We start from the raw sequence: 72,089 nt of genomic DNA on the forward strand, positions 1-72,089 counted from the left end.
GAAAGAGTAAAGTATAGCAATACATTTAAAATGACCTAAAATCCCATCAGCCTGAGGTAGCACCCATTAATTTTAAGACAATAATTATATATATGTAGATTTATTGTTACATCTTTATCCTTCATCATTTCTTCTTTCTCTTGGCCTTTCTTTTTCTTGTGTATTTTCCCTGTAGTCCTCATACTTCAATACCCTTATTCTCTGTTCTTCATCCTTAAAACCAAAGTTAGCAACTTGATGAATTTCTTCATACTTTTCCCCATATTCATATGACATACAGATGATTATGTAAAATATACACATACATATCCACATATACAGCAGGCAAAAAGTCAGCTAGGACACAGTTGAATGCAATAATAATACAAATCAACTGGGTATAATTGATATCTATAGACTACTTCATCTAGCAACAGAAGAATATAAATTCTTCTCAGGCTAATATTAAATATCTACTAAGATAAACTACATCTGGGCTATAGAACATATCAGAACATATTTAAAAGAATAGAAATCATGCAATGTCTTCTTTCAAATAACAATGGAATTGAACTGGGAACCAGTAACAGAAAGAAGACTGGGAAATGCAAAAATATGCAGAGATTAAAAAACACAATTCTAAATAACATAGGAGTCAAAGAAGAAATCTCAAGAGAAATTAAACATTTTTAATTAAATGAAAATGAAAATGGAACTTATCAAAATTAGTGGGATGCGGCAAAAGCAGTGCACAGAGGGAAATTTATAGCATTGGAGGTATATTTTAAAAAGGAAGAAAGATCTAAAATTAAGCATATACACTTCCACATTGGAAAACTTAAAAAAGCAAATTTAAACAAATTTAATCAATAATTAATAACTTTCCAAAACAGAAAACATCAGACCTTGATGAGTTCACTGGTGAATTCTACAAAACATTTAAGGAAGAAATTATACCAATTTTCTTAAAAATCTCTTAAGGAGAATGGAAGCAAAGAGAATACTTCCCAACCTTCTAAGGACAGCAGTACTTTAATACCAAAACCAGAAAAAGAGACTACAAGAAAGCTACCTATCAACATTTCTCATGAACATAGATGTAAAAACTCTAAACAAAATATTAATATATCAAGTCCAACAATGAATAAAATTAGTTACACATTATGATTAAGGGGCTTTAGTCAAGGTATGCAAAGATGTTTTAACATCTGAAAATCAATTAATATAACTCAATATATATACAGACTAAAAGAAAAATCACATAATCCTACCCAAAAATGCGGTAAGAGCATTTAACAAAATCCAACACCAATATATAATTAAGACAAAACAAAACAAAACAACCTTTAGGTAAATTGGGAATAGAAGGGAAAATCCTCAATTTGATAAAAAATATTTAAAAATCCTATAGCTAACATCAAACTTGATTATAAGAAATTTGTACTTTTGGGATTCCTGGGTGGCTCAGTCAGTTAAGCTGCTGCCTTCAGCTCAGGTCATGTTCCCAGCATCCTGGGATCGAATCCCACATCTGGCTCCTTGCTCAGCAGAGAGTCTGTTTCTCGCCCCACCTCTGCCTGCCACTCTGTCTGCTTGTGCGCTCTCTCTCTCTGACAAATAAATAAATAAATAAAATCTTTAAAAAAAAAAAAAGAAATTTGCACTTTCCTGCTAAGATCAAATACAGGGTAAGGATGTCCTATCTCACTGTTATTCCCGAGTTTTCACATACCCAAGAAATATTTTGTGATAATCTGGAACATCAAGATGGCTGCACTTATGTCAGGGCTAGACTTGAGGTGGGTACAGCCTTGTTTTTCTTGGCCTCCACATCACCACTTATTTTCAATACTGTATTGGAGTACAAATACCTAATGCAATAAGAAAGAAGGGGGGAAGTATACAGATTGAGAAAAAAAAGGACATAAAACTGTATTTATTTTCAGATGACATGTCCACCTTTATAGAAAATCTGAAAGAAGCAACAACAAAACTCCTGGTACCAATAAGTTATTACAGCAAAGTTATAGACTATAGTTTACTACTTGGAAGGCAACTGCTTTTCTGTATATCAGAAGTTAACAAGCAGAATTTAATTTGAAATTGAAAACATAACATTTACATTAACACCTGTGTAAGGAACACTATAAAACTCTGATGAATGAAATCAAAGAACTAAATAAATGCAGGGATGGTCTATGTCCATGGATAAGAAGACTCTATATTGTTAAGGTGTCAGGTTTCCCCTACTTGATCTATAAATTCAATGCAATTCCAGTTAAAAAAAAATAAAGTAAAATAACACCAGGTTATTTTGTGGGTATCAACAAACTGATTCTATGTTTGTATGGAGAGGCAAAGAACCCAGAATAGGCAACACATATTGAAGGATAAGAATAAAATTGGAGGACTGATGCCACCCGAATTTGAGATTTAATAATACTATAATAACGCTGTAATCAAGACAGTATGATATTAATGAAAGACTCAACAAGTAGATCAATGGAACAAAACAGATAACCCAACAACAGACTCACATAAATACAGTCAACTAATCTTTGACAAAGGAGCAAGGGCAATATGATGGAACAAAGATACTCTCTTCAGCAAAATGGTGCTGAACAACTGGGCATCTACATGCCAAGAACACGAATCTAGACACAGAACTTACATCCTTCACAAAATTTAACTTGAAATGGATCACAGACCTAAATGTAAAATGTAAAATCATAACTCTCCTAGGAGATAACATGGGAGAAAATCTATAGGACCTTGGGTATGGCAAAGACTATTGTAGGTATAGCTTCAGTGGCAAGATCTAAGAAAAAAAAATTGAGAAGTTGAATTTCATTAAAAGGATAAACTTCTGCTCTATGAAAGACACTGTCAAGAGGAGAACAGAAGCCACAGAATGGGAGAAAAAAATTGCAAAAGACACATCTGATAAGGGACTGCTACACAAAATAGACAAAATACAAAGCTCAGCAATAAGAAAACAAACCAGATTAAATAGGCCAAAGATCTTAGCAGGCCCCTCATCAAAGATATATAGATGACAAGGATATGAAAAGATGCTCCACATTATATAAGGGAAATGCAAATTAATGTAACAATGAGATACTACCTCATACCTATTATAATGGCCCAAATCTTGAACAATGAAAACACCACATGCTGGCGAGGATTTGGGGCAAGAGGAACTCTCTTCATTTGCTAGTGGGAATGGAAATTTGGGGCAGTCACATTGAAAGACTATTTGGCAGTTTCTTATAAAACCAGACCTACTCTTACCACATGATAAAGCAAGTGTGCTCCTTGGCATTTACCTAAAAGAGCTGATTACTTATATCCACACAAAAATCTGCCCTTGATATTTGTAACAGCTTTATCTTCAATGGTCTAAACTTGGAAGCAACCACAATGTCCTTCAATAGGTGAATGGATAAATAAACTATGGTACACCTAGACAATGGAATATTATTCAGTCCTAAAAAGAATTGAACTATCACATCATATGGAAACATAGGGGAACCTGACATGCACATTATTAAATGAAAGAAGTCATATGAAAAGGCCTTTATGATTCCAACTACATGACATTCTGGAAAAGGCAAAACTATGGGAAGAATATGAAAATGGGTAGTTGCCAATGTTTGCAAGAGTGAGGAAGCAAAGATTAGGAAGACCATGGAGGAATTTTAGGGCAGTGAAATATTCTTTATGATACTATGATGACAGACACACGGCATTATACATTATACTCACAGAATGTATAACATGAAAACTGAACCATAATGTAGACTATGGACTTTGGAGGATCATGATGTGTCAGTGCAGGTTCAACAGTTGTAACAATTGTGTAACTCTGATGGACAATGTTGTTAATAGGGAAGATTACTCATTTGTGAGGGCAAATGTATACGGGTAATCTGTCTACCTAAAAGTGCTCTTAAATCATCTTTTTAAAAAGTCTGAAGGATAATTTTGAGTCTACGCACTAAAGACTTTAATTTACTTCTGGATATGTAGTGAGGCCAGAGGCCCATTGTCTTAATTCAGTGTTTGCAATAATTCAAATCTTTGTTTTATCCTTTTGAGAGGGCTTTCAATTTCCAGTTTACTTTTATTTGCAGGAAGTAGCACATCCAAGTTCAAAGCTTAGGATGCCTATTAGTGTCCTTCTTCCTTGGCACGTCATGAGTTCTCCTAGGTACCATAAAATTATCTAAAGCTCTGCTTCGTTTCTCTAAATGACTTTCACTTTCACAAAAGGGATAGCAGGGATAACCAACATTTAGAAATTATCTCAAGGGGAGAAACAGCACCAAACAGATGTCAACCTTTTTTTTTAATTCCTTTGTCTTCTGAACTGGCCCAACAAATTAACAGTATCTTTGATATCTCTCTCATTCCTTCAAAGGCATTCCTATTTAATGATATATTTAGTTTAATACTTGTTCTTAGTGGGAAAGCTTGCCTGAAACAAAGTAATAGTCTGGAAGCAGCATCCTTTTATAAATTTACTATCCCTGTCCTTATCCATTTTTTTCTTTTGGATCAGTTGCCTGTTAAAATAAATTATTATTTATTAATGTTGCATAATTTTTCATATTACTTTAATACGTATCAGTAAGTATACCTTTCACAAATGAAGAAAACTTTCCTTTCCCTTTAATTTTTTAACCAAAAATATTTAATGATTTCCTATCTGTTAAATACTACCCCAGGTGCTAGGAATACAGTGAATAAGACAGTGACAGTGTAATACACACACACACACACACAGACATATATAACATCTATATTAAATACATATGTTTACATATATATGTATGTATGTGTGTGTATATATATACACACATATATATATGTATATATATATATACACATATATATATGTATATATATATATATATATATATATATATATATATATTAAGTGGAAAATGCATAACCCTTGTTCGTATTTTAGCCACCTAATTCCTGGCCTGTATGTGCCTTTTTATGACATAGCATCCCCTAGATTTACAGAGCTCCCTTCTGAAATACTATTTCTTGAGCATTGAGACTTAACTTGTCGGCAGAATTTCTGCAGAGAGCTAGATAAACCTTATGTATTTGAGGGTCTCTGATTTATTGTTTTTTTCAGTTTCAAGGGGCTTCTCAAAGGGCATTTTAAATTTGGTATTAGAATGAATTGTGCTCTTGGAAAAGTAACTTTTATACACAGATGGACCATCTGTCCTTGTTCTGAAGCAATATCGTATAAGCATAAAATAATCTTCATTGAATCCTCTTAGACCATATAACATTCCGGACAACTGAAAAGACTCTTTCCTGGAATTAGATATGGAACACTGCAGAATATTCCTGGCTCTCTTTGGTTGCAGGGGTACATTATGTGCTAGGGCCAACATTTTTATGGCTCAAGAAAGTCATGATCTGAATCATCTGGAGTTCAGAAACTTGTTTAAACATTTCAGAGAAGAAATAAATTGTAGGCAAAATGTGATATGAAGGTTAGTATGCAGGAGCTTATCTAAGACACTGATAGTCTCCCATCTCATTTGTTTTAAGGATAAATCTATTACAAATAGAAATCCAATGCTTTTAACAGAGTAGATGCTGACAATCTAAAACTACGTGGAACAAACCACCTCCAATAAATTCATCAGTCAGTGATCATTATTCTTTCATTTCATCATATTCCCAGAAATAAACTTGAATTTAATTCACAGAAATTCAGGAATCTGCTATTAGCAGAATAAAAGCCACAAGAACCTCATCTTACAGGGTACATTATTCACTGCTATGAGTTATTTGATATCCAAACTTTGAACTTCATCTCAAATCAGGGACTTGATGAAATTAAAAAGGAAAAATAAAAAAGAATAGTGCCTTTTTTTACATATTTACTATTTTAATAAGTAAAAAATAGAGAGTTTTGGCAAAGAATTTTTAAAGGCTGTTTTCAGAAGATTTTTAATTGGGGAGTCTATCTTGAAGGCTAGGATTCAGTTGGTTAAAATTCTGACATCATGCAGAATTCTTACACTCTTTTCAATCTGGAAACACTGCCCAGAAACAAGAGGATTTTATGTAGGCTTTAGAGGCCATATGTGGTAAAAACCAGAAGGATTTTTCTACCATGGCCACTTCAAAAAATTGCCACATTCTCTTATAATTGCTAAGGATCCACATTCTCTTATAATTGCTAAGGATAAGAAAGTAACCCCAAATAGGTTGAGTCCTTCCTAGGCCTCAACACCCTCCCCTCCCCAAATTAAAGTTAGTTAATCCAAACAACACTATTATTTTAAAATAAGTTAATGAGAGAGCAAATATATCAGGAATTTAATCAAGCTTGTGGTAAGGTAGCACAAATTATACCCTCAATGTCCTTCAACCAACCCCACTGTGTTGTTCATTATTCTTAGACTAGGACCCTTTCTACCCAGCACACAAGGTTGCTAGCTCGAGCTAGCCCCGTTAAAAATTCCGTGCTGAACCTTTTATTATTTATTATACCTTTCCCATCCACAGATTTGAAATGGTATTGAGAAATGAGGCTATTTCAAGAGATTTTCATAAGCAAATAAGATAGAAACAGATTAAGTGATTTCACCTTAATCTTATCTGCCATTTCTCCTAAAACTTGTTTTATATATATATATATATATATATATATATATATATATATATATATATCACCACTAGATTCAAATATAGTTGTAAATAATTTTCAGAAATTACTTGTTTGGAGATCCTCTGGGTCACGTCAATGAATTGGGATTCTGAGGATTTAGGAGGAATATTCTTTAGCCACATCACTCGTGATATCAGTTATTTACATGACTAATAGCAGAGACACATTTAAAAAGGAGCCAATGAGAATTTCCCAACATACCAAAGAATAAACAGTCTATGTGATTTGGGGGAAAGGGGGCAGTGGGATGGGTTCATGTATACCATGACATTTAAATATCCACAGGCCTATGTAGCCTTCTTGAGGAAAATGGATTTCACCATTCCTACTCATTTTCATGCAATGTTTTATTTGCTGTAGAGGCAAAAAATTGTACAATGTGAGAAGTAATCAGCCATGCACTACTCTTTCGAGAATGAAACATATGGAAGATTTTTAATTATCATGAGATGGCATGAACACAGAGCTCTTTTCTCTTTGACCTTGTTCACCTAAATTTTATCAAAAACATCTGTGGTTAAAGTAGAATTAACAATTTGTCCCTTCCTTTTTCTTTAATAGTTGATTATTAAATCTAAGTATTTAAATTTAATAAATCTAAATATTGAGTCCAAAGCCACAGTTTGGAAAAACACAAATGTGACCCTCAACAGGAAGAAATTTAATTTAAAAACCTAGGCATTCAAAATGACTGCATGCCATTCTTCATTCAAGAACAGACATATCCTCACTACTCTACTGTGATTCTATTTTCAGTGTCTGATTATTAAAATCACCAAATGGGTATTGAGTCTCTGCCATGCCCTAGACATTGTGTTTCTCATATTCTAGTGAGAAAAGACAAAAAAAAAAATTGAACAAATGTATCATGTCAAGTGCTGGCACATGAGAAGAAAGATAAAGCAGGGAAAGGGACATGGTAAAATGAGGCATCACGTGGGTACTATTTTCTACATGGACATGGAGAAATAAGTCTCTACTAAGGTGATATTTGAGTAGAGTTTGGAAGCCAATGGGGGAGGGAATCATGTGTACATCTGGAAAAAGAGCATTGTAGAAAAGGAAAAGACAAGTGTGAGGGCCCTAAAATAGGGATGTCTTTAGCATGTATGAGGTAAAACAAGGGAGTGGAAGAAGAATGACTGAGAGGGCAAGTGACAGGGGATGAGGTGGGAGAGATGGCAGGGGTTTGGTCATATGGGATTTTGACTTTTGCTCTGAGATAGAAAACCATCCCACTGGTTTTGGAGGATGTAAAGCATAAGGTTAAGGAACAGTGACTGATTTGTGGAGAATAGGCTAACAGGATAAAAGTGGAAACCAGGAACTAAGTTAGGAGTCTTCAGTAACGGTCTATATGAGAAATATGGTAGCTTGGACCAAGTAATTACTGATGAACAAATGGTCTATTCTTTTTCAGCAGGTCTTCCCTAACCTGATAGACTCTACCTACTCAAGCAGTCTTCCCTTTGCCAAAACTATGATCAAGAACTTCTGGAGTATGCCACATTCTCTTTCTCCTCTCTAGCCTTAGGCCATCACCACTACGGTGATGTGTATGATAAGCATCAAGGCAGACTCTCAACTCTATTCAAATATTTAGAGACCTGGGGAGGCTCACAAGTGCAAACTCTTAAATTCATTCTGTTCTCACTATGGACACCCTTCTCCTCTTAGCTCAGCTTGGGTCTCACATTATTAGGTTTCTCACAGACTGTAAGAGAAAGGATCCATGCCACTGGTTTTACCCTCCACCCATACACAGAGGTAGACAAGTGTACATGTGTGAACATCTCTTCTTCTCTCCTTCCTTTAAACAACTTCTGGCATGAAAGGGTTAGCTCTTCTTAATGACCTATGTGCAATATTATTGAAGTTTTTAAGCAGCAAGAGTTAGTCTAGGTAAAATAGGGATGGCTAGTGATGATGAACATTTTTTCATGTGTCTGATAGCCATTTGTATGTCTTCATTGGAGAAGTATCTGTTCATGTCTTCTGCCCATTTTGACATGATTATCTGTTTTGTGTGGATTGAGTTTTAGAAGTTCTTTATAGATCCCGGATATTAGCCTTTTGTCTGTACTGTCATTTGAAAATATCTTCTCCCATTCCATGGGTTGCCTCTTTGTTTTGTTGACTGTTTCCTTTGCTGTGCAGAAGCTTTTGATCTTGATGAAGTCCCAAAAGTTCATTTGCGCTTTTGTTTCCTTTGCCTTTGGAGACATATCTTGAAAGAAGTTGCCGTGGTCGATATCGAAGAGGTTATTGCCTATGTTCTCTTCTATGATTCTGATGGATTCCTGTCTCACGTTGAGGTCTTTAATCCATTTCGAGTTTATCTTTGTGTATGGTGTAAGAGTATGGTCGAGTTTCATTCTTCTACATATAGCTGTCCAATTTTCCCAGCACCATTTATTGAAGAGACTGTCTTTTTTCCACTGTATATTTTTTCCATATACACTATGGAGTATTATACCTCCATCAGAAAGGATGAATACCCAACTTTTGTAGCAACATGGACAGGACTGAGAGATTATGCTGAGTGAAATAAGTCAAGCAGAGAGAGTCAAGTATCATACGGTTTCACTTATTTGTGGAGCATAACAAATAACATAGAGGACACAGGGAGATGGAGAGGAGAAGGGAGTTGAGGGAAATTGGAAGGGGAGATGAACCATGAGAGACTATGGACTCTCAAAAACAGTCTGAGGGTTTTGAAGGGGTCGGGGGTGGAAGGTTGGGAGAGCCAGGTGGTGGGTATTATGGATGGCATGTATTGCATGGAGCACTGGGTGTGGTGCATAAACAATGAATTCTGTTACGCTGAAAAGAAATAAAAAAAAACAATAAAAAGTATAATAGGGATGCTTTTTCTCTAAGAGAAGAGAAATAGAAAGATCTATAGATCTTTCTATTATAGAAAGTTGCTAAATAGAAAGTTGCTAAAGACAAGTGATGGCTTTGCTGAAGAAGTCAAGTCCCTACTTTCTCATTATTTGGGGTGAAACACCTAATAGTTCGAATCTGTTGGCTAGCTTGGTTCATCGTTCATCTCCTTCTAAGAGATCTTTTGACCAAATACTGAAGTATTTACAGCCCAAGAATGTTACAATATTGTCACCAACTGAAAATCAAGAGCTTCCAATTATCATTCAAGAATCTAGTGAAAGCTAATACACATTTATACATCTCTTGCTCTCTCTCAAAATTACCATCTCTAAATACACTATAATTACTTAATACAATTTGTGGAAAAGCCATAATAAGCTTGTGGAAGCTTAGATAAAAAGATTCATACAAAGATGCAGATTTTTGCAGTCAGCAAAAAGGGTGGAGTAAGGATCAAATTCAAATCAAAACAACTCCATAAAAGCAATAAGAACACCATCAAAAACAGAATCAAAACTTTTTTTTAGAACTCTGGAAATTAACCAAAGGTTTGCAGCAATCTGGGGAATGCTTAGTAAAGAAAAACAGCTGACTCTCAGTAAGAACTCCAAGGTTTGTGGCAATTTAACTTACACTATTCCCAGGTCTCCCTCCCCAGATCTGCAGTATCCTTGAAAACCCATAGTCCATAATCACAGTAAAAAACAACCTGGAAAAAGCAGAACAGCCTTAGAGCTTTTCAAAACCCAGTTCCCAGGGATTTCTCATTATATGACCTGACTTTTGGAATCCTGGAATATAACATTTATAAAAGTGACCTTATTTGACTTGCCTCACCATGCACAATACAAAAATCCTTTTGCCCCAAGACATTTATTGAAAACCACATGTAACTGTTAAACATTATGGCTGCCTAAAGTTCTTTAACACAGCAAACAAGTGGCTAGCCAGAAAGCTTAATAGGAAAAGCTGGGCAATGAGATGTCCATAAGTGGATTTGAAAAGTTCAGAAATATTTCTGGGAAACTAGGTCATGCACATGTATATAGGACAGTGCATATACTCAGGAAAGACCTACGAAGACCCTCAACTCTCACTTCTGGCTGATCTTGAGGCCCTGTGCAAGCAGAAATCACAGATTAATATAGAATTGGAAACTGCCTGGTTGAGTGAAAACACCAAACAAAAACATGGATGTCTCAACAAAGATGAAGAGACTTACTGGCTCTAGGAGTCGAAGGAAATATCTGTCCAATCACTGACTATTGCGCTAACTGAGAAAAGGCTCTAATGGTCACAGATGATAATGAATACAGATGCACATAATTAATTTTTAAAGAATCACTAAGCAAACAATAACTTGTCATATAATACTACTTAAAATGGCTAAATTTTCAACAACAACAACAAAAACTGCAAGTCTTGCAAGGAAATAAAAAAGCAAGCCCCATAGAGAGAAAAATAAAGTAATCAATAGAAACAGAAGCTGAGGAAGCCCAGACATTGGGTTTACAAGACAAAGACTTTAAATCTGGTATAGTAAGCATCTTTAAAGTCCTAAAGAAAACCATGTTTGAAGAAATAAAAGGAACTATAAAAACGTTATCTAACAAAATAAGAAAATATCAAAAAAAATATAGAAGTCATTTAAAAAACAAATATAAATTATAGAATCAAAAATGGTAATAAATGAAAAAAAAAATCACTAGAGAGGCATAACAACAGATTTTAACAAGCAGAAGAAAGAATCAGCAAGATAAAGACAAATCAGTTGAGATCATCCAGTCTGAAAACCAAAAAGAATGAGATAATTTAACAGAGGCTTAGAGACCTGTGAAGTACCACCAAGTACTTATATATGCATATACATTCTGGAGGAATCCCAGAACACAAGAGAAAGAAAGGATCTGAAAGAGAACTTAAATAATAGCTAAAGATGTACCAAATTTGATGAATAACATTAATCTATGTTTCCAAGAAGCTTAACAAATTCCAAGTAGGATAACTCAAAGATCTCTATAACTAGACATGACAAAATCAAACTGGTAAAGACAAAGAATCTTGAAAGCTGCAAAGGAGGCTCATCTCCCCAGGTACAAAGGCATGTGAAGGAAATTAATATCTGATATAGTACCAGAAATCATGGAAACCGGAAGACAGTGAGGTGACATTTAAATTGCTAAAAAGACAAAATCTGTCAACAAAGAATTCTATCAAACCTAATTACCCTTTAAATATGAAAAAAGAAAACAGTCTCAAATAAACAAGCCTAAGGGAATTTGTCCATAGTAGATCTTCCATAAAGAGATGTCTAAAAGAATTCTTAAGACTTGCGAGAAACACTAGACACTAAAATAGATCCACAGGAACAATTAAATAACACTATTAAAAATGATGATATAGGGGCACCTGGGTGGCTCAGCGGGTTAAAGCCTCTGCCTTCAGCTCAGGTCATGATCCCAGGGTCCTGGGATCGAGGCCCGCATCGGGCTCTCTGCTTAGCTGGGAGCCTGCTTCCTCCTCTCTCTCTCTCTCTGCCTGCCACTCTGCCTACTTGTGATCTCTGTCTGTCAAATAAATAAATCTTAAAAAAAAAAATGATGATATAGGTAAATATAAAGGACAAATAATAAATACGTTTTTGATTGTAACAATTTTTCTATGATTTAAAAAGACAACTGCTTAAAGTACTAAAATTATACCCGGATTGATGTATATATAACGTATAAACATTCAATTTATAAGACAATAACAACACAAAGAAAGAGGGAATGGAGCTATAAAAGAGTAAAAATTTGCCATATTATTAATTATGAATCATAATCCTCACAGCAGCCACTCTAAAATGATTTTTAAATAATATAGTAAAGGAAATGAAAAGGGATTTAAAATAGGACACTAGAACATATACATTTAATACAAAATAAGGTAGTAATACCTATGCAAAATAAAAGAAAATACATAAACAGTGGCAGATGTAATTGTATTAAATTTAAATGAATTAACTCCTACAATTATAATAAAGAGACTGGTAGAAAGAGTTTCAAATGATCCAACTACATACTGATTCAAAAACACAAAGAGGGTGAAGGTAAAAAGATGAAAACATGTATGTACCATGAAACATCAACAGAAGAAAACTTGGAATCGGTATGCTAGAATTAGACAAATAGGGACAAAGAAAGGCTTTTTATGGTAAATCTAGCAACCTGTTAAGAAAATATGTAAACCTCTAACAAAGGAGTCCCAAAATACATGAAGCAGAAATGGACAGAATTATGAGTTGAAGGGAGAAATAAACAATTCAGTAATGATAGTTGCAGACTTTAGTACTACAATTCAATAATGTATTGAGTGACAAGGCAGAAGTTCAGCAAGGAAATACAAGATTTTAATAATATAAACCAACTAGACCAGAACAGTTGTTTATAAAACTGTCTGCTCAAGGGCAATAGAATACACATGGTTCTCAAGTGTACAAGGAGCATTTTCCAAGATAAAGTGTATGTTCATCTATAAAACAAGTTTCAATATATTTAAAATATTTGAAATCATACAAAATATGTTCTCTGAGCACAATAAAATAAAAAATAAATGAATAACAAAAGGAAATTTAAGATACTTACAAAATGTAAAAATTAATACATTCGTGAATAACCAAGAGATCAAAAAAGAAATCACAATTGCAGTAGTAAATACTTTGAGTGAAAACAAAAACACAAAATGCCAAAATTTTCTGGATACAGCAAAAGCAATCTTCAAGGGAAGATCATAATTATAAATGCGCATTTAAAAAGATCTCAAATCAATACCTATTCCTCTACCATAGAAAATCAACAAAAGAAGAGCAGACTAACTCCAAACCAAGCAGAATTAAGAATAAAGAAATAGGGGCGCCTGGGTGGCTCAGTGGATTGAGCCACTGCCTTCGGCTCGGGTCATGATCTCAGGGTCCTGGGATCGAGCCCCGCATCGGGCTCTCTGCTCCGCAGGGAGCCTGCTTCCTCCTCTCTCTCTGCCTGCCTCTCTGCCTACTTGTGATCTCTCTCTCTCTGTCAGGTAAATAAATAAAATCTTTAAAAAAAAAAGAATAAAGAAATATTAGAAACCAAGTAAGAAAGAAAAAAATCAAAACAAAATAAATATTAGAAAATAAGTAAGAAAACAAAAATCAATAAAAAGGTTTTTTTTGGTTTTGGTTTTTTTTAAATATCAGCAAATTAACACACCTTCAGCTAGACTGGTAAGAAAACAAGACTTAAATTATTAAAATCAGGAATAAGAAAATAATCACTGACCTTAGGGAAAAAGGGAGATTTTATTAAATTACGATGAACAATTGCATGTCAATAGTTAAATTAGATGAAATAAATTTCTAGAAATAAACAAAATAATAAAACTCATTAAAAAATAAAAATTCTGGGTAGACATACAACAAGGAATTGAGGCAACAATTAGAAAGAAAAAAATTCTCACAAGTCTGGCATCAGAAGACTTCATCAGTGAATTCTACGATACGCATAAAGAAGAAAATGGATCCAGGCACCTGGGTGGCTCAGTTGTTAAACGTCTGCCTTCAGCTCAGGTCATGATCCCAGAGTCCTGGGATTGAGCCCCACATCAGGCTCCCTGCTCAAAGGGAAACTGGCTTCTCCCTCTCCTACTCCCCCTGCTTGTGTTTCCCCCTCTGTCTGTGTGTCTCTCTCTCTGTCAAATAAATATAATCTTAAAAAAGAGAAGAAGAATGGATTCTTCACAAACAGGCAAACATTAGACAAAGAGAAACCAAGCCATGCTATGAGTTCAGTGTTACCCTGAAAACACCACCAGACCAAGATTTAAAAGGAAAGCAAAAACAAAAAACTAAATACCAACATTTATCACCACAAAAATTCTCAGTAAAGTAAAAAGCCAACATACATCATGACCATATGGAATTTATCTCAAGAATTCCAGACTGATTCACATGTGAATAGAAATTAATTAATTAAGAGAAAAACCTACATGATTAATAAAGGAGAAAACTCAATACAAAAAAAAAAAAGATACAGAAAAATCATTTGATAAAGTCCAGTACACTTTAATCAGAAAAACTTTCCACAGGCTAGGAATAGAAGTTCCTCGACATGATAAAATTATCCACGAAAACCCAGAGTAACTTCATACTAAATGCTGACAGACTGAAAACTTTCCCTCTCGGGTCAGGAACAAGGCACAGATGTCCATTCTCACCACTTTTATTCAATATTGTACTGAAGGTTAAAAAATCAGGGAAGGAAAAAAATCCCAGCTATTTTGGAAAGAAAAAAGAGAAAATATTGCCATTTGCAAATGACATGAACTTACACATAGGAAATTCTAAGGAATCCACAAAAAAAGAAAAACTGTTAGAATAATAAACAAGTATAGCAAGTTGAAGGATAAAAGATGGATATACAAAATTCAATTGTTTTTCTAAATATTAGAAGGGAAGAATCCAAAAATCAAATTAAAAAAAAATTCCCTCTAAAATAGCATCAGCAATAAAATACATATGATTAAATTTATCAATTCATTCCTGCAAAATAAGAGAAGTTTAAGACTTACACACTGAAAATGATGAAACACTGCTGAAATAAAAGAATGAAGGCCTAGATAAATGGAAAGATTCAATGTCATTAAAATGACAATATATCTCAAATTCATTATCAAAATTTCAATTGTCTTTAATTTTTTTCATTTTTCTTTTTTCATTTTTAATTGCTTTTTTGCAGAAACTAAGGGATCCTAAAATTCATTTTGAAGCACAAAGGACCCAAAATAGCCAAAACTTGAAAAAGAATAAAATTAGAGGACTCACTCTACCAAATTTCAAAAGTTACTACAAAGCTACAGTAATCACGATAATAGTAGTACTGACGTAAGGATAGATCTATAGATTAATGGAGTAAAAATTGAGAGCTGACAGACTAGTAGACAGGCAGGTAAGTAGACAGATGGATATCCACACACTCAGGATCTCACACAACCATTTATATATATGTTATTAATGTGTAGTGCTGTCAATTTTTAATATACAGTTAACCCTTGAAGAACACAGTGATTGAGGAGCTGAAACTGCAGACAGTTTAAAACCCACATATAACTTTTAATTTCCCCAAAACTTAGCTAATAGTCTTATCAATAACTTAAACTCTTGATTAATGCATATTTTATATGTTATAATGTTTTATATTCTATATTCTTACAATTAGGCTAGGAAAAAACATTAAGAAAATGATGAGAAGTTAATTTATAGGACTGTACTTATCAAAAAAAGTAGATGTGTATGTGGACCTGGGCAGTTTAAACCTGCATTGTTCAAGGGCCTACTATATTATTTTTGAAATACAAGTTTAGGTTATGACTGAAGAATAATGGCCACCTAGTAATAGTATATCTAAATTTCAATAGATTTATTTTATATAAAAAGAAAGCAGTCCTGCCAAAGAATATAAGTGCTCCTACGCAATTGGTAAAAATCAACCCAGATGTTGATCCAACTAAATTTATGAAATTACATTTTTTTCTTAATATCATCTGATAGTTTTAAATATCCTATATTAACTTTTCTGCAGTTAAATCCCAAATAATTGTAGAAAATAAAGTTAGCAGTATCCTAGTAAATATATAAAGAAAAACTAAATTACCTTAAGAGTGGCAAAATAAATATGATTGGACAGAGAAAGCAATGGAGTAATCTTTCTGACAACTGGACAATACTTATCTCTACGCAATAATGCAGACCTTCTTCTTTACCAATATGCCTAATTGACTTCTACTTTATGTGGGCTACAACCTTCCTTCTAGCCACTGATTAGAAATATATTATATCATTGTCCTACTTTAAAGATCAAGACACCTGCCTTGAGCTATAACAACTGAACAGTGAATAACAAGGCAAATAAATTATCAAGCCCCAGAAGCCTGGCTTCTGTAATGAAGTCTTTTGTTACTTTTCAAAAGTAATCCTTGGGATATGCAGAATGGGAAATAGTACTTTCATTGATGAGAAATGAAGATTATTCTCTTTCCTATGATGAAAATTTATGAGAACAAATAGCAAAAAGGAATTGCATAATACCAATGTGTTAACAGAAAAGTTTTTTTTCCCACAAAGTATGATGTGTGGTAGGAATAATTTAATGTTCATTTCCATAAAGCCCACTACTAACCCAGAAAATTAAGATGATGTTGCAGACTTAAATTACTATTTCTTAATTACATGATTCAGGTAAACAAATGCCAGCTAGGATTACTTATTAGTTTAAAACCCCTGGAGGTCTTCTATCACTGCATAATAAATTACCACAAATTTAGCGGCTTAAGACGAAACATTTTTTCATGGTTTCTGTAGGTCAAAATCTAGGTATGGCTTAGCTTAGTCCTCTCCTCTGGGTCTTAAAATGCTAAAGTCAACAATTCACTTGGGCTACATTCTCATCTAAAGGCTTGATTGGGAAATAGTTCCAAACTCATTCAGTTTGTTGGCAAATTCCTTTCCTTAAGGTTGTATGACTGAGAAGTCCAAAATTTTTCCTTACTGACTCGAAACCTTCCTCAACCCCTAGAGACCATGCATGGTTCCTAATGTCCCCTATAGTTCCTTACCACATAGACTTCTTCTCCAACATGGCTACTTACTTCTTAAAACCCAGAGAGTCTCAATCTGTTGAGATGGAGTCTCACAATAAAATTTAACATCCCATCATCTTTGCCATATAACATAACTAATTAGGGGAGTGAGATCACTTGTCATACTTGTTAGAAAAAAGCCACAAGTCCTGTCTACACTCAAGGGGATCACACAAGCTTCTATACATCAGAAGATAGGATGGTTGAGTATGACTCTAGTCTGCCTACCACAATGGCTCTTTGGCTACTTCCAGACTCAAAAACTTATTCCGAAGACCTAGTAGTTTAAAAATCTATCCACAAAATGATGCAGACATTTCTGGGACTCATTTTATGCTTCAGTAACTAATAGGTATCACTTTCTTCAGGAATATAACTGCAATAACAACCAGTTAATTGGTGTCGACATGCCGGAACTTTAATTTTCTCATCAACACCCCCATTGGTTATATCCGTGAACCTTGCATCAAAACTCCAGTGATAGGAATACAAATACAACTCTTAAGTAGAGGCCAGTTTAAAAGATAGCAACGCAAGCTGCAGCGTAATCCCCCATGGGAGGATGATGTGTGCATCCTATGCCTTTGTATTCTGAGGATAACTTGCTTTTGCTCCTAAAACTAGTAGGCTCAGCTCTTGGTGCCTTGAGGACCCAATTAATTGAAGGCCAAAATAGAACATTCCTTCTCACTTTTTTTTCCCTAGCTGCAATTAGCTGAAGCTGAAAAGACATGCACCTGTGGTATCCTAGGGATGAGTGGAACCATACCTGTCACCTGTACGTATCTGTAAGGAAGGAAAAGTCCAGAAATCCACCCAGGTGCTTGGCTTTCTTTAAAAATATGTATATATACTTTGTTCTCTTTCATTTTGAGAGACCAAATTATGCATCAGACTCCGGTCTCAAATTGACGATATAGGTTGATTCAAAAGCAAGCATTCATTGCTGCTTTGACCTAGCACTGAATCATTTCCAAAGCAAATCTCAATTCTGGCAAAAGTAGTAAATTCTTACGGAAAAAGGCATGAAGGTCTCAGGTGGGAAAAAAGCAGTTGTGGACTGAGGGGACAGGACAGCCTTGGTTTCCAGGAAACAGGCAACAATCCATCAGTATCTGTCTTCCTTTGTAATTCTTGAAACTTACCTTCCATGCTGACCTATTTGAGAAAAAGAATTAGTCCCCACTGTCATTTAAGTACAGGCCATTATCTTGTTAATATAAGGCATTTAAAAATTTTTTTAGTTCCTTTGCTCTTAAAAAGATAAAGAGGAGGGTAAAAATCTTTCTATAAACACCTCACAGTCCACCCCCTCTGCCTGCAAGCAACCTTCAGAGGTGAACTTATGTATTCAACATTTTCACCAAACACAAATTCTTACAAGCTTGTAGGGGTGGGAGAGGTGGGTAACTCCAGAGAAGAAGAAAGCCCTCCTGGTTTGGGTGGGAGGTGGAGTGGAATGGGGAGGGGGAATGGAGAGGGGAAAGAAAAATAGAGCTTCCCTATGATCCTGCAATTGCACTACTGGGTATTTACCCCAAAGATACAGATGGAGTGAAAAGAAGGGCTATCTGTGCCCCAATGTTCATAGCAGCAATGGCCACAGTCACCAAACTGTGGAAAGAACCAAGATGCCTTCAATGGACGAATGGATAAAGAAGATGTGGTCCATATACACTATGGAGTATTATGCCTCCATCAGAAAGGATGAATACCCAACTTTTGTAGCAATATGGACAGGACTGGAAGAGATTATGCTGAGTGAAGTAAATCAAGCAGAGAGAGTCGATTATCAGATGGTTTTGCTTATTTGTGGAGCATAAGGAATAACAGGGAGGACATGGGGAGATGGAGAGGAGAAGGTAGTTGGGGGAAATTGGAGGGGGAGATGAACCATGAGAGACTGTGGACTCTGAGGAACTAACTAAGGGTTTGGGGGGGGGAGTGGGAGGTTGGGTGAGCCTGGTGGTGGGTGTTGTGGAGGGCACGTATTGCATGGACCACTGGGTGTGGTGCATACACAATGAACTCTGGAACATTGAAAAGAAATTTTTTTTTTAAATTTTAAAAAATTTTAAAAAGAGGTGGCATAGCTAGGGTTAAATAAATTGGTACAAGTTTGGGGCGGGGGAGAAAAAGCATGGTAAATGGCTTAGAGGCACAATGATCTATTTCCAGAATTTTAAAAGATGTCGGTTCTGTAGCTCTCAGTCCTGGGTGCACGTTAGAACTACCTGAGGAACTTAAAAATGCTAATACCAGGGCCTAATCTAGACCAATTATACCGGCATCTCTCAAGGTTAGGCCCTGGCATGAGCTTGATTTGAAAGCATCCTAAGTGATTATAACATGCAGCTATGGTGGAAAACCTCTGCTTCCAGCTAGAAAAGATCTATTTCATATGAACACACATGCCTTCCTCAGTGCTAATTCTCTTGGGCTTCACTGGCAAATTCTGGGGCACATCCAAAAATCATCACCAAATTCCCTGAGGTTGTGCTCTCAATATTTTTTCTGAGTTTTCAAAAGTATGATGCAACCCTCTTGGCTGATCTATGCTTCATAGGCCTCTAGAAACCACTGCTCTAGGCTGATGATCTTGCTTCTTTGTTCTTATTAACCAATAACCATTTGGGGTTCAGGATACTACACTTTCTTGGAAAAACTGTTGTTTGCTAGACTCACAAATGTTTATGTACCATCAACTTTGGGCTTATGTAGACAAAGATACATAATACTTGGTTCTTGTCCACATATCCTGTCCAGCCATCTGGAAAGTCTCCGATTCAGTGTATGAGTTACTGCTTCAGGGGTTCAGAAGAAGGAAGAAGTCATGGGGAGGTGGTAAAGGCAAATAAATCCCACATAAGGAATACACATAAGGGGTAGCTAAGATTAGAGCTACTAATGAAAATATGCAGAGAGGTGTTTATAGAACATAAGCAGAGTTAAAAGATTAAACATCTTTGAGAAATAGTAAACATTTTATGCTGAGCCATAGGGTTAGAGGATACTGTAATAGAGCCCAAGAGAGGACTGAATGCCAGCATTGAGGGTTTAATCCTAGAGGCGACAGATCATGGTGCAAGTTTACCAAGACACTTTCACGTTTATTAAGGTAGACAGTAACAACTCTAACCACAAACAAGCACACTTTGTAATTATTGATGGAGATATTAGCCAAATGTGAATTAAGTATCTATAGACTTAGTGAGTAAACTGGACATTTATTCAGTGTCCAGATTTTGTCCATTTACTAGCCTTTTCCATCTGCTTTTTGTCATATTTTTGCAAAGCAAATATACATACACGTGAATACACACATAATTCAATGTGAGGTGAAAAAAATAAATCCTTTCTACATGTTGATGGCCTCTAAAGAGGATCATGCCAAGAGAGTACAGTAAGGACATTCAAAACTCAGAAACAGTGAGGCTTGGGGGTTAGAGGACTAGGATTTTAGTTTCTTTCTGGTAGGAATTAGCAGTATCACCTTAAGAAAATTATCTCCAACTCAAGTAGTAAATTTCTACACACCTGGAGAAAGAGTGAGAAGGTAGGGGAGGGAGAGAATGGGAGAGAAGGGGGAGGGAGGGAGGAGAGAGAAAGAGAGAGAGAGAAAGAATTAAAGTCCTTAATATTTCCAGAATTATATGGCATAAATGCTTTATGCTTTGGATACTCTTCAATGAATAAACCTTACCTCTGCCAACAGTCAGATAATAAAATATCTATATTCAAGTGAGTTATTACAATACATTTGGGATCAATTGGCTGACATCATGATTATTCGCAGTTTGCCAAAAAATTCAACTTTTGCCCTCATTACGGCCACATTCTAACACTCTGTGAAACATACAGGAGCAAAAAAAAAAAAAAAAGGAAAAAGAAATAAATACCAACTAGTCATTTGATCATAGCACATCTGTACAGCAGTCTCACACTGTTTCCAAATTAAAACCAAGCTATTTTCACTACATTTAAGGACTTCTATAGATTTACCATGAATTTAAAAGCAGCTGTTACTATCTTTCAAAAATTGCATAAAGCAGATTTTTTAAGTGATTGCTTACCACAGTGAATATTTTCAGGAAAAAAAAAAGAATTGGGGCACCTGGGTGGCTCAGTTGGTTAAGATTTTGACTCTTCATTTTGGCTTAGGTCACGATCTCAGGGTTGTGTGCTGTGCTGGAGATGAAGCCTGGTCAAGAGTCTCTCTATCTCTCTACCTCTGCCCTTCCCACCATCTATCTCCCTCTCCAAAAAAAAAAAAAAAAAAAAAAAAAAAAAAATTCAGGGAACTGTTTTTTAATTGCATTATAATTAACCTACAGTGTTAACGTAGTTTCAGGTGTACAATACAGTGATTAAACAATTGTATATTAATCAATGCTCATCATCATAAGTGTACTCTTAATCCCATCACCTAGTTCACCCCTACATCTTTCTCCCCTCTGGTAACCATCAGTTTGGTCTCTATATTTAAAAGTCTCTTGGGGTGCCTGGGTGGCTCAGTTATTGAGCATCTGCTTTTGGCTCAGGTCACGGTCCCAGGGTCCAGGGATCCAGCCCTGAAGTGGGTTTCCTGCTCTGCAGGGAGCCTGCTTCTCCCTCTCCTACTCCCCCTGCATGCGCTCCCTCTCTTGCTGTGTCCTCTGTCAAGTGAATAAATAAAATCTTTAAAAATAAATTAATAAATAAAAGTTTCTTTTGTCTCATTTTTTTTTCATTTGTTTTGTTTCTTAAATTCCACATGAGTGAAATCATATGTTATTTGTCTTTCTCTGGCTGAGTTATCTTACTTAGCATTATGCCCTCCAGATCTATCCATGTTGTTACAAATAGCAAGATTTCATTTTTTTTTTTTGTGGCTAATATTCATTCCACACACATACACATGCCACTTCCCTATCCATTCATTTATCTATGGACATATGGGCTTCTTCCATAATTGGGCTATCATAAATAATGCTGCAATGTACAGAGGGATGCATATATCCTTTCAAATTAGTGTTTTTGTATTCTTGGATTATGACCCAGTAGTGGAATCACTGGATAATGCAGTAATTCTGATTTTTTGGAGGAACCTCCATACTCTTTTCCACAATGGCTGCACCACATTACATCCCCACCAACAGTATACAAGGGTTCCTTTTCAGAGAGAATTTTTATTTCACGTACAGATATATAAAGATGTTTAAGCACAGGCGGCTAAGAAAGTTAAAAGAAACCAAAAAGAATTGATGTCTGCTTTTTAAGAAATACCTTCAAGCTCACTGATAAAACAAAAGCTTGAACTGCATCCACTGTCACGAACTTATTCAATGGATTATAAATCAGTTGGTAGACCAGTGCTACAGAGGATTTTGAGACAAAAATGCTTGGGATGAAATGGCTCAAAACTAGTCAAATCTGGAAAAAGTATTCTCCAGAGACTAACCTTCCCTTTGTCTTTAGAAATCATCCTAAATGTGAGCACCACATTTCTTTCTAGACATCTAAAACCATTTAGAACATAAACTTTCTCCAAGTTGGGTAGATTAAGAATAAAACTCAGAATATATTTGCACCACACTCGCCATGATCTGTGACAGTGGCTTCCAGGCTTCCTACTAATTCTTCTTTCACTTCCATGCAATACGTTTCTCAAACTTAAAAAAACCTGACTCTAAAACATTTAAAGTACAGAACAGTGCAATGAACTAATACCTATTACTGACTTCCAACAACTTACACTTGACCAACTTGTTTTATGCAAAATTCCTACATTCTCCGTTTTCCTTCCTGTCTGAGTTAGCATGTCATTTCCTCTGTGAATACACCTGTATGCAACTCTAAGAAAAAAATTATTTTACTAAATCATTAAACTATCATACCTAAAAAATTCAAAATAATTGTACTCAAATATCCAGTCATTATTGAAATGTCCTTGTTTTTTGTATAGTTGGGTTATTTAAATCACAATCCAGGAGGTACTACATACTTAGTATAAATACCTAACTCTCTTTAATAGTTTAAATTTCTAGCAAAATTCAATTTTGAAGTTTTAGAATATACACAAAATTGAAAAAATAGTACAGAAGTTCCTATATATGTCACACTCAGTTTACCCTATTATTAAAAATCCTACATTACTATGGTATGTTTGTTATAATTATTGAAACAAAACTGCTTTAGTATTATCCAGAGTCCATACTTCAATTTCCTTAGATTTTTTTTTTTTTCTCTAAGGTCTTTTCTTGTTCCCGGATTCCATTCAAAATACATTGTTTAGTTACCTTGTCTTCTCTGGCTCCTCTTGGTTGTGACAACTTTTCACTTTCCTTTGTTATTGATGACCTTGACAGTTTTGAAGAATACTAGCTATGTATTATGTAGAATATTCCTCTACTGGGATTAAACTGGGTTATGAATTTTAGAAAGAAGAGAGATACAGTGCCATTTTCATCACATATCAGAAGTACACACTGTCTACCTGGCTTAAGTTACTGTTAATGTTGACCCTGATCACCTTGCTGAGGTAGTGTTTGTCAGGTCTCCATGTAAAATTACTCTCCCTTTCACTACCCCTTTTTCCACACTGCACTTTTTACAATCAAGTCCCTCCATGCAGCACACACTTAAGGCATGAGCAATTATGCTCCACCTTCTTGAGCACAGAGTATCTACAGAACTATTTGAATTTTTTTTGCACTATACATTTTTCACAACTTTCCATTTATGTATTCATTCAACTTTTCAGTTGTATCAGTATGGACTCACAAATATTTTATACTTGGAGTTATACTTTGCTTCCCACTTATATTTATTTTGTTGCTCAAAGTGCTCTAGGTATGAACCTTTAGCAGACTTCTTAGTCCCTTTGACATAGTGTCATCACAATATTTTGTTTTGAAGCACTTCCATACTTTCAGGCACTCCAGTCTCATTCTGTGTGCTCCCCCATAGCAGTCCTAGAATCAGACATTTTTCTAAGGATCTTTGTTCCTATAACTGGAGAATGGTATTAGTCACCAAATTCTGGATTCTAGGGGTGCTCATTCTTGTTACTGGGGTATCATTTCTTTTAGGCTTTCCTAGCTGATGAAGCAAAGAATCATTTGTGTGTTATTAGTTAGTTCACATGCATCCATCTACCTATACAGATGGGTTTCTATATAACTGTCTGTATAGTAAGCTAAAACTAAGTTCATACTGGTGTCTCCATCTCTAACTCATTAATGCAAGAATCATTCCAGCCACATCTTCTCATTTTCTCACCTATAAATTCCCACTTCGACAGTGAGAAACCTGGTTCACTCATCTGTCATGCATTTATTTAACTGCTCAATTCCTTTGTATATGTATTGTTGTATCATATTTGTTAACATATCCTTCTGGGAAACTTTCTCAAATGGCATATAGTACTTGTGTACAGTTTCTTTTGCTTGCTTTCACAAACTTCATCTGCAAAGTTAGTTATGTTAGCATTTTTCCCTAACCACTTAGGGAGTTATTTCATATTTTTGTAATATAGATTGTTTTGGTACCTTCTGTATTCCATCATGAAATCCCCCCACGTCCTATAAGATTTTTTAAGTTTGTATACAGTAAGGTTTATTCTTTGTTATAAAGCTTAATTCTGACAAATGCATATTGTCATACACCCACACATGATATTATACAGAATAGAAGCACCCTAAAAAGCCCTCTGTCACAGTTAACTCTACTCCTTCCTTCCAAATTCCTGACAACGACAATTTTTTTAACTCTTTCCTGTTTTATTTTTTCCAGGAAATTAACCAATTAGAAACATATAGTACGTAACATTTCACGTTGTCTTCTTTTATTTAGAAATATCCATCTAACATCTATCCCAGTCATTTCATGACTTGATAACTCATTCATTTTTACCACTGACTACTCCATCATAAGGATGTACCAGTTTGCTTGTGCATTCCCCTACTGAAGGACACCTTGATTGTTTTCAGATTTTGGTGATTATGAATAAAGCTGTTACAAGCACACATAAGCTTGCATGCAATGTTAAGAAGATTTCAATCAATTGTGTAAATACCTAGGAGCACAACCACTGCATTATGTAAGACTTTATTTAGCTCTGAAAGAAACTGACAGTGTCTTCCAAAATGACTGTAACATTTCTAATTCCACCAGCAATGAATGAGAGTTCTTGTTGCTTCACGTTCTTGCAAGCAATTGGTATTTTCCTTTCAATTCTCTTATATCACGTTCTTCTTCCTTCCTTCTTTTCATGAAATCAATATGTTAAAGAAACTGGATTTTTCTTCTCTGCTATTTTATGGATGATTTGCATCTCCATATTTTTCTGTCCCCTACATTGCTTGGAACTGATTATTAATTTTTTTTCAGTGATCCAAAATTCATTGTTCATGCACCATACCCAGTGCTCCATGCAATATATGACTTCCATAATACCCACCACCAGGCTCACCCAACCTCCCATTCCTCCCCTCCCTCCAAAACCCTCAGTTTGTTTCTCAGAGTCCACAGTCTCTCATGGTTCATCTCTCCCTCCAATCTCCTCCAATCTTAAAATACAATCAGATTCATATTTGATTTTTTGTTGTAAAAAACACTTCATAGGTTGTTTAATATGCTATCTATTGTGACCTGACTGGTGATCTATAATTTTTGGTTTACTCTTTTGGGGACCTTAAGTCTGATCGATAAGCTTAGGTGTAGTCATTCTGATGCATCATTTATAATTGTCCTTATCAGTTTATTTTGTAATTGTCTTGATCCATTATTAAGGATTTTCTCCCATTTTCAACATATTCTCCAATGGAAATTATTCTGGCTCCAGTATTTTCACACCTGTTCTTAGTATTTGTTCAACTTTTCTTTCAACTGCAAAGCAAAAGCTTTGCTGACAAATATTAATTTAAAAATACCAAATACTAGTTTTCAAACTATAGGACACTCATTAGATTCAGATATGACTCCCTGATGGGATTATTTTTTCATACCCCACTGTCCCATGACAATTCAACACCTTCTACCAATTTTACCTGCTCTGTACTCTTTAAATAATTGTGTCATTTTATGCCCTGACTTTATCTCTTTTGGACCACATTTATGTGTGACAGAACTCTCTATAAATTGTTTCACATGATAAATCACCACCTGAAGCTCTTTCATCATTCTTTTCTTTTCTAAACTTCCTCTGATTTATTCATTTGACATCTTTCGATCAATGTATTACTCCAAGCCCAAAGCCATGTTGCAAAGGGACAATTAAAATTGACATCTGTCTCAAGGGATTGTCTTTAAGATTAAAGGAAATAATAATATAAAGTTCCCATCACATTTTTAACATATAATACTTAAAAAGTGCTTGCTTTTAAGTCATCCAATTTTATGACTTCTCTCAAGAAAACTTCACTAGTACATATAAAAAATTATATTTTTCCAAGAGATTAACACTATATTGCTTTTCATTATAGAAAATTTGAAAAAGTCAGATGTAGAATCACTCCTAATCTTAACCTGCAATAAAAAAAAATGTTACAATTTTAACTTACCTCCTTCACTTTTTTTGGCTTATTGCTTACATAGCTGAGCACATGCTATATTTACAATTTTGTATTGTGATTTTTCATTTAACTTGTCTCAGAATTCTGTTTTAACATACTTGGTGGATATCGTGGTTAATACTATACTATACTTCGTGCAATAATTTTGATATAATGCTGTCTCAACTATAATTTTTCAGGTCTATGATCCTATTTCACCTAAATCCCCTAACTTGCATCAATATAATTCATATCCTTTCAAACTTAAAAGCCTCTTTGTCTCTCCTGGATCAAATATTCCCAAGATAACCTCTCTTAAGAACAAATATAACCAGGATGGCTGGGTGGCTCAGTTGGTTAAGTGTCTGCCTTTAGCTCAGGTCATGATCCCAGGGCCCTGAGACCCTCTACCATGTTGGGCTTCTTACTTAACAGAAAGCCTATTTCTCTCTCTGCCTGTCACTCCTCTTGTTTGTGCTCATTCTCTCTAACAAATAAACAAAATTCTTTTAAAAGTTTTTTAAAAAGAATCAAAGACAACCTAAAATTAGGAAATATTTTTTAAGGATCTATTCTAAGAAATGAAAAAAATTAAACATCAGAGAGCCTCTTAAACCAAATACAGCTTTTAGAGCCAAATTAAAGACCAGGTCTGAATTCTTTGTTTTACTTTTAGCTACCTGATCACTTTACTTCCAAATTCTATCACATTCCTACTTCTCTTAAAAAAAAAAAAAAAAATTAAAGGAGAGGAGGAAATGGCCACTCTGTATAGATCTCATTGGCATGCACTAATGTGTTAAATTTTTCATTCTTCTACACTGGTAAGAGTTTCTAGTCACAAAATTGTCTCTCTGAGGCCTCAAATGAGGTATTAAAATTCGGTTTCTCTCAAAAGTGGGAAAAAAAATTAGTTTCACTTTAAACCCAAATGAATCAGAATAGCCTACTCTTTTCCAAACTAGATACTTTGCTGTTGATATTTTACTGTTAGAGACCTTAAGTAGTCTTCCACCCACAGGCACTACTCATTTTCCAGAAAATTTGAATTGATATAAATTTCACTAGAGACTATCACATATAATAAAATAAAAACATATTACAATCACTTCCTTTCCATAGTCTATTAATTTGGTAATCCTATCAAAAAGCTATTAAATTCCATCTGTCACAATTTTTTTATAAACCAATTCTATTTATTGTTCATGATTTTGCTACCTTTGAGAGGTTTTTACACGTTCTCCTTTTTAATAGTTGTCCCAATATTGAAGGATTTAAGTTACATTCACTGAACCATAATTACTATGATAGCAGTTCTTTCTACCCTGGAAAATTGATACAATGTTGGCATTCAATTCTGTCATTTCCCAGTTCTCAGTAAATTTTCATAAATAACCATTGGCAGAGGTTCAGTAAGTTTTTCAACAAAATCCATTAACACCTTAGATGGTAGATCATTCAGATCTTGCATGCTTATGTTGCCCAAGTGTACCTTTACCTGTTTTTAATCAACAGGTATTTCTGAAAGTATTATGTTACACTGAAATCTTAGAATAAGAATAATGATTTTGTGTAAAGTAATTTCTTTGTGTGAAATAGAGTTCTCATATTTGTACTATACATATTCTGTGGCTATATTCTGAGGAGATACATAGGTAGGCTTATAACAAATAGTTTAAGGTTTGTGTTTGGAGAGAATCTCTCCCTTGGCTATGAGTGCTCCATCTTATACCTTTCCCTCTTGGTTGTATGGAAGATATTCTGTAATGCCACCAAAACATCTTTAGTTTCTGAATATGAAAATGAATCACATTTATCTGAATATATAAAGGGCATTTTAGTAGGTTGGATAGCAACCCACAGGAGAGAAGCTCATGACCTTACCTCCAAGATCTGTAAAGTGATCTTGTTAAGAAAATATACGTTTGTAGATATTAGTAAGTTAAGGATCTCGGGGTAGGATTCTTATTTAAGAGTCCTTATAAGAGAAAGGAGGAGGGGTGGGAGGAGACTTGAGACAGGAATACAGAGAGGGCAAGATAATGTAAAGATTTAAGAAGACATTAGAGTTATGTTGCTATTAGCCAAGGAATGTCAAGAATTTCTGGCCACCAAAAGCTGGCAGAGAGACATGGAATGATACTCCCTCTGAGCCTCCAGAAAGAACCAATCCTGATGATACTTTTGATCCTGAATTTCTAGCCTTCAGAACTTGGAGAGAGAACATTTCTGTTCTTTTTAAGCTAACCATTTTGAGGTAAATTCTTACAACAGCCATAGGAAACTAGTACATACCCTTTGGGAAGAAATGATAAAAAGTGGTCAGTAATACTTAAATACACAAATCTATTTTTTTAAGATTTTATTTATTTATTTGACAGAGAGAGAGATTACAAGTAGGCAGAGAGGCAGGCAGAGAGAGAGGGAAGCAGACTCCCCACTGAGCAGAGAGCGGGGCTTGATCCCAGGACCCTGAGATCATGACCTGAGCCGAAGGTAGCGGCTTAACCCACTGAGCCACCCAGGTGCCCCTACACAAATCTATTTTTTAGTCAATTTGTATTCAAGTACAAGTGTGGAGTTATCTTTTAACTAGGATCTTTATAAAGCTGATATTGTGATGATAGTTTTAATTTCTAATTTTGTTTCAGAGTCCTACACTTTTACCTACAATCTAATATATTCAACACAAGGATATATTGGAAAGGTGCAGCTTTCCCCAGAACTGGTTATTGGTGCTCAGAGTCCCATACTTTAGCCATAGAAAAACAGGATTAGTGAGGGACTGGAGAGTTCAGATACTTGTTGCCCTCACTAGCTTTTATCACAATTCTGATTCCTACTGCATAGACTTGGAAGAGGGGTTGACCGCAAATGAATACTTGCAAAACTTTAAAAGTGATTTGATGGAGAAAAAAAAATGAAGGCCTCAGTTGACAGTAATTTCTCTATATACAAACTAAAATAGTCATAGGTCATAAGTTGCACGTTTTACTGCAAAGTAATAAAGGAACTCATCTAAAACTATTTTTCTATGTCTTCAAAACATGGTGGATACAACCCAGTGCTCTTGATATGTCACAGTTCATTTGGAGCACCACAGCAGGAGAAGTCAACTAACTGGCTTCCAAGCCAAGGCACCTCCCTTGAGCAATAGTTTTCTCTTCTCACTTATGGGTGAGAATCTAGAAAATCATGTTGACACTAGTATAGAATATTAAATAAACCAGAAATTTTAACATATAGGGATAACAAAGGCACAAAGAAACTTCCAGGTAGAGAATGGAGTGGAAAGGGGAGATGGAAGATCTCAATGAGAACACAAGGAATCAATTTTATTATTATTTTTTTTTAGGGGAGGGGGGTGGGAGGGGGAGAGGGAAAGGGAGAGAGAATCTTAAGCAGATTCCACGCCCAGCATGGAGCCCAACATGGGGCTCGATCTCAGGACCCTGAGATTATGACCTGAGCCAAAATCAAAAGTCACACACAACCAACTGAGCCTCCTGGGCACCCACAAGGAATCTATTTTAAAGTGATCCATGATGAAAACCTAATTGTTGTGGACAAGACATAAGACCACCATTCATTAATAGGTTAAATGAAGAGAACAGAAGAAAACATCCACAGATCCTCAACAAAAAACTCCAAACATAAGTCCATAAAGTAGTGATCTCTACCACCAGGACATATCAAATATATTAAAAATGAAGATAGAGAAACACAAAATACCATAAGGCTATACAGGGAATTAGATTTATATAGGTAACAGAAAACCTAAAACAACAGTACTTTAAGCAAAATAAAAATATGTATTTCATATAGATAGATAGATAGTTAGTTGATCAATCCAGGCCTAGGACGTTACTTTGTTCCACAAAGTTTTGAGACCCACATTTCCTTTGGTATTCTACTCCACTCACATAATGGAGTGACCCACATTCTTATGACCTACGATGGAATCTGGGTGATAAAATGATCAATATTATTATATTCCAAGTTATAGAGTGGAAATTCTCACTTATGGGTGAGAATCTAGAAAATCATGTAAACACTAGTATAGAATATTAAATAAACCAAAAATTTTAACATATAGGGATAACAAAGGCATAAAGGAACTTCCAGGTAGAGAATGGAATGGAAATGGAAGAAGGAAGATCTCAATGAGAACACAAGTTCTAACTTACTGACTTTATTCTAAGCAACAATGGCCTATTAAAAAGTTATAGTGTAGGGGCACCTGGATGGATAAATCAGTTAAGCATCTGTTTTTGGCTCAGATCATGATCCTGGGTTCCTGGGATTTAGCCCCATGTTGGGCTCTCTGCTCAGCAAGGACCCTGCTTCTTTCTCTCCCTCTGTCCCTGCCCACTTCACTCATGTTCTCTCTCTTGCATGTGCTCTCTCTCTCTCTCTCTCAAATAAGCAAATAAAATATTTTTCTAAAAAGTTACAGAAGAGATGAATGAGCAGATAGTAGTGTCTGACACATATATAAAACCTGAAGTAAGAAAATATTGTTTCAACTATCACACATATACTAAAATTTACTACACATTTATCAAAAAACTGATATTCTCCAAAATAGAAATAGCATTCTAAAAATTATATTCAATAAACACTTAATATCAAATGACAGAAAAAAACTTCTCCAATTTAAAAGTAAAGAAAAATTATAACTGTAATAATGAAAACCTATCTCTGAGTGGTTAAAGCAGAGATCAATGAAAAAAAAATTATAGCCTTTGCTATTTACATTGTAAATAGTAAGTGAGGAGAAGAAATTAAATAGTAACACTTAAAGCAAAGAGAGAGCTTGACTGGCTATATTAATAGAAGACAAAGTAGATTTTAAAACAAAGGAAATTAAACAGGATAAGGAGAAATATTGCATAATGGTTAAAAAAAGAAAGAAAGAAAAAGAACAATCTGTTCTCCAAAAATAGGTTACAATGTCAAATGTGTATCCACTTAATAACAGAGTTTCAAAATACATGAAGCAGAAATTGAAAGAACTAAATAGAGAAATGGACAAATCTATAATTATACTTGGAGACTTCAACATTTCTCTTCCCATAATCAAGAACATAAATTGAAAATTAGCAAAAATGTAAAACTGAGCAGCATCAACTAATAAGATTTAATTGACACTTATAGAATATCCAACTATAGCAAAATACACATTTTTTTTCCAATTACACATGAAACATCTACCAAAATAGACTACATTTTGGGCTATAAACTTTAACAAGTATAAAAAACTAGATGTCCTACAAAGTATGTTTTCTGAGTATATGAAACTAACCTAGAAATCAGTTATAAAAAGATAACAGAATTCTGAAAATATTTGGAAATTAAGCAACATATATCAAAATAATCTATGGGTCAATGTGAAAAGTCTCATGAGTTATAAAATATTTTTAACTAAATGGAAGTAAAGTAGGTCAAAATTTGTAGCATACTAATAAAGCAGTAAATAGGAAGTGTTTGATAGCAACAAAGCTTCTATTAGAAAATAAAGGGGTGGTTTTCTGAGGCAAGATGGCAGAGGAGTAGTGGACTGAAGTGACATCAAATCACAGGAGTTCAGCTAGTTATCAAAGCATTCCAAACACCTACAAACTCAATAGAAGATCGAAGAGAAGAGCAGCAATTCTAGGAACAGAAAATTGAACACTTTCTGAAAGGTCAGACATGCAGAGAAGTGAATCCAAAGCCACGAGTAGATAGACCACAGGGGGAGGGGCCAGCTCCCGGCAAGCTGTAGAGAAGTGGAGCACAAAATCAGAACTTTTAGAAGTCTGCTTCACTGAGGGACATCGCTCCAGAGGTTAAGTGGGATTGGAGTCCTTGAAGGGACAGTGTGGTCTCAGGACCTGCAGGGTCACAGAAGGATCAGGGGTATCTAAGTGTGGCAGAGTTCCCAGGTATTGGAGCAGGGAAGCTGGCTACAGAGACAGAGCTGAAGAGGGAGATTTTAAATTGGGTTACCTTAAACCGTGAAGCATGGCACAGTCAGACCACTTTTTGAGCAGGGACCCCACAAGTGGCAGTTCCAGGGAGACTCACCTTCCATCTCTGGAGGCAGGAATCTGCTGGGTTTGGAGAATCCAAACGGGGCTGTGTGCCAGAGACAGGAACATTCAATCACAGGCCGGGTGAGCCGAGAGCAAGGCCGGAAACCAAGGAGATGAGAAGGATTGAATGCTTTTCTCTAAGGGCGCAATGAGGATATGGCCCTGAGCTATGGCTCCTCCAGATTGGAGTTTGGGAGGTTGCCATTTTCATTCCCGTCCTCCAGAGCTCTATGGAAAGTGTTCAGGGAACAAAAACACCCAAGAGCAAACTTGGGTGGATTTCTTAGCCTGGCACCTGGCAAGGATGGTGCAAATGTGCCTCATGCAAAGACATTTGAGAATCACTAAAATAGACCCCTCCCCCAGAAGATCAGCAAGAACATCCAGCCAAGACCAAGCTCATTACTCAAGAAGAACAGCGGAACTCCAGAGCTAGGGAAAAGCAATGCATAGAATACATGGCTTTCCCCCCATGATCGTTTAGCCTTGCAAAGTTAAATTAAATTTTTTTAATTTTATTTTTTTCTGATTCTATTTTTTTACTTTTCCTCTTTCCTCTTTTAACTTTTTTTAAACTAGTTTACTTAACAATACCTTTCTTTAAAAAAAATCTTTTTAAACCTTCATTATTATAGCCCTATTTTATCCTGCATTGTATTTAACCTTATTTTTTTGTATACATATAGGATTGGTTTTTTTCCTAAAAAATTTTGAGATACTAATTCTTCTATTAGATGAAAATATACCCTAAATCTAGTTCGGGGCTTTGTTTCAGTCTCCAGCCTGAGCACATTCTCTCCACTTTTTTTTCTTCTTTCTTTCTCCAACCAATTTATCTTATCAATTCCATTTTTAGAATTTTTTTAAATTTTCATCTTTACAGTCATATACCATCCCTTCAGCATGTTTACCCTTATTTGTGTGTGTGTGTGTGTATAGATACACACACACACACACACACACACACACACACATATATATATGTTTTTCTTTCTTTAAATGTTGGGAGAAACTTTCTCCTAAGAGACCAAAATACACCCAAAATCAAGTGGGTGGATCTGTTCTATTCACCAGTCCAATATATACATATATATACATATATTTTTATTTACTTTTTTTTTTTTTTTTTTTGCTCCCTTTCTTCTACCCCCAGTTTGGAGACTCTTCTGATTTGGTCAGTGAATATTTTCCGGGGTCTTTGCCACTGTTTTAGTATTTTATTCTCTCATTTGTATATTCTTATCTAGATAAAATGACAAGGCAGAAAAACTCACCACAAAAAAAAGAATAAGAGGCAGTACTGAAGACTAGGGACCTAATCAATACAGACATTGGTAATATGTCAGTTCAAGAGTTCAGAATGATAATTCTCAAGGTGCTAGCTGGGCTCAAAAAAGGCATGGAAGGTATTAGAGAAACCCACTCTGGAGAAACAAAATCCTTTTCTAGAGAAATAAAAGAACTAAGATCTAACCAACCTGAAATTTAAAAAAATAAAAAAGGTATTAATGAGGTGCAATAGAGAATGGAGGCTCTTACTGCTAGGATAAATGAGGCAGAAGAGAGAATTTGTGATACAGAAGACCAAATGATGAGGAATAAAGAAGATAAGCAAAAGAGAAAAAAACAACTACTGGACAACAAGGGGAGAATTAGAGAGATATATGATACCATAATATGAAACAATATTAAAATAATTAGAATTCCAGAAGAAGAAGAAAGAGAAAGGGGGGCAGAAGGTATATTGGAGAGAGTTATAATAGAATTTCCATTATAAGGCAAAGGGAACAAGCATCAAAATCCAGGAGACACAAAGAACCCCTCTCAAAATCAATAAAAATAGGTCCACCCTTCATTGAATAGTGAAACTTACAGTCTTAGCAACAAAGAGAAAATCCTGAGTGTAGCTCGGGACCCAAAGTCTGTAAAATACAATGGTAAAAATATAAGATTGGCAGCAGACATCCACAGAGAGCTGGCAGGCCAGAAAGAACTGGCATGATATATTCAGAGCACTAAAAAAGAAAAATATGTAGCCAAGAAGACTGTGTCCAGCTAGGCTAACATTCAAAATAGAAAGAGAGATAAAAAGATTTCAGGACAAACAGAAACTGAAAGAATTTGCAAACACCAAACCAGCCCTTCAGGAAATATTGAAAGGGGTCTTCTAAGCAAAGAGAGAGCCTAAAAGTAGTAGACCAGAAAGGAACAGAAATAATATACAGTAATAGTCACCTTACAGGCAATACAATGGAACTAAATTCATATCTTTCAATAGTTACCCTAAATGTAAATGGGCTAAATGTTCCAATCAAAAGACACAGGGCATCAGAATGGATAAAAAACAACAACAACAACAAAAACATCGATATGCTATCTGCAAGAAACTCATTTTAGACCCCAAAACACCTCCAGATGTAAAGTAAGGGGCAGAAAACAATTTACCATGCTAATGGACATCAAAAGAAAGCTGGGGTGGCAATCCTTATATCAGATAATTTAGATTTTAAGCCAAAGACTATAATAAGAGATAAGGAAGAACATTATATCATACTCAAGGTGTCTGTCCAACAAGAAGATCTAACAATTTTAAATATCTATGCCCCTAACATGGGATCACCCAACTATATAAACCAGTTAATAACAAAATCAAAGAAACACATTGACAATAATACAATAATAGTAGGGGATTTAACACCCCCCTCACTGAAATGGACAGATCATCCAAGCAAAAGATCAACAAGGAAATAAAGGCCTTAAATGACACACTGGACCAGATGGACATCACAGATATATTCAGAACATTTCATCCCAAAGCAACAGAATACACATTCTTCTCTAGTGCACATGGAACATTCTCCAGAAGAGATCACATCCTGGGTCACAGATCAGGTCTCAACTGGCACCAAAAGATTGGGATCTTTCTTTGCATATTGTCAGACCACAATGCTCTGAAGCCAGAACTCAATCACAAGAGGAAAGTTGGAAAGAACTCAAATACATGGAGGCTAAAGAGCATCCTACTTAAGAATGAATGGGTCAACCAAGAAATTAAAGAAGAATAGAAAAAATTCATGGAAACAAATGAAAATGAAAACACAACTGTTCAAAATCTGTGGGACACAGCAAAGGCTTTCCTGAGAGGAAAGTACCTTTCTCAAAAAACAAGAAAGGTCTCAAGTATACAACCTAACCCTACACCTAAAGGAGCTGGAGGCAGAACAGCAAAGAAAGCCTAAACCCTGCAGGAGAAGAGAAATAATGAAGATCACAGCAGAAATCAATGAAACAGAAATCAAAAGAACAGTAAAACAAATCAACAAAACTAGGAGCTGGTTCTTTGAAAGAATTAATAAGATTGATAAATCCCGACTTATCAAAAAGAAAAGATAAAGGACCCAAATGAATAAAATCATGAATGACAGAGGACAGATCACAGCCAACACCAAAGAAATACAAATAATTATGATAACATATTATGAGCAACTATACACCAGCAAATTTGACAATCTGGGAGAAATGGATGCATTCCTAGAGACATATAAACTACCAAAACTGAACCAGGAAAAAAATAGAAAACCTGAATAGATGCATTACCAGTAAGGAGATTGAAGCAGTCATCAAAAATCTCCCAGCAAACAAGAGACCAGGGCCAGATGGCTTCTTAGGGGAATACTACAAAACATTTAAAGAAGAATTAATACCTATTCTCCTGAAATGCTTCCAAAAATAGAAATGGAAGGAAAACTTCCAAACTCATTTTATGAGGACCTACCTTGATCCCAAAACCAGACAAATACCCCATCAAAAAAGAGAATTACAGACCAATATCTTTGATGAATACAGATGCAAAAACTCTCACCAAAATATTAGCCAATAGGATCCAACAGTACATTAAAAGGATTATTCACCATGGCCAAGTGGGATTTATTCCTGGGCTGCAAGGTTGGTTCAACATCCACAAATCAATCAGTGTGATACAATACATTAATAAAAGAAAGAAAAAGAACCACATGATATTCTCAATAGATGCTGAAAAAGCATTTGTCAAAGTACAGCATCCTTTCTTAATCAAAACTCTGCAAAGTGCAGGGATACAGGGTACATATGTCAATATCATCAAATCCATCTATGAAAAACTCACAGTAAATATCATTCTCAATGGGGAAGAACTGAGAGCTTTTCTGCTAAGATCAGGAACACAGCAGGGATGTCCAGTATCACCACCACTATTCAACATAGGACTAAAAGTCCTAGCCTTGGGAATCAGACAACAAAAAGAAATAAGAGGCATCTGAATCAGTAAAGAAGTTGTCAAACTCTCACTCTTATCAGATAATATGATACTTTATGTGGAAAACCCAAAAGACTCCACTCTAAAACTGCTGGAATTTGTACAGGAATTCAGTAATATGTCAGGAAATAAAAATCAATGCACAGAAATCAGTTGCATTTCTATACACCAACAACAAGAGAGAAGAAAGAGAAATTAAGGAGTCAATCCCATTTACAATTGCATCCAAAACCATAAGATACCTAGGAAAAAACCTAACCAAAGAGGCAAAGAATCTGTACTCAGAAAACTGTAAAGTAAAGTATAAAGAAATTGAGGAAGACACAAAGAAATGGAAAAATGTTCCATGCTCATGGATTGGAAGAACAAATATTGTGAAAATGTCTATGCTACCTAAATCAATCTACACATTTAATGCAATCCCTATCAAAATACCATCAATTTTTTCAAAGAAATGGAACAAATAGTCCTAAAACTGTATGGAACCAGAAAAGACCCCGGATAGCCAGAGGAATGTTGAAAAAGAAAGCCAAAGTTTGTGGCATCACAATTCCAGACTTCAAGCTCTATTACAAAGCTGTCACCATCAAGACAGTATAGTTCTGGTACAAAAACAGACACCTGTGTGTTTGTGGAACAGAAAATGGAACAGAATTGAGAGCCCAGAAATTCACCCTCAACTCTATGGTCAACTAATTTTTGATAAAGCAGGAAAGAATGTCCAATGGGAAAATGACAGTCTCTTTAGCAAATGGTGTTGGGAAAATTGGACAACCACATGCTGTCACTTCTTCACAAGAAGAATGAAACTGGACCATTTCCTTACACCACACACAGAAAGACTCAAAATGGATTAAAGACCTCAAAGTGAGACAGCAATCTATCAAAATCCTTGAGGAGAACACAGACAGCAACCTCTTCAACCTCAGCTGCAGCAACTTCTTCCTAGAAACATGGCTGAAGGCAAGGGAAGCAAGGGCAAAAATGAACTATCGGGATTTCATCAAGATCAAAAGCTTTTGCACAGCAAAGGAAACAGTCAACAAAACCAAAAGACAACTGACAGAATGGGAGAAGATATTTGCAAACGTCATATCAGATAAAGGCCTAGTATCCAAAATCTATAAAGAACTTATCAAACTCAACACCCAAAAGACAAATAATCTAATCAAGAAATGGGGGGAGGTCATGAGCAGATATTTCTGGAAAGAAGACTTCCAGACACAAAGACCATGAAAAGTGGCCAAAGACACATGAAAAAGTGTTCAACATCACTCAGCATCAAGGAAATACAAATCAAAACCACAATGAGATACCACTTCACACCAGTAAGAATGACTAAAATTAACAAGTCAGGAAACGACAGATGTTGGAAAGGATGCAGAGAAAAGTGAACCCTCTTACACTCTTGGTGGGAATGCAAGCTAGTGCAGCCACTCTGGAAAACAGCATGGAGATTTCTCAAAAAGTTGAAAATAGAGCCACCCTATGACCCAGCAATTGCACTACTGGGTATTTACCCTAAAGATACAAACGTAGTGATCCAAATGGGCACGTGCACCCAAATGTTTAGAACAGCAGTGTCCATAATAGGCAAACTATGGAAAGAACCTAGAGTCCATCAACAGATGAATGGATAAAGAAGATGTAGTGTATGTACACACACACACACACAGCGGAATACTATGCAGCCATCAAAACACCCAAAATCTTGCCATTTGGAAACACGTGGGTGGAACTAGAGGGTATTATGCCAAGCGAAATAAGTCAATCAGAGAAAGACAATTACCATATGATCTCTCTAATATGAGGAATTTGAGAGGTAGAGTGGGGGTTTTGGGGGGTAGGGAAGAAAAAAATGAAACAAGATGGGATCGGGAGGGTGACAAACCATGAGACTCTTAATCTCACAAAACAAACTGAGTGTTGCTGGGGGGAGGCGGGGTGTGGAGAGGGTGGTTGGGTTATGGACATTGGGGAGGGTATGTGCTATGGTGAGTGCCGTGAAGTGTATAAGCCTGACGATTCACAGACCTGTAGCCCTGAGGCAAATAATACATTATATATAAATAAAAATAAATAATAAAATACACACACACACACACACACACACACACACAAACACATATACAACCCCCCGCCCCCACCCCCAGAAGAAAATAAATGCCTGGAGGAAATGGGAATATATTGGTCAAAGGGTACAAAGTTACACAAGATGAATAGACTCTAGAGATCTATTTTACAGCATGGTGATTATAGTTAGCAATACTGTATACTTGCAGTTTCATAGGAATATCATATTAAGTATTCTCACTTCAAGAAAAAAAGAGGTAATTAAGGTGATACCTTAACCAACTTAATAATGGTAATCAGTTCACAATGCACACAATTATCCAAATTTCCAGTAATACTACTTAAACACATATCATTTCTGTTTGTTAACTGTACCACAATAAGCTGAGGAAGAAGGGGAAGTTTTCAAAGAAATAATCTTATTTTTCTTTCCAGTTTTTATTTAAGTTCCAAATTATTATTATTTTTTTTTAATTTATTTATTTTTATTTGTTTATTTACAGCGTAACAGTGTTCATTGTTTTGGCATCACACCCAGTGCTCCATGCAGTACGTGCCCTCCCTATTACCCACCACCTGGTTCCTCAACCTCCCACCCACCCCCCACCCCCCCCGCCACCCCTTCATAACCCTCTGGTTGTTTTTCAGAGTCCATAGTCTCTCATGGTTCATCTCCCCTTCCAGTTTCCCTCAACTCCCTCTCCTCTCCATCTCCCCATGTCCTGCATGTTATTTGTTATGCTCCACAAATAAGTGAGACCATATGATACTTGACTCTCTCTGCTTGACTTATTTCGCTCAGCATAATTTCTTCCAGTCCCGTCCATGTTGCTACAAAAGTTGGGTATTCGTCCTTTCTGATGGAGGCATAATACTCCATTGTGTATATGGACCACATCTTCCTTATCCATTCATCCGTTGAAGGGCATCTTGGTTCTTTCCACAGTTTGGCGACCGTAGCCATTACTGCAATAAACATTGGGGTACAAATGGCCCTTCTTTTCACTACATCTGTATCTTTGGGGTAAATACCCAGCAGTGCAATTGCAGGGTCATAGGGAAGCTCTATTTTTAATTTCTTCAGGAATCTCCACACTGTTCTCCAAAGTGGCTGCACTAACTTGCATTCCCACCAACAGTGGAAGAGGGTTCCCCTTTCTCCACATCCTCTCCAACACACGTTGTTTCCTGTCTTGCTAATTTGGCCATCCTAACTGGTGTTAGGTGGTATCTCAATGATGTTTTAATTTGAATCTCCCTGATGGCTAGTGATGATGAACATTTTTTCAGGTGTCTGATAGCCATTTGTATGTCTTCGTTGGAGAAGTGTCTGTTCATATCTTCTGCCCATTTTTTGATATGATTATCTGTTTTGTGTGTGTTGAGTTTGAGAAGTTCTTTATAGATCCTGGATATCAACCTTTTGTCTGTACTGTCATTTGCAAATATCTTCTCCCATTCCGTGGGTTGCCTCTTTGTTTTGTTGACTGTTTCCTTTGCTGTGCAGAAGCTTTTGATCTTGATGAAGTCCCAAAAGTTCATTTTTGCTTTTGTTTCCTTGGCCTTAGGAGACATATCTTGAAAGAAGTTGCTGTGGCTGATATCGAAGAGGTTACTGCCTATGTTCTCCTCTAGGATTCTGATAGATTCCTGTCTCACGTTGAGGTCTTTTACCCATTTCGAGTTTATCTTTGTGTATGGTGTAAGAGAATGGTCGAGTTTCATTCTTCTACATATCGCTGTCCAGTTTTCCCAGCACCATTTATTGAAGAGACTGTCTTTTTTCCACTGAATATTTTTTCCTGTTTTGTCGATGATTATTTGACCATAGAGTTGAGGGTCCATATTGGGCTCTCCACTCTGTTCCACTGGTCTATGTGTCTGTTTTTATGCCAGTACCACGCTGTCTTGGTGATCACAGCTTTGTAGTAAAGCTTGAAATCGGGTAACGTGATGCCGCCAGTTTTGTTTTTGTTTTTCAACATTTCCTTAGCAATTCGGGGTCTCTTCTGGCTCCATACAAATTTTAGGATTATTTGCTCCAGCTCTTTGAAAAATATCGGTGGAATTTTGATCGGAATGGCATTAAAAGTATAGATTGCTCTAGGCAGTATAGACATTTTAACAATGTTTATTCTTCCAATCCAAGAGCATGGAACAGTCTTCCATCTTTTTGTGTCTTCTTCAATTTCTTTCATGAGTGTTCTGTAGTTCCTCGAGTATAGGTCCTTTACTTCTTTGGTTAGGTTTATGCCCAGGTATCTTATGGTTCTTGGTGCTATAGTAAATGGAATCGATTCTCTAATTTCCCTTTCTGTATTTTCATTGTTGGTGTATAAGAAAGCCACTGATTTCTGTACATTGACTTTGTATCCTGCCACGTTACTGAATTGCTGTATGAGTTCTAGTAGTTTGGGGGTGGAATCTTTGGGGTTTTCCATATAAAGAATCATGTCATCTGCGAAGAGAGAGAGTTTGACTTCTTCCTTGCCAATTTGGATACCTTTTATTTCTCTTTGTTGTCTGATTGCCGTTGCTAGAACTTCTAATACTATGTTGAACAAGAGTGGTGAGAGTGGGCATCCTTGTCGTGTTCCTGATCTCAACGGGAAGGCTGCAAGCTTTTTCCCATTGAGGATGATATTTGCTGTGGGTCTTTCATAGATAGATTTTATGAAGTTCAGGAATGTTCCCTCTATCCCTATACTTTGAAGCGTTTTCATCAGGAGCGGATGCTGGATTTTGTCAAATGCTTTTTCTGCATCAATTGAGAGGACCATGTGGTTCTTCTCTCTTCTTATTGATGTGTTGTATCACACTGATTGATTTGCGATGTTGAACCAACCTTGCAACCCAGGGATGAATCCCACCTGGTCATGGTGGATAATCTTTTTAATGTGCTGCTAGATCCTGTTTGCTAGGATCTTGTTGAGAATCTTTGCATCCATATTCATCAGTGATATTGGTCTGAAATTCTCCTTTTTGGTAGGGTCTTTGCCTGGTTTGGGGATCAGGGTAATGCTGGCTTCATAGAAAGAGTCTGGAAGTTTTCCTTCTGCTTCAATTTTTTGGAACAGCTTCAGGAGAATTGGTGTTATTTCCTCTTTGAAAGTTTGGTAGAATTCCCCAGGGAATCCGTCAGGTCCTGGGCTCTTGTTTTTTGGGAGGTTTTTGATCACTGCTTCAATCTCATTACTAGATATCGGTCTATTCAGGTTGTCAATTTCTTCCTGGTTCAATTTTGGGAGTTTGTAGCTTTCCAGGAATGCATCCATTTCATCTAGGTTGCTTAGCTTATTGGCATATAACTGTTGGTAATAATTTCTGATGATTGTTTCTATTTCCTTGGTGTTGTGATCTCTCCCTTTTCATTCACAATTTTATTAATTTGGGCTTTCTCTCTTTTCTTTTGGATTAGTGTGGCCAATGGTTTATCGATCTTATTGATTCTTTCAAAAAACCAGCTTCTAGTTTCATTGATACGTTCTACTGTATCTATCGTTTCTACCTCATTGATCTCTGCTCTAATCTTGATTATTTCCCTTCTTGCATGTGGAGTTGGTTTGATTTGTTGTTGATTCTCCAGTTCTTTAAGGTGTAGAGACAGCTGGTGTATTCTGGATTTTTCAATGTTTTTGAGGGAGGCTTGGATGGCTATGTATTTCCCCCTTAGAACCGCCTTTGCTGTATCCCATAGGTTTTGGACCGAGGTGTCCTCATTCTCATTGGTTTCCATGAATTGTTTAAGCTCGTCTTTGATCTCCTGGTTGATCCAAGCATTCTTAAGCAAGGTGGTCTTTAGCTTCCAGGTGTCTGAGTTCCTTCTGAACTTTTCCTTGCGATTGAGCTCCAGTTTTAAAGCATTGTGATCGGAGAATATGCAGGGAATAATGTCAGTCTTTTGGTATCGGTTGAGTCCTGCTTTGTGACCCAGTATGTGGTCTATTCTGGAGAAGGTTCCATGTGCACTTGAGAAAAATGAGTATTCTGTTGTTTTAGGGTGGAATGTTCTGTATACGTCGATGAGGTCCATCTGGTCCAATGTTTCATTCAATGCTCTTATTTCTTTATTAATTTTCTGCTTCGATGATCTGTCTATTTCTGAGAGAGGCGTATTAAGATCTCCTACTATTATTGTATTCATATCAATATGATTCTTTATCTTGATTAATAGTTTTCTTATGTAATTGGGTGCTCCCATATTGGGGGCATAGATATTCACAATTGTTAGATCGTCTTGGCGGATAGTCTCTTTAAGAATTATGTAGTGTCCTTCTGTATCTCTGACTACAGTCTTTAGTTTAAAATCTAATTTATCTGATATGAGAATCGCTACTCCGGCCTTCTTTTGAGGCCCATTGGCATGAAAGATGCTTCTCCATCCCTTCACTTTCAGTCTGGGTGTATCCTTAGGTTCAAAATGGGTCTCTTGTAGACAACATATGGATGGGTCCTGTCGTTTTATCCAATCTGCAACCCTGTGTCGTTTTATGGGCGCATTTAGGCCATTCACATTGAGAGTGATTATTGAGAGATAGGTTTTTATTGACATCGTGTTGCCTTTGAAGTCTTTCTGTCTATAGATTGTTTCTATATTTCTGTTCAATGATATTCTTAGGATTTTTTCTCTCTTATAGGACCCCCCCTTAATATTTCCTGCAGTGTCGGCTTGGTGGTTGCATAGTCTTTTAAGCCTTGCCGGTCTTGGAAACTCTTTATCTCTCCATCCATTTTAAATGTCAGTCTTGCTGGATAGAGTATTCTTGGTTGCATGTTCTTCTCATTTAGTACTCTGAATATATTTTGCCAGCCCTTCCTGGCTTTCCAGGTCTCCGTGGAAAGGTCTGATGTTATTCTAATGGGCTTTCCTCTGTATGTAAGAAGCTTCTTTGTCCTAGCTGCTTTTAAGAGGGTCTCTCTTGAAACATAATTCCCCATTCTAACGATAAGGTGCCGTGAGGACTTTCGAGAATCTAAAATCTTGGGAGGAACTCTTTCTGCCTCTAGTACATGAACGTTGTTTCCATTCGTGAGATTGGGAAAATTTTCATAGACAACTTCTTCCACTATATCTTCTAGACTTCTTTCTTTTTCTTCCCCTTCAGGGATTCCAATAATTCTGACGTTGGAACGTTTCATGGCATCGTTTATTTCCCTGATTCTGTTTTCGTGGCTTCTGAGCTGTTTGTTCCAGGCTTCCTCCTGATCCTTTCTCTCTATCTGTTTGTCCTCCAGATCACTAATTCTATCTTCTGTCTCAGTTACCCTAGCTTTTATAGAATTTAGATTGGATTGGAACTCATTGAGAACATTTTGAACATCATCCCTGGTGGCTTTCAGTTCTGCCCTAATCAATTCTGTTTGGTCATCCATAGCTTTCTCCAACCTAGCTATTGCCTGGATAATTGTTAGTCTGAATTCCTTTTCTGACATATTGTCTATGTCGATAGCCATTAGCTCTGTTGCAGAAGGCCCATCCTCTGTATTTTTCTTCTGTTGGGTATTCCTCCTCCTAGTCATTTTGGTAAGAGATGACTAAACAGATGCAGCTGGACTTATCGATTGTGGTGCAGTCAATGTGCACCCTGGAACGCTTCTGTGCAATCAGGATTCCCCACCCAAATGAGAGAAAAAAGAAAAGAAAAAGAAATAGAGAAGAAGAAAGAAAAAAAAGGGGGGGAAAGAAAAAAGGAAAAAAAAAAAGAGAGAGAGAGAGATAGGGAAAAAAGGGAAGATAAAAGAGAAGGCTCAGCCCAAATGGGCCACAAGGTAAGATTTGTGGAGTATACAAACAAAAACAGACAGACAAAAAGAGTGATAAAAGTATATGACAAGAGAAAAAAATATGTATATATAAGCAAAAAAAAAGGGAAGAACCTCATCAGAAAGAACCCCAAGTATAAGGTTTATATATTATCAGGACAAACACAAATTCACAGAAACACTGACAGAAGGAAAAATTGGGAGAATGGTTATAGATTCTGTGTGGGTGAGGAAGGTTATTTTGATTCTTCCTGAAGGTATCTTGATGTTTTTGTTAAGGGACTCAACTTTCCTAAGTTACAGGGGGATTAGAAACTGGTTTGCCTATAGGGGTAGCATTGATTGGGGAAAGGGGATTACCTTGAAGTTTAACTCTATATGTATAGTAGAAAATAAAAATTAAAAAAGAATAAACTAGACTAAACTAAAATTAAAAAAGAATTAAAAAAATAGAAAAACAAAAGAAAAACACGGGTGTATGTATCAAAAAGTTCAGGTTAGAAGGTTATTAAAGAATTTGATGTACTGGACATCTCAGTGTGATGGTAAATAGGTTAAAAATTATCTGTATGTATTAAAAAAAAGAACCAGAATATTGGTAAAGAGTTAAAAATAAAAGTTGTATTTATGAAGTAGTGGTGATTGTTCTCTTGTAGTCTTTTTTTTTTTTCTTCCTTCCTGGTTGGTTTTCTGGGGGAGGGGCCTGCCACGTGGGTTTTCAGACAATGATGTTCCCTAAGTTAGGTCCTCCCGCTCCCCTCAAGGGGGTGAGCTCTTTTTTTTTTCAGGAAACTGTTTTATTCAGCCTTTTGTTTTCTGGCGGTTTTTATGTTCTTTCATCTGCTTTCTCTCGCCTCTACAGCTTTTGATGGTTTTTGGAGGTTTAGAGGAGAGCAAACAGCACCCCAACCTCCCTCTCAGAGAGAAGCCTCAGACTGTTTTGCAAAAGCTGCTGGCAGAGTCGGTTCTGAGTCACTGTCCCTGGGGATGCAGGAGCTCCTCGTTGTACCCAAAACCAGGGCAGCGGTGGCTGTCTAGGCAGCTCCAGACCGCCAGAGAGGTTCCGAGCAGAGATCGCACACTGAGATTTTCCCGCTGTCCCGGGCTGGGAATATCTGGTTTTTCTGGCTGCCAGAGCTCCAGGCTAGCGCCTATGAGCACCTATCCCAAGGGAGGGTGTGGGACACCTGCGTTTCAGGATTGCCGTCTGGCCAGGCTCCCAGCCCCTCACGGGAGCCAGACCCAACTCGTTCTCGGGCGCGCTGGCATTCAGGTGCACTGGCGGCTCAGGGACGGAGACCTGATTTCTCCGCCGCACTCTCTCTGGCTCCGCGCCAGGGGAGGCTGTCCTGGGTCCGGGGACTTAGGTCCCTGACCCTAACTGCCCAGGTTCCCACTATTACCCCCCGCGATCCTTTGCTGTTTGTTTTTTGAGTGCTTTCAACCAGACTCCAAGTTAATGCTGGTCCCCAGACGCAGAGCACTCTCGTGTTGGGGTGTTACTTTCCGATCGGTCACCTCTGGTGGCTCCCTCCCCCTTTTGTTTATCTTCTGATATCAGTCGGACGTTCCCAGTCTGCTTTACCTGCCACTGGTGTCTTCTGCTCCTGTAGAGATCCAGACATGTATAATTCTAATCTCAGGCTGATTTCATGGGTGGTCGGAGTTCTTTGGTAGGTAATCAGCTCACTTTAGGGTACAGGTTGAAATGGTGCCTCCTCCTACTTCCCCGCCATCTTGACTCCCCCTAAGTTCCAAATTATTAACATACAGTGCAATACTATTTTCAAGTATAGAATTTAGTGATTCATCATTGCATACAACACCCAGTGCTCCTTGCAAGTGCCCTCCGTAATAACCTATTTAATCCATTTTCCCACCCATCATCCCTCCAATAACCCTCAGTTTGTTCTCAATTGTTAAGAGTCTATTTCTTGGGGTCACATGGGTGCCTCAGTCACTAAGGGTCTGCCTCGGGCTCAGGTCATTATCCCAGGATCCTGGGATCAAGTCCCACATCAGGCTCCCTATTCCGTGAGGAGTCTGCTTCTCTCTCTCCCTGTATCTCCCTACCCGTCTCATGATCTCTCTCAAATAAATAAATAAATTCTTTCAAAAAAAAGTCTATCTCAGGCACCTGGGTGGCTCAGTCATTGGGCGTCTGCCTTTGCTCGGGTTATGATCCCAGGGTGCTGGGATAGAGCCCCACATTGGGCTCCTTGCTCAGCAGGAAGCCTGCTTCTCCCTCTCTCACTCTCCCTGCTTGTGTTCCTTCTCTCACTGTGTCTCTCTCTCTGATAAATAAATAAAACCTTAAAAAAAAAAAAGTCTATCTCCTGGCTTGCCTCTCTCTTTCCTTTGCCATATTCATCCATTTTGTTTCTTAATTCCATATGAGTGAAATCATATGGTATTTGTCTTTCGCTGACTGATTTATTTAACATAATACTGTCTAGCTCCATCCCCATCATTGAAAATGGCAAGATTTCATTGTTTTTGATAACTGATTAATATTCCATTTATATGTGTATATGTATGTGTATGTATATGTGTATATGTGTGTGTATATATATGTGTGTGTATATGTGTATATATATGTGTGTATGTGTATATAGCCCCATCCCTATAACTGCAAATGACAAGATTACATTGTTTTTGATGGCTGAGTAATATTCCATTACGTATATATATGTGTGTGTGTATGTGTGCATACACACACACACACACACACATATACCACATCTTCTTTATCTATTCATCAGTCAGTGCACATTTGGGCTTTTCATAATTTGGTTACTGTTGATAACGCTGTTACAAACATCGCGGTGTATATTCCCCTCAGAATCAGTATTTTTGTATCATTTGGGTAAATACCTAATAGAGGACTTGATGGGTTGTAGAGTAATTCTATTTTTAACTTTTTAAGGAACCTCCATACTGTTTTCCAAAGTGGCCGCACCAGTGGACATTCCCACCAAGAGTTCCCCTTCCTCCACATCCTTGCCAACAGGGGCTGTTTCTTGTGTTGTTAATTTTGACAATTTTGACAGGTATGAGGTAGTACCTCATTGTAGTTTTGATTTGTATTTCCCTGATGATGAGTGATGCAGAGAACCTTTTCATGTACCTGGCAGCTATCTGTATATCTTCTTTGGAAAAATGTCTATCTTCAATTTTGGAAAATAGAAGTCATGTCTTCTACTTATTTTGTATTTGGATTATTTCTTTTTTGCGGTTTAGTTTTATAAGTTCTTTATATATATTTGGATAATAACACTTTATCAGGTATGTTATTTGCATATATCTTCTCCCATTCCAAAGGCTGCCTTTCAGTTTTGTTGGTTATTTCCTTCATTCTGCAATAGCTTTCTATTTTTATGAACCCCCAATAGTTTATTTTTGCTTTTGTTCCCTTGCCTCAGGAGACATATATATCAAGAAGTTGCTCCAACCAATGTCAAAGAGGTGACAGTCTGTGTCTCTATCATTTTAATGGTTTCTGTCTCATATTTAGGACTTTTGCCCATTTTGAATTTGATTTTTGTGTATGGTGCAACAAAGTTGTCCAGTTTCATTGTTTTGCATCTTGCTGGCCAGTTGTCCCAGCACCATTTGTTGAAGGGACTTTTTTCCATTGGATATTCTTTCCTGCTTTGTTGAAAATTAGTTGACCATATAACTGGGGGGTTCATTTCTATTTTTTTTTTTCTATTCTGTCTCACTGATCTATGTGTCTGTTTTTCTGCCAGTACCATACTGTCTTGATCACTACAGTTTTGGAATATAACTTGAAGTCCAATCTTGTGATGCCTCTGGTTTTGCTTTTCTTTTTCAAGTTTACTTTGGCTATTCAGGGTCTTTTGTAGTTCCACACAAATTTTTTTGATTGTTTGCTCTAGCTCTGTGAAAAACATTTGGTGGTATTTTGATACAGATTGCATTGAATGTGTAGATCGTTTCAGGTAGTATAGACTTTTTAACAATATTTGTTCCTCCAAACCAACGGAACATTTTTCCACTTTATGTCATCTTCATTTTTTTTTCATAAATGTTCTATAGTTTTCAGAATGCAAACCTTTTACCTCTTTGGTTAGGTTTATTCCTGGGTATCTTACTGGTTTTGGTGCAATTGTAAATGGGATTGGCTCCTTGATTTCTCCTTTTGCTGCTCTATTACTGGGGTATAGAAATGCAATAGGTTTCTGTACATTGATTTTGTATCCTGCAACTTTACTGAATTCATGTATCAGTTTTAGCAATTTTTTTGGTGGAGTCTTTTGGGTTTTCTATATAGAGTATCATGTCATCTACAAATAGTGAAATTTTACTTGTTCCTTGTTGATTTGAATGCCTTTTATTTCTTTTTGTTGTCTAATTTCTGAGGCTATGACCTCCAGCACTATGTTAAATAACACTGGTGAGAATGGACATCCCTGACTTGTTTCTATCATAAAGGAAAAGCTCTTGGTTCTTCCCTACTGAGGATGATATTAGCTGTGGGTTTTTCACATATGGCCTTTATGATGTTGAGGTATGTTCCCTTTATCCCTACTTCGTTGAGGGTTTTTATCAAGAAAGTGTGCTGTACATCATCAAATGCTTTTTCTGTATCTATTGGGAGAATATTGTGCTTCTTATCCTTTCTCTTACAAATGTCATGTGTCACACTGATTTATTTCCAAATATTGAATCACCCCTGCATCCCAGGAATAAATCCCACTTGATCATGATGAAGGATTCTTTTAATGTACTGTTGGATTTTATTTACTAGCATCCTGTTGAGAATTTTTGCATCCATGCTCATGAGGAATATTGCCCCATCATTCTCTTTTTTAGGGGAGTCTTTGTCTGGTTTTGGAATCAGTATAATGCTGGTCTCATAGAAAAAATTTAGAAGTTCTTCTGTTTCTATTTTTTGCAATAGTTTAAGCAGAATAGGTATTAACTCTTCTTTAAATGTTTGGTAAAAATTCCCCTGTGGAGTTATCTGGCCCTGGACTTCTGTTTATTAGGAGATTTTTGATTACTGATTCAATTTCTTTGCTGTTACTGGTCTGTCCAAGTTTTCTATTAGGAAATAGAGGTTGTTTCTAGGAATTTATCCATTTCTTCCAGATTGTCCAATTTGTTGGCATATAATTATTCATAATATTCTCTTATAATTGTATTTCTGTTGTGCTGATTTTTATTTCTCCCCTCTCATTTGTGATTTATTTACTTGGGTCCTTTTTTTTTTTCTTTTTTTTTTTTCTTTTTTTTTTTTTCTTTTTGATAATTCTGGCTAGGGGTTTTATCCATTTTAGTAATTTTTTTCAAAGAACCAGCTCCTGATTATATTCATTTGTTCTGGTTTTTTGTTTGTTTCTTTATCTTTTATTTCTGCTCTGACATTTATTATTCTACTTCTCCTGCTGGCTTTAGGCTTCGTTTGTTGTTCTTTTTCTAGCTCCTTTAGGTTGCTCCTGTGGGTTAGGTTGTTTGTGATTTTCCTTGATTCTTGAGGTAGGTCTGCATTGCTGTGTACTTCTCTCTTGTGACCACATTTGCTACATCCCAAAGGTTTTGGACAGTTGTGCTTTCATTTTCATTTGCTTCCATGTATTCTGTTTTTTATCTCTTCATTAATTTCCTAGTTGACCTATTCATTCTTTAGTAGGTTATTCTTTAACCTCCATGTACTTATGATCTTTCCAAATTTTTTCCTGTGGCTAACTTCAAGTTTCCTAGCAATGTGGTTGGAAAATATGCATGATATGACCTTAATCATTTTGTACTTGTTGATCCCTGATTTGTGGCCCACCAGGAGATCTATTCTGGAAAATATTCCATGTGTACTCAAATAGAAAGTATATTTTGTTTCTTTAGGATGAAATGTTCTCAATATATCTGTTAGTCCTCCTTGTTTAGTGTGTCATTCGAAGCTTTTGTTTCCTTATTGATTTTTTTGCTTAAAGGATTTGTCCATTGCTGTAAGTGGAAAGTTAACTTCCCCTGCTATTATTATATTCTTATCAATGAGTTCCTTTATACTATTGTTTTATATATTTTGGTGCTCCCATTCTCGGGTATAAATATTTATAACTGTTAGGTCTTCTTGTTGGATAGACCCCTATGTTATGATATAGTGCCCTTCTTTATCTCTTGTTATAGTTTTTGGTTTAAAATTTAATTTGTCTGAGTATCACTACTTTAGCTTTCTTTTCATGTCCATTTGCATGATAAATGTTTCATTATCCCCTAACCTTCAATCTACAGGTGTCACTGAGTCTAAAGTGAGTCTCTTCTAGGCAGCATATAGATGGGACTTTTTATCCATTCTGACACCCTATATCTTTTGATTGGAGTTATTAGGCCATTTATATTCATAATAATCACTGATAATTATGTATTCAGTACCTTTTTTTTACTTGTTTTTCACTGTTTCTGGAGATTTTCTCTGTTCCTTTTTAGTCCTTATCACTTTTGGTCTTTCCTTCCTACTCATAGAGTCCCTTTAATATTTCTGGCAGGGCTGGCTTAATGGTCACAAACTCTTAGTTTTTGTTTGTAAGGGAAACTCTATCTCTCCTTCTATTCTGAATGATAGCTTTGTGGGTATTCCTGGCTACAAATCTTTCCCATTCAGCACATTGACTGTATCAGGCCACTTTCTTCTGGCCTGCCAAGTTCCAGTGGAAAGATTTGCTTTTAGCCTTATGGGTCTTCCCTTGTAAGTTAGGGACATCTTTTGTCTTGATACTTTTAGGGTATTTTCTTTACCACTATTATTGATAATTTAACTACATTATGTCTTGGTGTTGGCTTGCTTTTGTTGATTTTGATGGGAGTTCTCTGTGCCTCCTGGGTTGGTATCTCTGTTTCTATCCCCAGATAAGGAAGTTTTCAGCTCTTACTTCCTCAAATAAGCCTTCTGCCCCCATTTTCTCTCTTCTTCTGGGACTCCTACAATACAAATGTTATTACATTTTAAGAACTCACTGAGTTCCCTAAGTCTACTCTTGTGATCCATCATTTTTCTCTTTTGTTTAGTTTCATTACTGTCCATAATTCTATCTTCTGTGTCACTTATTCATTCCTCTGCTTCTTCCATCCTCGTAGTCATCACATCTAGTCAGTTTCTAATCTCAGTTATTATATTTTTGATTTACTGATTATATTTTTCAGCTCTTTTACCTCTGCAGTAAGGGTCTCCTTGATGTTGTCCATGCTTTTCTCAAGGCTACTGAGTATGCTTATGATTGTTGCTTTAAAATCTGCATCAGACATATTACTTCCACCTGTTTTGATTAGATCTCTGGCCATGACATTTTTTTGTTCTTTCCTTGGAATGAATTCTTCTGTCACAGCATTTTTGTCTAAGTCTCTTTCTTCTTTGGTGTGTTAGAAAATCCTATTTTGTTTTCTGTTCCTAAGAATAATAGTTTTATGAGAAATTTATCATATAATGTCTGGTCTATGCCACATGTACTCTGCAGCTGTGTTCTGATGGACAGAGGTCAGTCCTCTGTAGAGGTTTTCATTGCCTGCAGTGGTCAGTGTTGGGACCTTGGCCACTGTGTGGTGAGTTGTAACCAGATGTCTTCTGGTCTGCTTACTAAATGATACCTCATGTAATTTCCACTAGAACTAATGCTTTGTAGAACTCTATGATCAGTAGATGTGGTGTGTCCAGGTGTTTGTGCTGGTCTTCTGGGGAAAGGCCCCCACACATTGTACTTGAGCACACTTGCTCAAGAAAAGCAGTACCAGTAGAGCATGGGGGGCAGGTGTTGGTGTAAGCAGGTGAGGCAGTGAGTGTTGGCACTGTGCTGTTTACTTAAGTTGGCTTTTGCTGGGAGATGGGGGATAGAAATAGTACCAGCCATCTCCTTTGTTCCTGTAGAGGGGATCAGATCACTGTTTTCACACTGTCTCTAGGTTGTTTGCCTGACTAGAACAGCACAGAGTGCTTTGGGCTCTATCTTACCCAGGCTGGCTGAGTTTTAAAACTCCAAACTTTACCCACCGGGTACGGAAAAGACCTGTGCTGATCTTCTGGGGCAAGGTATCACTATGCTGGGAATGATGCAGGTTTGATCCAGAAGCACAGCCATATCAGTGCACAGAGTGTGGAATATGGAGCAAAGCAGGCTAAAAAGCCAGTGTCTGGGTTAGCTGCCCTCAGTAGGTGTCTTTATGCTATCAAAGCAATAATCTCAGATTATATCTTTAAAAATAAGAAAAAAAGTAGAGCAAAATGAATTCAAAGCAAGGAGAATAAAATAATGAAGTGTAGAAACTAATGACATTGATAAATGAAATATAGATTCTTGAAAAGATCGATAAAATTGATAAATCTCAAATAAGACTAACTGAAGAAAAAATAAAAATTATTCATATTAGGATTGAAAGCAAACTACTACTAGAGAGCCTTAAAATACTAAAACCATAATGAAAGAATACTAAAATAACTTTGTACACTTGATTATTTAGATGAAGTAGTCCAATGCCTTGAAAGCCATAAACTGGTCCAAATCACTTAAGATACCCTAGATAACCTGAACTGTTCTATAATTGTTAAATATATTGAAATGATGGTTAAAATCCTTCTAAAATAGGAACCCTCAGGCCCAGACAGTTTCACTGGTGAATTCTACCAATTGCTAAATAAAAAAATATCAGTTCTACATGAACTTTCCCAACCAGTCTTAAACAAGGGAATACTACCTACTCATAAATTAGGCCAAAATTAATGATACCAAAACCATTCAAAGGATACAATAAAATAATGCTATAGGAGAATATATCTCACGAAAAGGTGCCAAAGTCCTCAACCTAATATAAGTGAGTCAAATTTAGCAACATATAAATATAATACATGAGAATCAAGTAGAGTTTATCCAAGAAAGTAAGACTGATTCGACACTGAAAAATCAATGTAAACTAATGGATTATTACTCAATCATCAGAAAGGATGACTACTTACCATTTACATCAACATGGATGGAATTGGAGGGTATTACATTGAGTGTAATAAATCAGTCAGATAAAGACAATTATCATATGGTTTCAGTCATATGTGAAATATAAGAACCAGCACAGAAGATCATAGGGGAAGGGAGGGAAAATGCAATGGAAAGATATCAGAGAGGGAGATAAACCATGAGAGACTCTTAACTATAGCAAACAAACTAAGGGCTGCTAGAGAGGAGGTAGATAGGCATATGAGATAACTCAGAGATGAACATTAAGAAGGGCACGTGATATGATAAGCACTGAGTGTTATATGCAATTGATGAATTACTGGACTCTACATTTGAAACTAATGATGTTGGCTAGTTGAATTTAAATTTTAAAAAATCAATGAACGGGGGCACCTGGATGACTCAGTGGGTTAAGCATCTGCCTTCAGCTCAGGTCATGATCCCAGGGTCCTGGGATCGAGCCCTGCATTGGGCTCTCTGCTACACAGGGAGCCTGCTTCCCCCTTCCCCTATGCCTGCCTCTCTGCCTACTTGTGATCTCTCTCTCTCTGTGTGTCAAATAAATAAGTAAAATGTTTAAAAAAATAAATATATAAAAATAAAAATAAAAATAAAAAATCAATGAAATCTACCACAACAATAGTCTAAAAGCAGAACAACTATATAATCCCATTAGTCTGTGATTTAAAAAAAAAAAAAAGCTTTTGGCAATTCAACATCTGATAAGAATTTTCAATGAACTATAATTCTTAAAAAAAAAAATCACACTGTTGGTGGGAATGCAAGTTGGTGCAGCCACTTTGGAGAACAGTGTGGAGATTCCTCAAGAAATTAAGAATAGAGCTTCCCTATGACCCTGCAATTGCACTGCTGGGTATTTACCCCAAAGATACAGATGTAGTGAAAAGAAGAGCCATCTGTACCCCAATGTTTATTGCAGCAATGGCCACGGTCGCCAAACTGTGGAAAGAACCAAGATGCCCTTCAACGGATGAATGGATAAGGAAGATGTGGTCCATATACACAATGGAATATTATGCCTCCATCAGAAGGGATGAATACCCAACTTTTGTAGCAACATGGACGGGACTGGAAGAGATTATGCTGAGCGAAATAAGTCAAGCAGAGAGAGTCAAGTATCATATGGTCTCACTTATTTGTGGAGCATAACAAAGAACACGGTGGACATGGGGAGATGGAGAGGAGAGGGAGTTGAGGGAAACTGGAAGGGGAGATGAACCATGAGAGACTATGGACTCTGAAAACAACCAGAGGGTTTTGAAGGGGCGGGGGGGGGGGAGGGGGGGAGGTGGGATGTTGAGGAACCAGGTGGTGGGTAATAGGGAGGGCACATACTGCATGGAGCACTGGGTGTGGTGCAAAAACAATGAACACTGTTACACTGAAAATAAACAAATAAAAATAAAAAAAATAAAAATAAAATCAAGAACATCTATGCAAAAAATAAATCCTATAGCTAACATCGTCCTTGGTTGTAAAAGATAACATTTTCTCTTATTATCAATATCAAGGCAAGGTTGTACATTCTAACTATTACTAATCAACTTTCTATGAGAAGTTCCAACCTAACAATAGGTCAAGAGAAAGAAATAAAAGGAATACAAATAGGAAAAAAAATAGGTATCCCTATTCACAGATGACATTGTCTACCTAGAAAATTTCAACAAATCTATCAAAAAGAAACTTCTAGAACTAATCTGAGTTTAGCAAGGTCACAAGATGCAAGGTCAACACAATTATCATATCTCTACATACTATCAATATATAATTATATACTGATATAATCTCATGTAAATAATCTCATTTAAAATAATTTCAAAATATTTTGTTATAAATGTAAGAAAACTTATACAGGAACTATGTGCTGGAAACTAAAAAATGCTGATAAAAGAAATAAAAAATGATCAAAATAAATTAAAGGATATACTATGTTGGTAGATTTGAAGATTCAGTGAAGTTCAGAATCTGGCAGTAATCTACAAATAAGTCTAGATAACCGAAACTCAGTTTTTCATATTCTCCTTTCTACCTTTGGTCCAAATTTAAGTCCCGATGATTAAAAAAGGCAAGAGAAAAGGAAGCGTCAGCCTCAGTAAAATGTTCTGCAACTGCTTGTGATCATTGACAAATGCAAAATGGTTTCCCTTGGATGGATAAGGTTAAGTTAAGAACTTTGGAAGCATTTGTGAAACAAGAAAATCAATAGTTTGTGTATTTAATGTCTCTTCTGCAAGCAGAGTCACAGAAGAAAAACAATGCCACTTTGTATACAGTGTTCTACAGAAGATAAATCCTTCCAAATGATCTAGTTGGAGGTATACATTATCTGAGAATTGGCAATTTAGCACAAGCTGATAAATCATTTCATTTAACCTAAAAACATGTAGAGAAGATGTGATAAAATGGCACCCAATGCACACTCTCTTGATGTGCATATTTTACTTGGATGACTGATGGCTTTTTTCACTCCTTTTCTGTAACATAAATTTAATGTACTATTTCAGATATGGGAAGCAATTTTTTTTTTTACTCACAATTCAACCACATTGAAAATATTAAACACCAACAAGTTTTGTTGGTGGTGATTTTCATCTGGTATCACAAATGGATTTCCCCTGTGGTTGTCCCACATCCAAGTGGAATGTCCCACACATTCACTCTGGGATTTACTTCAACATGCAAGTATAGACCAAAATATATTTGCAAGTAAGAATAATTCACAAACCCTTATATAGTCTCCCTTTACAATAAAACTTACATTTATTATGCCCTTTACATTCCAATCCTTGTTATCTTAACTTAGGTCCTACATGTTCCTGTCTTATCCTAATACTAGCCCTTTAAGAGATGTTCCCAGTCTATTCTTAACAAATTCCAGTGCAACTTATATATAAATCCTAGGTTTTTAAAAACACTGTTCTATTAATTGTTTTCTTTCTTCAAATTCATGGTTCTTTACTATTATTTTAATTAATCAACACCAATGCATATATTCAAAACCCCCTATAACCTGGCCCAAGTCTGTCCTGTACACATATATACTCTAAACTTAGCCACACTGAACTATTTTTCATTTCCTGAACATATGGGGTTCATTTTAATAAGTTTCTGCAATACATAAAGTTCTCTCCCTTGTAATTTAATCTGTATCAACTTAAATGTTTTCACTCATTAAAGCAAATTTCAAATGCACCTTCCCCCACGAAGCCTTCTCTCATCATTTCACAGATATGGTTGATCTTCCAGGTCTTATCATTTACGTAATATTTTCCATTTAAGTTCTGTGGTAACCACTGGCCAAACACTGAACAAAATCAAATCCTTGCCCATTTTCTATCCCTTAGTGATTGTATACAAAGGTCATAGTCTCCTTTCTAGAACTAGGGCTGCTTAGTCTATATCTGGTCTACAGAAGTATTCAATAAAAACATGTGGAGGGATGGAATATGAAATCAGCCATGATCTACCCAGATTTGTAATACCTATGATTTCTTTCATAATACATAAAACACTTAAATCTAAAATCTTTGTTTTAACAAATTTTCTCTCACAGAAAACCCATTTTAAAGTTTACAGATCTCTCTGGGAGAGACCAGAGATTAATTTCCTGATATTTTATATTTATTAGATTTCCTGTTTTTGATGAAAATTGAGTCCCTTCATAGGAGAGCTCTTTAAGGTGTATGAAGGGGATCTGAACTGATATGGAGTGAAGGGCAGTCCCTGAACACAATGGTCTCCTGGCTTCAACACTCATGAGAGGCGTGGTGCACAATAACAAACAGACATTACATAAAATGAGTGAGGAGAGTTAGAGAGGGATAGAATGTTAACCCATGAAGGAAAATAACAGCAGAAGTAAGCCTTCAATTCTAAGAATGGTCCATAAAGGGAGTAAGCTAAAAATGGCAGTTATGCATTTGAAACAAATGGTCTTCCCCAGATAGTAGGAAATGGGAATTTAAAGAGATCTAATGTTTACCAAATTCAAAACATATGCTATACGTTTATATCCATTATTTTCTTTGGTCTCCATGGAATATGGGTATCATTACTCTCCTTGTATACAGACAAGTAGTGATGTCAAAAAACTTTTTAAAGCACATGCTGTTATAAATGATATAACAAGGATCTGCAATCAGTTCTGGCTGGTATTAATTCTATGCTCATTTCAGTACATCATGTTGATCTAGCAGAGGTTATTTTTCCAGGATAGTTTAAGACATGACCAAATTGTGGCACATTAAGATTAAGAGGGGGTAACTATGTAGATATTAATAGCTGATGATAGTACTTTGAGTCCAGATTCTGCATCAGCATTCTTTACATAGTAATACGACAGGCCACTAAAAGTAAGTGTTGTTGGGGTGCCTGGATGGATCAGTCAGTTGAGCATTCGGCTCTTGGTTTCAGTCCCGGTTGTAATCTCATTGGTTGTGGTATCAAGCCCCACCTAGGGCTCCAGGCTGAGCAGGCATCTACTTGAAGACTTTCTCCCTCTGCCCCTCTTCCCACTCACACATGTACTCACTCCTCGCTTTCTCTGTCACTCTCAAGGAAATAAATGAATCTTTAAAAAACAATGACAACAAATAATTAGAGTTCTTTGTATAAGTTAAAGTTCTGGAATACTCCTAATGCCAGTGACTTTACTAGAAACAATGAAAGGAGCACTGTGATCACAGAGATCCTCTTGCCTAGAAATTATGTCAGCATTAACAACAACCATCTAACCTCACGAAAATTCAAACTCTTTATTCTTAAATAACATTTTTTAAGCATGGACATCTGGAGAGATCCATTACGGAGGCAATTTTTTGCTCTTACATACCCACTTCGCAACTAGTTCACTACAAAACTCATTATGAGAATTTACAATAATCACTATTACTCAGCACATTGCAAGGACTAAGTGCTGGAGCTGACTTTTAAAATAGATCATCTCTAATTAAGTCTGGTTATAACATTTGCTGCTCTCTCATGTCCAGATCAGCAGGGTTCATTTGACAGATCACTGTGACCACCAAAGTATTCCCTTCCTCCCCAGTTTGTCTTCACATAGCTTCTCCAAAATCAGCACAAGAGGGCCTTTCCAAATAGGGAATACTCTGTGGTCAAAGCTACATGCCACCCACTGGAAATTCTCATATGGTTTCCTTGAGTCCATTTGTAAGAAATCAAAGCAGCAGCAGCCCTATTTTCATGGTACAGGTACCTGAATTAGTTAAGAAACCATCCCCATATGGTTATCTGGCAATTATAGAATATATGGTAATTTAAAACTAGGCCTATTAACTGACTAATCAGTTTCCCCTTTATCTTTCTCTTCTTTGGGGTTTAAACGAAATTTATCAAATTTGTCAATTCACTTTGCTTCAAACATTTCTCTGTATTGCCTGTTTTCTTAGGATGTCTAAAATACAAAGTGTCAGGGCACCGGGGTGGCTCAGTCGGTTAGGTGTCTATCTTTGGCTTAGATCATGATCCCAGACCCTAGGATTGAGCCCTGTGCACCAGGCTCCCTGCTGCTTCTCCCTCTGCCTTTCCCCTGCTTGTGCTGTCACCCTCTGTCAAATAAATAAATAAAATCTTTAAAAGAAATGAAGTACAAAAATAAAATACAAAATGTCTTTCAGACCTAACATCGGTCTACTTCTTCCAGCTTATCTTCGCCATTCTGCCCACTGCTCGCACTGTCCTTATTTTGTTGTTCATTCTCTGCAGCTATCACTCTCACTGTGTATCTTCCCTTCTTAGTCTCTCCACCTAGCATATCCTTCTTCATTGCTTCTCAAGGCTGACTTAATCATCCCCGGTAGGTCTCAGATCAAATGACACCAGTGTGCCTAATGATGGCTCAGCCTTAACCACCCTGCTTACTGCCTTCAGAGACTGTATTACAATGTCTGTTAGGTTTTTAACCCAGTTTATTTCATTTCTCACCATACTAACATTGTCTGTCTCTCACAATAGAATTCTCTTTGATTATATCATCAAATATTTATTGAGCACCTCTTATGTGTCAGGCACTGTTCTAAGCACTGGACATGTGGAATGAGACACAAAGTCCTTGCTTGTAAGTTTATATCACAGGGGAAGGAGCTGGTGGACAGTGAAATAAACAAAATGCAATCAATTCTCATTGTTAAGTGGTAGTTACATTCTGTAAGTCACCACAAGCAATGAATTAATGAATACTGAACCACTATTCCTAAGGGAAAAGAGGTTAGGCACCTGCATGCCTCTGATCACCACATTTTAACCAATCGATATACAACCTTTGTTTTATGTGTGTTTCTGTTAAGAAACACCTTATCTAATATATACTATTCATTCATTAACATTGAACTCAGCAACACTAACTCATGCCTAAACAGAGCTTACCTAATACAGGTATTTCTCTTTACAGCACACTAGAGACACTTAAGCTGCTTTAGAGTATGAACTCACCACCAACGGACAAAAATATGAGAAAAATCTGGCAATAACTGACAACAAGGACACCTGTATGCAGTCTGAGAGCTGAAGTAAGAAAGCAGAGCACCCACTGTCTGACCTCAGCTAGGGCATGCAAGCATCAGGCACTCCAATTTTTCACCACTTTGCTCATGTCTGTGAATGGCCATGAAAATGCTGCAAGTATTGATTTGAGGATTACAGATCCATTTTATCAAGTAGGAGAATTCACAAATATATAATCTGTGAATAATGGAACATCAACTATAATTACAGATGATTGCAAGTTTGAGAAATACTAAGAAAAATGTAAAGGCAAAGTATGGAGAATGAATGTGTTACTCCAGATGGCTTAGTCAGGAAAGGTCAATCAGAGGAAGTAAAATTTCAACAGTTAAATAAAATGAAAGACAAATTGTGCAGGTACTTGTGGGGAAGAACATACCAAACAAAAGGAACACCAAGTGCAAAATCTGGGGGCGATGTGCTTGGAGTTGGAGAGAAAAATATCAGATGCTGTAACACTTTGGGGAAGAGGGGTGAAAGCAAGCCATGTATGAGGTCATTATTGGGTTTCTGTTACCTAGAATAAGATGGAAAATCACAAGAGGGTTTTGACCACAATTATATCAAATTCTAAATATTTTTTAATTGTCCTTGCTGACTGCTCTATGGAAAATAGACTCCAAGGGTCAACATTGGAAGGTGAGACCAACTGGGAGTAACTACAATACTCCAGATAGGAAAACTTGATGGCCTTATATAGCCTAAGAATAGAGGCAATATTTAGAAGCCATGGAACTGGAAATAAATTTCAGAATTACCATTACCAGAATATATTCTAGACTGGATTTTGGGAAGTAGAGTGAGATAGAATGAGGGAAAGAAGGAGGGAGGATTACAGAGGACTGGAAGATTTTAGCCAGATCAACCAGTATGAAGTCAGCATTCTATGAATGGAGAAGGGAAGAGGGAAAGTAGACTGAAAGAGACATGGATGGTAAGAGGGAAAAAAGTTCTGCTTGTAACAGTTAAAGTACCAAATCATAAGCACCATGAAGACGTCCTCAGGGAGATATACACCTAAAGCTCTCATCATTTTCAGGGCACCTAGGTGGCTCAGTTGGTTAAGCACCTGACTCTTGGTTTTAGCTCAGGTCATGATCTCAGGGTTGCGAGGTCAAGCCCCAATCCAGCTCTATGCTGGGTGTGAAGCCTGCTTAAGATTCTCTCTCAGGGGGCGCCTGGGTGGCTCAGTGGTTTAGGCCGCTGCCTTCAGCTGAGGTCATGATCTCAGGGTCCTGGGATCGAGTCCCGCGTCCGGCTCTCTGCTCTGAGGGGAGCCTGCTTCCCTCTCAATCTCTCTGCCTGCCTCCCTGCCTACTTGTGATCTCTCTCTGTCAAATAAATAAATAAAATCTTAAAAAAAAAAAAAAAGAGATTCTCTCTCAGGAAACCCTGCTCCAAAAACAATCAATCATTTTCAGTGCCTACACAAAAATATCCCCAGTAAATGATGCTGAATTACTTGAAAATACATTAATATTTTGTACCAAAAACATGATGCACAATACATTTTTATTTTGCTTTTTCAGATATCTTATAAATACGTTTTCCATGTGTCGATGGAGCCAAAGAGAATAATTCTGAAGTAGCTAAGGACTTTGGATTCACTTTTTTTTTTAACCCTTAATTTCATTTTATTTTAACAGAATTCATATATTCTTAGGCCTTGGGTATTGTTCAGAAGAAACAGTTTCTATGAACCTAGGTTGATGATTAGAGTAAAAAAGAATTGCCTCCCAAAACGTCAATCAAACAGAGGAAGTTTATTCTCCTGTTTGACTTTCCACGCCCACTCTGAAACTAACAACTTTCTGAAATAACGATGGTAATTACTGTTGTTGTTACCCATACTGTGAGCTGGTACCAAAGCAATTTGAAAATGTTAATTCTTACGTTGGCTCATCAGCATTTCATCTTTTTTCAAAGGTTATCTTATCCTCCTAATTGAGCCGCTGTCTCAGGAGAATGAGCTCATCTGACTCATCATCAGAATACAGCCTGAGAGGCATTAAAAGGAAAAATAAAAGAGATGAGGCAGCACAGGGCCCTGTTGTAGCCTCTTCTCCATCGATTGTATGTATCAGAGATTTGAAATTTCCAAAATAAAAGTGCTACCTTAAAGATTTTGAAATCAAATTGTAATGATAAATCTTCTTGATCTTATCTCTAAATTTTCTTGGGCAGCGGCACACTTGTCAGCATAATCAGGACTTGTGTTTAGTAACTGCATTTCCAATTCAGACCTTATGACTGAATTACTTGCCCTGGCTTACTCACTTTGAAGAAAGTTCTCCCGTTCAGGGCAAGGCACTTAGTTTAAAGTTCTACCGGTTTACACATAGCAATAGAAACACAGGTTTTTTGTTTGTTTGTTTTGCTTTGCTTTAAATCGAGTGTGATTACTGAATTTGGTCCACTTACAAGCTCTTAGTGAACAGTATTTTATTCGTCTATCCCTGAATCTCATGGCAAAGCACTCTCAAGATGTTTGTCGAATGAATGCATGTTTAAACTAGCTGTAACATAATTTCACGTTCACAGTTCTAATTTCTCCAAGGGACTAGTTCAGTTACCATCATCCACTAATCCCTAGTTAATCAATCATTTCTGATGAGATTACAATAACTAAGCTAAGCGCTTGAGACAGGTGGGCATGATGACTACAGCTTATTTCAATGAGTTTTTGAAATAGTACCTTGACAAAAATCACTTTTCCTGATGTCAGATGGAAGATGAGTAAGATATCACATGTGTCTTCCTAGGTACCAGTATCCTGAGACCCATGTGTCTCAGAATGGCACACGATTACTATAATTCTTCATTCTTGAACAAATGTCAACTGAGCAGTATGTACACACTTTGATGGTCTATGTGCAAATGCTTTGTAATGGACATTATCATTTCATGGTGAAGGTACCTCTAAACTGTGGCACTATGCTTAGTAAGGATTCCACAAAGGCCCTTTACTGCTTAGACTGAATAGAGCATCAGGAGATCTAAAATATTAATATATCCTTTCAAATCAGCTAAGGATGAGTGTATTCCTCTGAGTAGGAAAGCCAGGTGGGAATGACAGACTCCAGGGAGGGTGTAAATGTGAAAAAAGACGCTTACACTCAACTGAGTTACAGGTAAAACGAAGGTGATAAATTTTTAGGTGCAGGACATAAGCTGTGAGCTGTCTCAGACAGAAATTTGCTAGGAGGGGAAGAAATCCAAAAACGGCCTTGTAAAGCTGTTCTAAATCTGAACCCTGGATTGTATTTACAGGAACAGCTGGACCTTGTGCTGTGTAAGCCTCACTAATTGTAAGACTTTTATGCCTTTCCTATTGTTACTTAGTATTCAAAATAATTTTTTTGAAAATGCTAATCTCTCATGATGCACTAGTAGAAGGCTAAAAAAGAGGCTGGGTATAGTGATGGTAACTCTGTGCTTCCCTGGGTGGGAAATTCCTATTGTTACTAATTCCTATTACTGGCCCTCCCTCCGGACTTACTAAGTCTGAATGCATGAAGAAGAGAACACACAATTAATTTTTTAAAAACATCCCAATGAGTTTCCAGATCATTATATGTTGATCCTTAAGTCGGAAGTTCCTACTCAAAAGTGTCACCTTCATCACCCTCTCTTTCTACCCAGCTCATTCCATAGTCTCCTCTGCCAAATATCCCAGGTTCAACATTTTCTTTACAGAGATCTTTTTTTCTGAGTTTTTCCAACGGATCTTGATTTTGCCACATTTCTATCAATACTAAGAATTCCAAACCACAAAAAAAGTACATCTGAACAACACTTTACCTGGCCAACATCCACCTATCTTTTGAGACCCAATATTAGATGTTGATTTCCCCCAGAGACTTCCCTTATCTCCCATCCCCATCACAGTCTAAATTAGGTAATCCTCCTCTCTATTCCTGGAATATTCTGTATTTACTACTGAGACATTGTGGTAGAATCATCTGTTTACTTGTCTGTTTCCTAAACCAAGGATCCTCCATATCAGATTTTGTGTTATTGGTCATTCATAGTTTTAACCTCCAGCTTCTCAACCAGCATCTGGAACATAGTAAATACTCAAAACGTGTTGGTTGAAAATAAACATGCATGCATGAATGAAAGCATAAAAATATGATTCTGAAAGAAGCATCGGACCAAGTAAGCCTGAAGCTGCAATTTTAGGAACTAGAGCTTCAATTTCTAGTTGACTTAAAGACATAGAATTATCCGGGAAACAGATCAGATTAACGGAGTTTTAGGACCTTGAGAAAATAAAACCTAATAGTTATTTTGCCATAACGTCTATTTCCCAAAGCAACTAAAGGAAACAACCAAACCCATTATTCTTTTTTCTCATCCCACGATTACTAATGTCTTGGGTATTTTGCCAACAATAATTGACATCCTTTTACACTAAATGGGTTTCCTATTTGCCATGAAATGTGCAGACTAGAAAGTACAATTAACCAGCTAACAACTACAAATTAATAAAAGAAGAACCAAAGGCACTAGGGAGAGAAACTTCAAACTATTACTCTTTCACAAGCCCCCTCATGCTCTTAGAGTGTGCTACCTGGCCACCATGGAGAGAGATTTTCCCGTCAAGGTGAAACAGATGTCACGGCCACATACATATATACTGAGGCAGTACACTTAACTATCCACAGCACAGACCTTTAAGAAAAAGTATTTTCCAGGTTTTTTTTGTTGTTGTTGTTGTTATTGTTTTTAACACGGCATGAGGTTAGATTGTACTATGAGAGCAAGTTTTTAAGGAGGGCAACTTTCTCAGCTCATTTCCAGTGGACAGCCTCAAAGTCACCAGCTCAGACACTAATGAGCTGCAGTCTAGATGCTTTCCCACAAATCACCAATTAAAGGTAGCCTCTCGTTGGTCTAGGTACAGTCGAAGAAAATAAAACAACGTTCCGCAGCATCAGTCTGCTGAAATTAAGTGGGATATAGATTGACTCATGGTGGCTTCTATAATAAATCCATAAATACAGAATGTCTACAGAAGATCAAGAGGAGAAGAATGGCCTAAGTTAGTCATCTAGTTAAGGATTACACCTTCAAGACTCTAATTTTTCTGCCCTAACTTAACACTAGAAAAACCTGTAACTTTATAACTTTTTCCAGTGTATAATTTAAACATTTTCAAACTAGGTATAATGATTCTGGTTTTGCTTGATGGTTGTTTAGTGGCAAAAAAAATAAAAAATAAAAAAAAAAACAACAACAACAACAAAACAAGGCAGAGGGGAATCAGACTTTTTTTTATATTCTAGTTTGGAGGACCAAAATTAACTTGTATGCTCTTAGCCCTAAAGCACACATTTCTCTTCTGTGATTTCCCCACTTCAACTAAAAATTTTTACTTAAGTGCTTAATAGGATTACAGCTCCCCAAAGCAAGGCACAGGGCCAGGAAATCTCATTTTGGTGGAGAATTTCAGGAGCACCTGGAGACCTATTCTCTAAAATCTTTCTAACCTGATAACATGAAAATGCACGCCCTCACAAAACTAGAAATCATTAGTAGATCAGAAAACCATAGAGAGAAACCAACATTAACCAAACACATAAAGCACAATATACAAAGTATGGTTTATCGTCCCCCCAAATGGAGCCAGTTAAGTGACACAAAAGCATTATTCATAATTCTAATGCCCCATCCTTCCATAGTCATTCATTTTTCATCCATTCTATAACTGTTGAAAGCCAAAGGAAACTTCCTTTATTAGTATAATCAGAGGCAGTGTTTTAAAGATTTTATTTTTTTTTTTAATTTATTTGACAGAGAGAGAGAGATCACAAGTAGGCAGAGAGGCAGGCAGAGAGAGAGGAGGAAGCAGGCTCCCTGCGGAGCAGAGAGCCCGATGCGGGGCTCAATCCCAGGACCCTGAGATCATGACCAGAGCCGAAGGCAGCCGCTTAATCCACTGAGCCACCCAGGCGCCCCAGAGGCAGTGTTTTAGAGGGCTTTTTTTTTTTAAGATTTTTATTTATTTATTTTACAGACAGAGATCACAAGTAGGCAGAGAGGCAGGCAGAGAGAGAGGGGAGGAAGCAGGCTCCCCGCTGAGCAGAGAGCACAATTCGGGGCTTGATCCCAGGACCCTGGGATCATGACCTGAGCTGAAGGCAGAGACTTTAACCCACTGAGCCACCCAGGTGCCCCTTTAGAGGGCTTTTAACAACCAAGCAAAATATTAACATGCATGATCTCATTTAATCTTCTCAAGTTATGGGACAGGAGCTATTCTCACCCTCATGCTTTCCTTTCTTCATTTTATTTTTGTTTTTAAATCGAAGACTACGTAAATGATAAAACTTTAAATGGGACAAAGAAAACATAGTAAAATATTATTCTTTTTACTTATAATCTCTGGTGTCCCAAACAACTTCCATAGAGTAATGATTGTAACCAATTTCTTATTATTCCAGAAATATGGAAGAAAATATATCAATTTTCATGAAAATGGGCATACATTGTGTACTACATTTTACAGATTTTTTTTTTAATACCTAACTGTTGATATTGAACATCCTCCCTTTCTGGCACATGAAGCTCTATCAGACTCTTTTTAATGGCATCATAGATTAGATGTACCATAATTTGATCATCTCATCTTGATAGATGCCCAGCACCATAAAAATACAAGAATAAAAAACCAAGTGTTTTTGCATATTAGCTAATTTAATCCTCATGATAACTCCATGAGATAGATGCTATTTATTTCAATATAGAGATGAAGAAACAATCTTCAAAGATGAATAATTTAACCCAAGTCATTCTAGTAGTTCCAGAATGGCCCTGCCTCGTACCCATATCTAGGACATATGCCTTGTAACTCTGGTTTTTGCCTTGTAACTCTGGTTTTCCTGCTCTTGACTCCTAGAACAATGCCCACTCACCAAATGACTGAGGTGGGATAAGGTAGAGTGATTAGAAAGCTGGGACTGTAACAAAACAGTATTAGCAATAAGAAAAACTAATAATCGTTGAGAACTTACTATGAGCCAGTCACCTTACACACATAGTGTATGTGTAAGTTTGCTAAGGCTACTGTGGCAAAATACCACAAACTAGATGGCGAAAAACTAGAAATGTATGGTCTCAGAGTTCTGGGGCAGGAAGTCTAAGATCAGGTGTCAGCGTGGTTGATTCCTTTCAGCACAGTGAGGGACAATTCCTCCTAGGCCTCTTTCTTAGCACCTGTCAGCTTGCTGGCAGTCTTTGGTATTTCTTAGCTTGAAGGTAAATGACCCCAATCTCTGCCTTCATATTCAGAAGCTGTCTCCCTATGTCCCTGTCTCTGTGTCCAAATTCCTCCTTTTTTTTTTTTTTTTAAAGATTTTATTTATTTATTTGACAGAGAGAGAGATTACAAGTAGGCAGAGAGGCAGACAGAGAGAGAGGAGGAAGCAGGCTCCCTGCGGAGCAGAGAGCCCGATGCGGGGCTTGATCCCAGGACCCTGAGATCATGACCTGAGCCGAAGGCAGCGGCTTAATCCACTGAGCCACCCAGGCGCCCCCAAATTCCTCCTTTGTATTAGGACACTAATCATATTGGATAAGTGTCTGCCATAATGAATTCATTAAAACTTCATTATCTCTGTCCAGACTATTTCTCAATCAGGTCATAATCTGAGGTCATACCTTCTTAGGGGTTAAGCCCTCGATATGCTTTTTGGGGGGCACAGTTCTACTCATAACAGTATATTATCTAATTTTAACTACTCTTGAAAAGTAAGTGTATTATCATTCATACTAAAACATAAAAAAAAAGGGAGCACCTGGGTGGCTCAGTGGATTAAGCCACTGCCTTCGGCTCAGGTCATGATCTCAGGGTTTTGGGATCGAGCCCCGCATCGGGCTCTCTGCTCTGCGGGGAGCCTGCTTCCTTCTCTCTCTCTGCCTGCCTCTCTGCCTACTTGTGATCTCTCTCTCTCTGTCAAATAAATACATAAAATCTTTAAAAAAAACATAAAAAAAGTATATTGAGACTTCAAAAGATTAAATAATTTACTAAAGGTCACACCAAACATGGCAGGGCTCAGACTTAACCCAGGGCACATGAATCTATGTCTGGAATCCCCAGTTACCATGCTCTATTGTTTCCATGTATAACAGGTCCCCTAATACGCAGACTGAGCTATGCTAATGTATATTCTCTAATGTAACATCACCTGTGCATGCTAGGATATCTTTACTCCAAAAGCATAAAGCTTCAGCTCAGGTATCACCCATTAATCTCATCTGTTTCTTTCAGAGATGAGACTCTGAGTGATTATTGCCAAAGGGGGTTCATTGTCATCCACAACAGAAAGAAGAATTAAGCCTTGTTCCCTAAACTGCAAATTGATTTGATGGGCAAAAATTTCCACTACTATATACTATTACATGTTAACTGCATACCACCTCTGACCTAGTCTATCTAAAACAAATCCTTTTGTTAACCTTCTCTTTGTTCTCAGGACAAAATCCATAGTCCTAAATATGAAATCTGAAGGTTTGTTTTTTCTCTAGACTTATCTTCAGAATCACCTGAGATGTGCTATCTCCAAAAACATGATTCTGTCAGAAAGGATTCTCCCCACATCATTCTGCTTTACCATCTTCTCAAATGCCTCATTGTCCTAAAGGCTGCTCACCACTTTAGAATCACCTCTCTTTTTATCTCCTTCAGGATGTATTTCTTGATCCTCTCCACATCCCTGATGTGAGGCTATATGTCCTTCCTCAGGACCTACTTTAAGTACATCTCACAGATACTGACAAAATACAGTTATCTATTAGCTTGTATCCTTTACTCGACCATGAGCATCTTGAAGGCAGGATCCATGACTTCAGGACCAGATGTCTGTACCTGACTGGGGGTCACTACTAAGTAAATGTTATAAAAACTAGACTCAACTTAAATTCCAATTAACTGCAGCAGCTCTGAACATCTAGGTTTATTTTCAAAAATGCAAAAATTACCATGAATAGTGAAATACCTCTATAACGAAAATTATAAAACATTGATGAAAGAAATTGAAGATAGATAAATGGAAAGGTAACTGGTATTCATGGATTGGAAAATAGTTAAAATGCCCTGTTACCCAACACAGTCTATTGTTTCAGTGTAATGTCTGTTCAAATTCCAATGTCATTTTTCACAGTAATAGAAGTAATAATACTAAAATTCAGAGGTGCCTGAGTGTCTCATTGGGTTAAAGCCTCTGCCTTCAGCTTGGGTCATGGTCTCGGGGTCCTGGGATAGAGACCCATGTTGGGCTCTCCGCTCGGTGGGGAGCCTGCTTCCCCCTCTTTCTCTGCCTGCCTCTCTGCCTACTTGTGATCTCTGTCTCTATCTCTGTCAAATAAATAAATAAATAATATTTTTAAAAATAACCCTACAATTCATAGGGAACCACAAAACACCTTTAATAGTCAAAGCAATCTTGAACCAGAAGAATGAAAGTAGAGGCACCACACTTCCCAATTTCAAGTTATATTGCAAAGCTATCATAATCAAAACAGTATGGTTTTAGCATAAAAGCAGACACAGAGACCAGTGGTACAGAATAGAGAGCCCTGGAATGGACTCACACATACACTGTCAACTAGTCTTTGAGCAAAGCTGCAAAAAACAAAAACCAAAACAAAACGGTGGGGAGAGGATAATCTCTTCAATAAATGGTGTTGGGAAAACTGGATATCTAATACACTAAAGAATGGAAATGGACCCACATTTTATACCACTTACAAAAATTAATTTGAAATGAATTAAAGACTTAAATTCCAGTCCTAAAACTATAAAATTCCTAGAAGTAAACATAGGGAGAAAACTTTCTGACATTGGTCTTGGCAACAATTTTTTTTAATATGACCCCAAAATCATACTCAACAAAAAAATAAGACTACATCAGGGCACCTGGGTGGCTCAGTGGGTTAAAGCCTCTGCCTTCAGCTCAGGTCATGATCCCAAGGTTCTGGGATCAAGCCCCGCATCGGGCTCTCTGCTCAGCAGGGAGCCTGCTTCCCTTCCTCTCTCTCTCTGCCTGCCTCTCTGCCTACTTGTGATCTCTGCCTGTCGAATAAATAATAAATAAAATCTTAAAAATAAGATTACATCATATTAAAAACCTATACGACAAAGAGAACAATCAACAAAATAAAATAAAACAAAATAAAAAGGTAACATACAGAATGAGAGAAAACATTTGCAAGCCAAATATCTGACAAGGGGTTAATATCCAGAATATATAGGAAAGGCATACAACTTAACAGCAAATAAAAACAAAAATAAATCATCTGAATCAAAGTTAAACAAGGGACCAGAATATATCAAATATACACACACACACATATATATATCAAAATATATCAAATATATACACATCTTTGTATATCAAAGATGATATACAAATGGGAAACTGGTGCAAAAAATGTGCTCAATATCACAAATCATCAAGCAGATACAAATGAAAAACACAATGAAATATCAGTTCACACTTCTTAGATGGCTTTTATAAAAAAAAAAGGAACAGATGAAAAGGTATTGATGAGGATGAAGAGAAAAGGGAACCCTTGTACACTGTTGAATGGAAATGTAAATTGGTATAGCCATTACGGAAAGCAGTATGGAAGTTCCTGAAAAATTAAAACTATAACTGCCAGATGATCCAGCAATCCTACTTTGGGATAAATATCCAAAAGAACTGACTGAAGTCATGATCTTAGAGACACATTTACACCCATTTTCATTGCAGAATTATTTACAATAGCCAAGATATGGACACAACCTAAAGACTGGTCAATGGATGAATGGATAAAAACGTGAGACAACAGTGTAGATAACGGAACACTACTCAGCCAAAAAAAAAAACAAAAAAACAAACAAGCCAAAAAAAAAGAGTAAGATCTTTCCATTGACAAGAACGTGGATGGAAACAGAAAGTATTAAGCTAAGTGAAACAAGTCAAAGAAAGACAATCACCACCTAATTTCGCTTAGATGCAGAATCTAAAAAAACAAATGAACAACAACAACAAAACAGACTCATAAATACAGAGAAAAACTGGTGCTTGCTAGAGAGGAGGTGAGTGGGGGATGGGCAAAATAGGTGAAGGAGATGATGAGATACAAACATCCAGTTATAATACAGTCACAGAGATGGGGTGCCTGGTTGGCTCAATTGATTAAGCATTACACTCTTGATTTTGGCTCAGCTCATGATCTTAGGGTTGTGAGACTGAGCATCATTGGGCTCCATCCTGGGCATGGAGACTGCTTAAGATTCTCTCCCTCTCCTTTTGCCTCTCTCCTCCCCCCTCCATTCACATGATCAATCAATCAATAAAAGTCACATAGATGAAAAGTACAGCATAAGGAACATAGTCAATAATATTACAATAACATTATATGATTATAGATGGTGACTATAATTATGGTAAGAATCAAATGTATACAACCGTTGAATCACTATGTTGGACATGTGAAATACAACATTATATGTCAACTGTTTCAATAATAAAAATTTTACAAGTTTTTAAGAGATGTGGTACACATACATACATACACACACACACACACACACACACAGAGGAATATTATTCAGCCAAGAGA

The sequence above is a fragment of the Meles meles genome, chromosome 13 (genome assembly GCF_922984935.1).
Source record: "Meles meles chromosome 13, mMelMel3.1 paternal haplotype, whole genome shotgun sequence".
Classification (NCBI taxonomy): domain Eukaryota; kingdom Metazoa; phylum Chordata; class Mammalia; order Carnivora; family Mustelidae; genus Meles; species Meles meles.